The sequence below is a fragment of the Vanacampus margaritifer genome, chromosome 4 (genome assembly GCF_051991255.1).
Source record: "Vanacampus margaritifer isolate UIUO_Vmar chromosome 4, RoL_Vmar_1.0, whole genome shotgun sequence".
Lineage (NCBI taxonomy): Eukaryota > Metazoa > Chordata > Actinopteri > Syngnathiformes > Syngnathidae > Vanacampus > Vanacampus margaritifer.
The window spans coordinates 7,680,104-7,741,051 of NC_135435.1; the positions used below are offsets into that span (position 1 = coordinate 7,680,104).

Here is a 60,948-nt window from a genome sequence, read left to right on the forward strand (position 1 = left end):
CACACACACACACATGCCCATCTGGTGACATGCTATTAAGAGGCAATCCTTCATACACCATCTTGTCAAGTGTTTAAGTCATTCTCTGCTAAAATTGTAAAAATTGATTATGCCTTTCATATATCCAAATTTTGTTCATTTAGCGTTAATACATTGCTAAGAATCTATGCTTTTTTTTTTTTTAATCTAAATGTTATGTTTACATTGCTGCCAAATGCATGATGTTGACAATATAAAACAACATACTTCTATTTAAAAAAAAATGAGAAAGATTATTCCCTCTGACTTTCTTTACCAAAATGTTTTGTTTGTTTTTTAACAATGTACTGTTTGGATCCCATTAGGACAAACCAAATGGCTGAATGAAAAAGAAGATTAATAGCCAAGCTAACTGTAACCACATGTCTGTGAATACTTTAAAAATAAGATGTCACTTTTGGCTGCTTAAATTATTTTAAACAGCATCGCATTATATTAGCACGTTCTCAAATATATGTTTCGTTAGTCCCTGTTGTGAAGGATGCTGCAACATCTTTAAAGTGTTCAGATCCACTGCGTGCAGGTGAGTCAGCCCCCTTCAAAGTAAGGGTCAGCACTGCGTGAACAAAAGCGCACGAAACTCAGGTGCAGGCACAAAATCTCATCTCATCGCATCTCATTGTTGTGACAGAGCACGTGTGCTTGTGTAGCGATGGTCTGATAAAGGAGACTTTCTGATTTCCTAATTTGAGAGTAGCTCACCCCAGAGGCTCCTTGCTGACGAGCCTATGACGCACTTCGTGACGAAGTGGAGGAGGGTGAGAGAGTGGGGGGCACGTGGGGGCTGCTAAATATATCAGCTCTGGCGTTACTGCTGAAGGTTGGCATGTGCATCCAATCATGCTTCCTGACTCGTGCAGGAGGAGGATCACGTCTCACTCTCGGAGCCAATCACCGACGACCCACACCCTGTTTTCTTTGCATTAACCAACCAGCACATAGAAATGTAACTGAATTGCAATACTTGAGGTCGTAATACTGTGATGTCCTGTTTTTTTTCTTTTTTTTCATATTTATTCCTAGCGTTTACCCCTGTGAGCACCATGGACAGCGCACGTGCAAGGGGACTGTACAACACCGTAAAGATAGAAGATATTCATTTCCTCGTGGTCTATGTTCTTGAATCAATATCCTCTCTAAAGCCAGACTTTCTCATCATCCTGCAAATTGGTGCTGGAGGCACAGTGTGCAAATCAGGAGCTTATTTATGAGTCACATTGGCTCTCAGGGGCCTTCACACGACACGAGCACAGCCCCGCAAGTCATTAAAGACTGATTTTGGCATCTACTTTTCCTCACGCGCGCGCACGCACATCAACATACATCGAAAGTCCCCCGAGGCTATGGCAACACCTGCCTCCACCCACATTGAACAGCCATTTAAGATGCTGAGCATATGTGCACACCAGCATTCAATTTAGAAACCACGTCGCGGCGCACACGCCCACGCGCTTTTTTTGTGTGCGTTCCAAGCAAATGAAAACATTTAAATGTCAAGTGAACGTTTAAAGAATTGGTGACGTCTGTAAACTTGTCGGTGACGTCTTTCCACGCAGAGGCGTGCATCGACACGAGATGCAATGCTGCACATTCTTTTTCTTTTTCTTTTTTTAACCTCTATCAATCTCAGATGGTAGGGGTGGTCAATGGGGCAGAGTGGGAGTGGCATGTTTTATGTATTAAGTGGATTGATGGTCACACAAGGCTATGGGTCACCTCCCTCACTTGCACTGGGACAGGATGTCAGTTCTGCTTGGTTGACTCTGAGAAAATAACATTTGGTGGAGCTGGTGACACGTCTATGGAGCTTGTCAAATTAACAAAACCAGTGAACTGGAGACACACACACACACACACACACACACACACACACACACGCACACACACACACACACACGCACACACACACACACACACACGCACACACACACACACACACACACACACACACACACACACACACACACACACGGGCCATTTATTTATTTATTTATTTGTTTGTTTATTTATTTATTTATTTGTTTGTTTATTTATTTATTGTTGCCTTATTCAAAAGTTGACTATTACCCACCACAGATCTCTATATCAATCTACTGTATGTGTTAATGTTACTATCCATTTTCAACCACCAATGTTACAGTACACATAATTTTTTGCCTAAATTGTAATGTTGGTTAACACACACACAAGATGAGATTGCTTGCAATTGGTACGTTTTGCAATAGTGCTTATACATCTCATTTGTGGCTTTTACAACAGTAAAACACTACAACACTTTTTAAACAGGTGAGCCAGTACATGTACTCAACTCTTCAGTATTCACCGATACCGATACTAGTAGTAGTCGGCAACAGATACACTTGTACTTTTGATAGGCCTACATAAATCCCCCCCAACTCACCCCCATGAAGAAAAAAAAAATATAATTTTAAAGAAAGGAAAGGCCTATAGCATTTTTTACTTAAAACTACATGAAATTAATGGCATATTTTTATTCTTCTAATTTATAGTCTCAGATCATGGAATGGCCACAAGAGGGCGGTCATTACTAGTATTAGCTGTCGTCGTGAGTACTGATATCTTGAAATCGGCCTGATATCGATACCTGGTATCGGTACTCGCCCATTCCTACTTATAACTAAAACAGAGGGACATTTTCTCAGGCTCACGTGATTCTGGATGATGTCCTCTTAAGAATTTGCGTTAAATCAACTCACAGTTCTTTGTCTTGTTATTTGGGTAAATCTTTACTGAATTTGTGTACATTCAATCTGCTTATGAGTGTAAGACATTTTATAATTATCTGATAATTTCTATTACAGTGCAGCATTAAGTAAATTCTGGCACTGAAAATCGAACTAAATTCTAACATCTTTTTGATGACTACATTTATTTTCTGAATGTTCTAAATGAAAAATGTATATAACAGATTCCTGAACAGGTACACTAGTTGGTGGTCTCTTCTCTGAGTGTGAGGGCTTTGTTGGTAGAGGCCTCCTGAATCGAAATAACACTCCCAAATAGTTCAATAAGCACTCTTCCTCCCTCTCATCTCCATTAAGAGGTTCGAGCTGTCAATAGGTCCTGTCGACCACTAGTGAACGACACTATTGATCTCACCGCCAGCAGGCAAGAAGGGCGGCCATTAGCTGAGCACGTCCTGTGGTCTCAGAAGTGCGTCGGCTCAAACATGCTTTGTCCTTTGCTTTGATTTGAATACGTAGGTGCACCTCAACTTCAACCGAAACAAAAAAAAATAGCCAGGGCCATATATTTTGGAGAAAGTTTCTCTTTCATAGAGTTCAAATAAGGTTAAAAATTTGCACGGAATTGCACGAGAAAAGAGTACAACCAATAAACTTTTTTTTCTTTTTCTTTTTTTCTGTAAGGTGACGCCACAAACCACCAAACGACCGAACCACCATGATGCTCTGGGAAGAACATTAAAGCCCAACCATGGCATCAGTCAAAGTTTATTGTCACATCGGTACAGGTTCGAAACTACAGCACCTTCATATTTGTAAAGAGGATTTTTTTTTTATGTCCATGGAGGAACAGTGTTTAAAGTGGAAGTCAACCTTGAACATTACTTGACAATAATATGTTTTATGTGACTTTACTAGTCTAAGCATGACATTCTAATTAATGTTACATTTGTGGAATAAGAGTTATGAAGCAAAATCAAGCTATTTTTATCCATCTCAGGGGGCGGCCATTTTGCCATATTCTGTTGACTGAAAATAACATCAGTGTTGCTCAGGGCTCAAGCAACGACCTGTTAGCTGAAGCCGAGCTGTGATTGGTTGTTACCTGAGACCTAAGCAACATTCATGTCATCTTCAGTCGACAGCAAGTGGCAAAATGTCCGCCCTGAGATGGATATTAATGGCTGGATTTTGCTACTTAACTCATATTCCACTAACGCAACTTTAATCACAATACCATATTTAGACCAGAGGGATTGCATAGAACATAACAAAAATGGGTTGACTTCCCCTTTAATTGGAACCATATCATAAGGTCACATTGGAGTTTCTCCTATCAAGCCTTTATTGATGCTAGTGAATTGCAAAGTTGACAGAAAAAGTATATAACTATTAGGGGTGTAACTAAAAACGGTTTGAACTGGAAAATCAATGCCGAATTAAATAATTCCACTTGTCTATCTATCTATCTATCTATCTATCTATCTATCTATCTATCTATCTATCTATCTATCTATCTATCTATCTATCTATCTATCTATCTATCTATCTATCTATCTATCTATCTATCTATCTATCTATCTATCTATCTATCTATCTATCTATCTATCCATCCATCCATCCACTGTATATATAAATCTATACTAAACTATACTATGAGCCGCAACATATTAAATAAAATCATAATCAAGACAAATCGAATTGTTCCACTTTTACATCAAACCGTCCTTGTATCGTTTTGCACCCCATGTATCAAAAACTGTATCAAATTATCTTTTGTGGAGAGATGCACACCCCTAATAACAACATATCAGCTTGTACGGTTCTCAAAACAAAAATAGACCACAGAGATTGTTTTTGCTTTGTTGTTGTTTTTTAACAAAACAAAATGATGTAGAGTATTTCTTTTGACACCAACAAACCTCTCAGTTTACACAGCAACAAAAGGCAGAGAATTACACTTCAACTTCAGAGGCACAAAAACAGGAAACTTGAACTACTTTATGTTGCACAGTTGTCTTTTTGGAAAATACAGAATGAGTTATTGTCTATGAGCGCCACTGATTGTTTGGACATTGATGTCAGGAAACACACAAGAAATAAAATGTAGATGATACATCAGGGTTCAGAAGGGAAACAGGTGTCCAGCCACTTGATGAACAATGTTGATCAAACCAAAACGTGATTGTGAGAGAGCAGGGATGGAAAAGGGACACAAGAACAGAAGAACGTGACGTCAAAAAGCAGCCATCTTTTACGGATCCACTTCTCATTACAAACTCTTTGCTTTTGGATGTTATCAAAGATGTTTGCGGCACACTAAAATATTGTAGGATGTATTATACATATATTCATTTCTATCTGTGTACATTTTCTACATTGATTATCACACAAAAAAAACAAAATTTAGAGCAAACGCATACAAACTGTTGAGTAATAGTGATGTTCAGAATTGGACCAGAACTGTTACTATGGATTTATTGCTTTGTACAGTACAGAGATGTTTGGTGCCACTTGCACCCTGGTGGTCCAGACAGTAACCTTGTTGCTCACTTAGAAAAAGCAACTTTCTTGGAAAAGCCATTTTTGCTCGTACCCTTTGGTTAATTGTGCGAAGAAATGAAAACATCAGTAACAGTTTCTGAGACAAAAACATTCATTGGAAAGGGGGGAGGGGGCTGAGCAAAATAAAAGCTGCACCACAAAGTTCCATGCATAAATACTCATTCACACACATATTTATATTGTGAAATGCTGATGAATGACCATCACTGAGAGTGAAATTTGGCCGCTTGAGCGATTCTAAGGTGGAATGTGTCGGCCCATTCTTTGTTATCTGTTTCATGTGGATATTTGGACATGTAACAGGCCAGTAAACAACATGTATGATCTCTGCCAAAAGGCTGTTTTTAACTGGATACTTGAATCATTGAGCCATTTTCAGCAATAAAAAGTGAATATTGTATTGTTGTTTCCACTTGTTGTCGACTGCAGATGACATCACCTGTGCTGAGGAAGTAGGTAACGACCAGTGTTGGGCAGTAACTAAGTTACAATAACGCGTTACTGTAACTTACCTTTTTACAATAACATACTGTAATGCATTACTTTTTAAAATACATAAACTCCGTTACAGTTACTATATGGTGCGTTAGTCTGTTACTTGGTTATTTAATTTAATAATTTAATTGTGCGACACTCGTGAGGATAAGCAGTTCAGAATTACAGTAAATGAATGGATGGCTGCTGTGTACTGTACTACAACGAAGAAGACGCAATGTGGGCGGGTATCGGATTCGGCAGTCATGGAGAGTCAAGGCGAGTGCAACACGAGTTTTTTTTTTTGACTTGGAAAATTCATTATTTTAGTTGAGCATAAAGGAACAGTGTATGTTCAGTGTATGTTCTAATATAACAGTTACTTTTAATATTAACACATTACTTTTTCGTTTAAGTAATCATCAGAGTAATTGAGTTCCTTTTAAAATTGAGTAGCTAGTAACTGAAACTAGTTTAAAAAATGTTTTAGTAACGAGCACAACACTGGTAACGACCAATCGTGGCTCACCTGTTTTCCGGGTTTGGTCAGCAAACTGAGCCATGATTGGTCGTTACTTCCACAGCACAGCTGATATCATCTTCAGTCGACAGCAAATTGGATTTATTTTTTTAAAAGGTATTAATTGTACATAAAAAATAATAAGGTTATCAAATTAGTTCTGGACAAAATATAAACTTTTTACTGCTGAAAATGGCTCAATGAGCCAAGTATCCCTTTAAACATTATTCTACACATCAATAAATGTAAACATCCATATACTTTTGAGAATGCTCACTTCCTCTTCTATTATATATCTTGCTATAGTCGCTAAATTGTGCTAAAATTATGTGCATTTTCTAGTTTCGATATATATATTTTTATCTTGTTGTGCTGCTCTTATATTGTGATACTCTGAGCTTTGTCTCTTCATAGCAAAGACCCTTCAATAAATCTTCAAATGGAGTCTTCTGAAATGAAAAAAAATGCTGTAAACTCCTTTTTACTGATCCACATCAGTGATTATCCAACATGTCTCGTATTTCTAAGTGCTTATTTGAAAACCAACCTTTTCCATTAATGAAATGACATTTTACTTTTGCACTAAACTGCTGGGATCGTTAACTTCACACACTTTAGGGGTAGCATGTTATCAAACAGATCACACGGCGCAAACATCAGAAAAAGACATGGTTAGCTTAATGCAGTGTTACCAATCACAAGTTACTATGTCACATGTTCAATGTCAACACCAGAACAAGAAAAATGTGCTCTTAGGAGTGATACAATACAATCAATATTGACGGTGGTCATTTTCTGTTTACCACGCTGTGCAGTGACACGTTTCTAGACCTTGTGTCTGGCTTGTCGTGGTATTGGAACCAGAAGCAGGTCAGGTGATTAATGAGGCCTCTCCTACGGGCTTCCTGTATATTTTTAGGAAGCCTCTGCTGATGGGATGAGATTTTTTTTTTTACATTAAAGCACAAATTCACTCCAAATAAGTATATCTATTATCCATATGCATAATAATACAGTTACAGGTTGCCAATTTGATATGTGTTACACATCTTTTGAATCAAATACTATTTAGTATTTTTTCATTTATACATTAAGCTGATACTTCTTGTGCAAACAACAACAATGGATTGGGATTTCTTCTTCTTTTTTTTTTTTTAAATCTTTGTAATTTGATGATATTATTTTTGACTATATTGACACACACTCAAGAGGTCTACACATGTATTAATGTGCGCTGGCTGTGTGTTTGGTCTAAGAATATCCCTCCTCCTGCCCATATCCGTAGCCCCCTCCCTGAGACTCTTCTTGCACGTACTCCTCCGTTTTCTCCCAGCTGGCGGCCCAGCCTCCGTTCACCTGCGTAGTGGCGCCGTACGACTTGGCGGGCCCGCCGTAAGCAGCGTAACTCTGCGTGATGTCGCCCGTCTCCTCCGCCAGCTCGTCCTCGTCGATGAAGCCGCACTTCTCCTCGCTGGTGAGCTCGGGGTCGGCCCACGGCTGCTTTTCTCCTGATGCGAAGATCCCATAGAACACCACGCCGCCATAGTGCACCATGGAGGCGATGAGGAACACATATTGCCACTCTTCTCTGGTCTGAAGGGTGGAGAAGGAGAGAACAATGTTTATGTAGAACCCAATCAGTGAGAAACTATATACCCACTATAACAGAAGTAGTCAGTCTAATCCTACATCTACAACCTTTCCCCTATAAAGCCTGAACCATGAATGAAAGAACATTCTGATTCTTTGTAAATAGAGTATTTATTGGTCCTTATGAACAAACAAAAAAACTACTTCCACATATGACTTTTGATTTGTGTTATATTTGATACATCCGGTCACAATGCTTTAAATTTGTACATTTCTAACTGTCAAAAATATAATAATAATAAACAGACATATCAAGCGTATTAGTATTTCCAAAAATCAGAAAGAACATTGGTCAGATCGTAAACAGATGTGTGATTAGATGAAGTTCAATGTGTGTGTTTTTTTTAAAATATATTTTATGCATGGATCAAGATGTCTGCTTCGCACAAAACTCATTTACCTTGTTTTTTGTCATAGCACCAACAATAAGTGGACACACCATCCCAGACAGGGTACCCACTCCGTTGGAGATGCCCATTAGGATGCTGGCATAACGGGGTGCGATATCCAAGTGGTTGACATTAAAGCCTGAAAAAAGAACATGAAGAAATCAATGAAGTGACTTGTGTCATGAACATGTGTTTTGTTCATTTGTTTTTAATTGTCATGTTTTCCTTGTATCTCCTATTGTCATTGCCTCTCGTTAATTTTTTTTTGTGGCTGCCTGTGCTTCTCAACCGGTCCCTTGTGTCAACCAATCAGCTCCCTCAGCCACGTACGTGTGTCTTGTCCAGGTGTCTCTCGTTGTCTTGTCAGTTTTGTTTGCATTCAGTTCTCTGCTTTTTTCTTTTTGGACCTTGTTGATAATTTAGCATTTTTGAATGCCCAAGTAACGTACCTTGTTACAAATAGAGGGAGCTATGGCAACAATATAAGCAACAGTAACAGTGATGGATGAACGGAGCACAAACAGTGTCCATCTTGTCGAAGGAATAGGCCATAACACGCGCCATGTTTCCACCCGCTCCCCCACTCAGAGTGGCTGCTCCATTCTGTCTGCACGACAAATCTCTTGAGACCATTGCCTCTGAATTATTTAACACTTCAGGAGAAAGCTCGGGCAGCCACATTTTGAACAAAATCCTCACCGTGCTCTCTAGCTAATATAGACAGTTGCTAATATACTAATTTTGCCACAACAAACACTTAAATATATCAACGTAATGCAGCAATTAGTTAGACATAGATAAAGGGATGTCACCCCTATATAAGCTGTTATTGATGTAAAGTCAACATTTACATTGCTATCTCAACAAAGGGCTACAAACACACATTGGGACTTGAATAAATATCCAAAGTGTGATTCATTTAAAAGAAAAAGTTTAAGACCGTCAAAGATTCTCAAACTTAGATCCCTGTTGAAAAGCAGAGGACCCTATTTTCATAGACAGGCGCCAGCGTGTGCTCATCGTAAAAAGTCTAGTTCAGTGTGTTTGTGAATTTGTGCTTGTGCCTTACTGGACGATGCGGCTGCTGTGCTCCCGGCGCATCTTGCAATTTGGTGACAAGAAGTAGATTCAATTTTGAACTTGCAAAAAGCAGGTCTAAATGGTGGCACGGGTGCTGTGGCGATTTTGGTGGTTTTGGTTGAGGCACAGGCCGACTGTGCTATAAAAAATGGATTTAAGTTTCATCAACATTTCCAAGCCAGGCACAAATTAGAAATGTGGTATTTTTTTTACTCTCATGTGCGTAAGTGAAGGTGTCAAAATATTGAATATACTGTATTGTGCAAGTCTGGTCTTTGTACTTCTGATTTCCCACTTTTCATGGAAGACTTTCCATCAAAATTCCAGTGTATTCTTACTGGTAAATATTTAAAAAGTGAGATTGCTATCTACCAACCTGATATAGCAAATCCACTGAAGCCAACTGCCAGCACCAGGAAGGAGATGGCCACCCCTTTGCTGTGGGAGTATCCTACCACCAGCAGCAGCGTAGCCTCCATGCCAAAACCTAGCAGAGAGGGACAGCAGGCCTCACACACTGGCTGGCACGTCAAAGCCCCACAAAGCCCGCAGGCTGTTGCCCATCACAATGCCAATTGAATTAAGCCAGCGTGACAATTTCCTCTCAATTACATGAAATGAAATCAATGTGCAATCACATACTGTATGTGTACAAGTATTGAGCATCGCACCAGCTCTCTGATCACCAAAGCAAAACTGAACAGTGTGACAGTAACACCCTTTAGCTCTGCGGAAATAGGTGTGAAAATTGATACGTGGTCCTCAGTCGGGACTTCTCACCTCCGCAGTTCATGATTTTTCTGACTGTGGTTGTTGACATAATGTTGTTGCTGCGCAGGTAGTCCGCCAGCTGGCCGCCAAAGGGCACAATAATAGTCATCACCAAATGGGGCAGCGCAGATAGGATGCCAACCTACAAACACACAAAGTGCACGCAAACCAATCAGTTCGGTTTTGTTTTGCCCCCCCTTTACAATATATGTGTTAATAGTCTTGATAGGATTTGCACATTCATACCCAAATGTACAGTGTGGTACAGATACCACCAATGGTGTAAGCACTCCCTCTGGTGGTACACAAAATAATCACTACACAAGTACAATTCAGTTGTATTTAACTCTTTAGCACAAACACTTAAGTACATTCTTAGAAAAACAAAACGTAAAACAGCACTTTTATGTGGAATTGAGTCATTATTTAAGTACACTCTTAAAACTGGTCAAAAAGAACCCATTTTGGGTCAAAAATCGGCCCGACCTACTAACTTGAGTCAATGTGACCTGACTTCTAGGCTGCACTGTACAAAATAACGTATTTTTGTGTGCAAAAACAACCCAAAGTTTGGTCAAATTGACCCAAATTGGGTTCTTTTTGACCTGGCAGTTTTAAAGGGGAAGTCAACCAAAAAAAACATTTCTTGACATAATATGTTCTATGCAGCCCCACTAGTCTAAACATGACATTCTGATTAATATTGCGTTATAAAGGAACATGAGTTAAGCAGCAAAATCCAGCAGCTGTTATTAGAAGGCGGCCATTTTGCCACTTGCTGTTGACTGAAGATGTCATCACAGTTGCTCAGGACTCAGGCAACGACCAATCACAGCTAACCTGTTTTCTGAAGATGAGCTATGATTGGTTGCCTGAGCCCTGAGCAACTGTGATGTCATCTTCAGTCGACAGCAAGTGGCAAAATGGCCGCCCCCTGAGATGAATAAAAACGGCAGAATTTTGCTTTATAACTGCAATATTAATCGGAATGTCATCGTTAGACTGGTGAGGTCATATATAGCATGTCATTGTCAAGAAATGTTTAAGGTTGACTTTCCTTTTTAAGTGTGTTGTATTTTTATTTGCTATGTTTAAGCACAGTAGAAATATAAAACCTATAATAACTTTATAATGCTATCACGGCTTACAACAATATTGAATACACTTCTTTTTTTTATAAAACAGTCTTGTTTTAGATGAGCACTTGGGTCTACTGTGCTACTCTGTTAATATTGGTCATAGGTATTAATTATTATGTATTACATAAGTATTAGTCATACAAAGCAATTTTTCAGGTGTATTCAGTAGCTATACGAGGCCCTAAAAAAAAGGCTGCACTTGCTCAGTTTTCTGCCCCTTGCAACTTGATTGAAGTGTAACTAATTAGAATATCCTATTGATTAAGCCATCATTATAAATTTCCAGTCCTGCTGTTTGGATCACTGCCGTCATTTGTGAACGACTGCCGCCGTGTTATGTAACGCGCACAGCGCATAGACAACACTCTCATTGATTCAATTTATCCCGAGAGCAAAGTTTTCCGTGCTCCTAAACATTTGGCTAACACGTGTTTGTGCGTGTTGGTAACTTCACACATATTCAACATTTCAATCTATCAAGCATGCAAACGATTTACCTTGCTTATCTCAAAGCCAAACACTTCCTCAAAGTATGCAGGTTGGCTGATGAGTAGCAGGTAAAACGTCCAGCTCCTGCAGAAGTTGGCCACAATGATTGCATAGACGGGCATGGAGGTGAAGAACTTCCTCCAGGGTGTCTTGAATTTCTGTAAGAAGATTTGTTTTTCATTTCCTGCTGCATTTCACTTCACATGAAGTGTACTCAAAGTGAAGGATTGGCTTGTGCTGTAATTACTGTCGACTGGCAATGTTGGCTTTGTTGGGATCTATCTGCTCACCTCAGCAGGGCCCGTTAACATGGCACTCTCTCCAATGCTTTCCTCGATGTAGCAGCGCTCCTCGTCAGTAATGGTCGGATGTTCAGCTGGGCTCTCGTAAGACACAAGTACCCAGAACATGTACCAAAATATGCCAACGCACCCTACAACATCACAGACAAAAAAAATACATCAAAAATAATTCACATAAAGATACTTAAAATAATACCAAGAATAATAACAAAAATAAAAATTATAATCACATCAATGAATCAGAATTTAAGACTATTGCAGATGTGTTTTTGTACCCTTCCCCTGCTTAACTGTGTTTGACAGACTTTTCAAATTGCCTGAGGGAATAATGCTCAGGAAGGACAGCTATCTGTTTCCACCACAGAGAGAAAGATGTGGGGGTGGGGGAGGGGGGTCATTATGAGCACATGCAAAACATTGGGGGAAAAAATCGATACTTGGTCTGCCTGGGTAAAAATCCATTCGCCTTTCACTGGATGCATTGATGATCCACCTTTTGGAATATCTTGTTTTAGTTTGTTTGCTTTCGAATCTTATTTAAAATTATAACTAATCTGTATGGCCCAATGTGCCTTTGATCACTTAAAATTCCTATTGAAGTTGAATACCATAATTAACCATACCGTAGACATAAAACACCGAAGACCATCCTGTATATTGAACCAGTATCCCCGCCATAGGCATTGCAATCACCGCACCAGCATAGGAACCTGAAGTGAGAATTTTTTTTTTGAAAAATGTTATATAAGACCACCCTGAACAGAAAGTACAAGACCATTTCCTTAATAGTTACCACAGAAAGAGATGGTGGCTAGCCGACTCCTTTCAAGTGGAGGAGCCCATTTACTCCATATGCCGTGACAGGCTGGGTAGGTGACTCCCTAAATTGAAAGTTTGAGAAATACAAGTCAAGCGAAGGCTCTTCCTTGAGCAACAGCATCGTTTTTCTATTCTATGAACAAGTGGTTAACAATAACTGACAAAGATTAACATTTTCACCCTATAATTAGCCTGAACAAATGATACTTAATGAACTTGTTTATTGAGGAAAGCAGCCGTGCAGCTATTAAATGTTCATCAAATGCTAATTTGAGCAAGCTGCTGATATAATCTAGAATTGAGCAGGTTATGAAATGTATTAAAATCTCTCTCAAAGCATTGGACATCATTTTTGAAGAAGCATATACACTCTGCATATCTGGATTTCTGGTGTATTTTTTTCTGTATAGAAGTCAAAATTAAATGCAGAAAATAGTTATAATTGGACTGACAGGATTTCTTTCATGATTTTTCTGTCGTGAAAGTACAGTCAAGGAAATGTCTGGATCAATATAACCCATCTCCGATTTCCACGGGCTGAATCACAAGTGCACTTTACACGCCTTTGCTTTTCCATTGTGGAAAATTCAAACAGACCTATGTCTGTTTATCTTGCTATTCATAGCTAGAAGCAACACGTGTGGGTGGTTTTGGAATTATGTCTGCTTACCTCCACCAGGCCTTGCAATATCCTAACGAAAATGACACAACCGTAATGGACTCGAGCAGCCGATGGAATGAACATGTTGAGGATTGATGTTAACACGATGGCTGCGCCAAACACCCTAAAAAGATCAAATGCATTTCAAAACACGTGTCATCACAATTATTTCAACATAAATTGCACTCATTTCGCTCTTATGTCTACATTTTAAATAAGGGCGTGTGTTGATTAATTGGCAATTGCACGAGAGTGACATTAATTTTCCTCCAACGGCTGAACAGCATAGCAGACGTCATCGAGATAAATATTTAACACAGACACGTCCCAGCGCTTGTGTCGCCTAGCAACCGAAGTCGGAGCTCCAGCGTGCTTACAAAAAGAATAGCCTTTCCAAAATGTCTTCCAAGACACACATGCAGGATTATTGTTTGTGAGTGTGAATTTTCAAAACTAAGAACATTTAATAAGGTAACGACAGAGGCGTGAGGAAAGGAAATTATGTCGGACGCACACGTACGTACACCCAAACATAACTATTTCTCATTTCTGTCACACACTCCGCCTTCCTCATCTGCAGCACGCGGGAGGGGGCATCCCTAATCCGATCGACTCGTGTGTCAGGCACGGGACCAACATGGCGGCAATTACATCCGCGTGCAGTAAAGCACGCAGAAGACAATATTCTACAAAATCGAAAAAGATTAGAATGTTGAATTAAAATAAATGTTGACACTTTCGATTCCATTTCCTATCAATAAAAATAAATCACTTTCTTATTATTTTTATCTTGGATTATCATTAGCCTAAATCCAAAATAAATTTTAGTCTTTGAAATCTTGTAATCAAATGTCATTGAATTGGGATGTGAATAAAGGCTTTTTAGCGCCAACACATTCGAGGTCTGCTCTCCACGCCCCTGCAGATTAGAGCCCGCAGCCCTCTGGGAGCTCATTAACAGGTGGCACAAAGCCTGGCGCCGGGGGCCACTGCCCACAGCCTGCTGGGTGGGCCCCCCCGCTGCACACAGCCCTGCCTCATCTGCCTCATGCGTTATGACAAACCATGCGTTAAAATAAGCATATATGTGTTTGCAATAAAGAGCAGTTAAGCAATATGAACAGAATTTTTTTTAATTCGCTTGTATTTTATTTATTTATTTATTTATCTGAACGTTTGATATGTGACGTGGACAGCGGGTGTTGTGACGCTTGATCCTGCCGCCTACCTGTTTGCAGCCAGCCTGGAGGAGATGTATCCTCCTGGGATTTGAGTCACTATGTAACCCCAGAAGAAAGATCCGTGAATCATTCCCACCGTCTCTGGGTCCCAGTTGAATTTGGCTTTCTGGGAAATCGTTCGTAGAATAAAATACATTAATGACATTTTGATGATTTAAAATAAAATAAAAATTCTCAGACTAAATATTTTTGGCATTGAAAAAATAAACTACTTTAGTTAGGGAATAGCGATTTAAAAACAAAAAACAAAAAAAACAAAAAAACACTTGATAGGATAATTTACAGGCCGCTTGCAAGCGCTTGATTTTGACTTAACGTGCACCTTTTTATTATAAAAGCACTATATGAGTGAGATTTATATTTAGTGTGCATTAATAGGCCTACTAATAACGTCGAAAAGGATGCCTTTAATTATGTCTTGCCGGATGCAAGCAGGGAAATGCACCAAAAAAGACAAAATTGGGCCTTTAAAAAAGCCTGTTACCGTCTGACGTGATGTGAAATATTTCAACTGAATGTTATCATTTGTGCATGTTAATCCACTACGAATCGAGTGTTTTTTTTTTTAATAAGCCGTTTTTTGTATGTAAGCCTATATTGTTTTCTGAAATTGAAAATCGTTTTATGCGCATTTTGAGACAGGGGCCCTCTTGGATGTCATGATTTCACTTTGGGGTTTTTTGTTTTTGTTTTTTTTCTTAATCTGGTCTATATTGTTGGAGTGTGGAAAGAGGTATGGTGATGACGTGTTCGGTGTTGGGCACACCTCTTTAATGATGATCTTGCCGTTCTGGTGGATGGTGCTGTTGTTGACCATGCCCACGATGGCCACGCCCAAATTACACCGGATGCCGAAGGAGATGCAGAATCCCAGGCCGCTCAAGATGGCGATGATGTAGCGGCGTGGCAGGCCGAAGCATTTGCAGTCGCACAAGGGGGGTTTCCTCTCCCCGGCCGCGCGCGGCCGCCCGTCCTCCGTCAACTCGATCACCTCCCCGCCCTTTTGTCGCTTCTCCATCGCCCTGCACAGACCCAGCCAGGACACCACTTGGGACCATGCAGACCGCGCCAACGTGCGTGGAGATCATGCGAAAATACAGCCTCCGTTTTCACCCGCAACACGAGGCCATGTTTGGCTTTTATTGTGGAGTAAATGTGTGCTTTTACATTTCTTTGTAAAATATGTACCGCCTAAGAATGTGGGAGATAAAGGCCTTATTGGTCTCAGGAGACACCAACATAGAGTTCTAATTTATAATAAAATAATAAGATGATTAAATGTCCCCAAGTTCAACATTCTAGAGTAGAAAGAGAGAGGAAAATGGAAATATGCCCTTGTACCGCATTGCAGTATCGCTTTTATGCTCATTGGCATTCAGTGGACTGAAGAGCTCCCCACGCACATCTGGGCATCCCTCAGAGTGTTCCCTCTTTTTTTTCTCGCCCCCTCACACACATATTTGTACAGCATTTTCTTTTCGAGGCAATTTTAGGATTTATTCAAATGGATTTGAATTGTTAAAACGCGACTGATCAAGAAAAAGACATTGGAACATATTTAATTTAATGTGTGGTTTATTCCACAAACCAAAAAAAAGACGTCGATTGCTGTGTTTCGCTGCATAATAATAAATCCAGCAGAATGTGATGGAAATTATTCCCACCCACCAAGCCAAGAAAATGAAAAGAGGGGGTTGTCTAAATAGGCTATAGTTTGATCTTTTTTTCTTTTCTTTTCTTTTTTATAGATAAATGTAAAGCTGTGCAAACCGGTCCATATTATTTCATTGAACATGAGTAACAGTGACATGACACATTCACACATGTGGCCCTGTATCAATGGGCTGACCCCTGGCAATGCCATCAAGTGCGCGCGCGCGTGTGCGCACATACACAAGAACTCGATTGCATAATTCTCCTCACTTCTAGAGGCGTGCCTACAGATCTCTGTTAGTTGTAAACGACTTGTCGGTGGCCTGCAGGTGTGTGTAAATCCCAAATAAAAATGTGACATCAAGACATTCCCACGCTTTCCCTTCGAATCCGATCCATCAGGCTCGTGAAGCCATCGCGTCCTTACCTGTGCATGTGGCCCAGGGTCTTCCCCGCCAACTCCTTCATCCCCGCCGTGGCCCTGGTCTTCATGGACTCCATATCCAGTCTCTAAGTGCAGGCCCGTGCTCTCGTTGCTGTTGTAGTCTGGTTTTTACTGCTAGTACGTCATGTTCCTTCGCGGCAGAGCCGACTCGGGCGGCTGCACGGTAAATAACGAGCCAAGTTCTGATGAGGCAGACCAATTCAGTTCAGACAGGCGAGGATCCAGATGATGGCTCTTCTTTCACGACGAAGCCCATAAAAGGAAAACACCTTCTTCTAGTGGAATGGATCAGACGACGTGAGCGCCTTCATTCATCATCCAGCACCAACTCCGCTTGGATGGCGAGATGCTGAGCGGGAGGTGCGACTGGCCAGCAGCGAGCAGCAAAAGGCACAAAATGAGTGCAGGGTGTTAGAGTGAACGGCGAGACTCAGCCAGAGAGAGGAAAGAAAAGAGAAAAAGCGACTTATTGTAGATGAAAGCGCTTTTGGAGTTGCGTGTATAAAATGAAAGAGGGAGTGAGCCTCTGGTGTCTCCTGTGCTGAGCGCAGGTTGATCTGACGGCGTGTTCAGCACCGAGGTCAGCGACAGCCTCAACATCTGGACACGTGCAGCAAGAACAGGGCCAATATCACCATTCAACACACAAATATATTTGCGCTAGTTTTCTACTCATGTTTTAACGACTAAGAGTAACGATATGTTACAATTTATCTACACTGCTTCCAGTTAACTGGATGGTGTAATTTTATTCTGATGATTTCAACAGAATGTGGTGGGGGGAGGGGGGGGGGGGGCACATCATAACGCAAAACGAAAATACAAAGGTAGAAATCCCCTATTTGATAGCTGAAGCCCCTAAAGGCGGTGCTATGGAAACCAAATGAGCAGTGGATTTCCCCCCCAACAACCTCCTCTGCTCCGCGTAGGAATCCATTAATAATGTATGCGTCTCACCACATGTTCATCTCCCAGACAGCCAGAGCTTCCCACGGATACATGCACGCATTTTGGGATTAAAAACCCCCAAAACAAAACAAACAAAAGACAACAAATAAACAAAACAGAACAACTGGACACTACTACTACTACTAATTATTATTATTGATAATAATAATAATAATAATAATAATAATAATAATAATAATAATAATAATAATAATACATAAAAATAATAACAACAGTAATAATATTAACAATTTAGGCGACATACACAGTTGTGAAGCCAACATGACTTGTGGGAAAATAGCAGGCTTTCATTTATGGGTAAAGACTGCCACCTGGTGGCCGTCAAAATAATGACACCCAACACCATCGAGGTCATGTCTGTGTGTTGCCACAGAGAAGATGGGCACTGTACTTTAGTAGTATCTCTTCGAATTCAGAGTTGTTCTGATCTATTGGATGATTTATAATAACATATACACCTTCAAAAATATGTCCATAACATAAAAATGAACTCCAAGCTTGAACCCATGCAATAGGAACGTCATCGTGCTCTTCGAAGGGTGTTTCTTTCGTCACTTTATTGGGTGAAACCTGTTGCAAATTTGAGGTGGGCGAGGGGGTTGCTGACTACATAAATGTTTGAAGCTTTGAGATAGTCAACGCCACTGAAAATTAGGCTCTTTAAAAGGTAACCATTTCTAGCAGGAAAGCCTGATACCCCAACTAGTTTCAACCTAACTTTTAGATGCAAAATAAATAAAAAAGACAAGAAAGAATACAGTGACAAAAAATAAGTATTTTTATTATTTGTGCAGATAGCACAATGAATGAACTTCCATCACACATTTGCACTGTAAGAAAAAACGCTTTTCATCTTTATTTATTCTGGAGTTCCAGATAATATTACAATTGGTCCCAAAGCAACATACAAACACAGTTACAGGATTCCACCATATACACAATTGTGTAAATTGTTATTGTGGCCTTCATCACGAGTGGGACAAATGATTGATGATTGTTACAGTACCTCTCGCTATATATACAGTGTACTGTATATTCAATTGAATAAAATTAGTTATTGAGAGAAAAAAAAGCATTATCTATCTTCTTATGTCAGCAACAGTGCCTTGAAACCATTGGGCATTTTCACCTTTTGACACCTTACTTCTCGGCTTCTTTTTTTTAAATTGAGACTTAAATGACCATATCATGTATACAGTATGTTAAAATGTTGTGATATATCTTATAATCTAATCAACTTCTTCACCTGTTTGGTGAGTTTCGTGGTTTTCATGATGCTGTTGTTTACAAACTGTCTGATGAGGCCTTCACAGAACATGTGTATTCATACTGTCAGTAAATTACACACAAGTGGCCTCAAATTTTAAAAACTATATCATTTTCATTCCATTTCACACTAATGTGCTATGTTGTGTTGGCCCGTCATATAAAATCACAACAAAATAATCAGGTTTGTGATTGTAAGGTCACAAAATGTGAAAAAGTATACATTTTCAAGGCAGTGGAATATATTGTCACATATTTTTTTGGATCAGTGTGATTTTTTTGCTGTTGTTGCCATATTTCAATGGATGTCGTCAGACAGACAGAAATGAAACATGTAACATTTTTACAATGACAAGACTTCTTTTCACCACTACAAACAATACAACATACAGCTATTCGGATAAATTCAGTCACACTTATCTTGTACCCTCTTTAACAAGTATCACATGCCGGGACAAATATATTAAAATTATTTAAAAGGTTATTACAGCACTTGATCAGCACATCCATAATTGCTTTTTCTGAGGTGTGAGCTATGCAAAGGAAGAAGGCATTACATGGAGAATTGCACAATTGTTTTTCTCATTGCTGTAAATGTCCACATCAACCCTTCATATTTTCTATGGCACAGATACACTACATGCACTTGAGAAGCAGATGCAAAATATTGATTTTTCACTATGTCTGCTCAGATCCTAATATAGGAATCCATTACAGCAGCTGATTATGCCCATGAACTAAGAAACAAGGCCAGCATTGTTTTTGCGCAAACACAGAAGCCCTTGCAAATGGATGTCATCAGCAGGTAAGCAAACAAGCTCAAAAATCTCTTTTTGGCTTGTGAAATGGCAGCTAGAGGCACTCAGACAGCACTTCGTGCTTGTCCGGCACAGACGGCACCTCTGAGAGGGGCTCGGTGATGAAGCTGGCACTCAGCTGGACTTTGAGTCTCTCCACCTCATAGTTATGCAGGTATTCTTGAATCAGGTAGCGTTCCCGCTTAAAGCGCGCCTTCACACCTGACGGCACATCCGGAATCATCCACGCCACGAAGAATTTCACCACGAAGACCACATGCTGGGGAGGGTGATTACAAGGCAAATGAAGCTCAATCACAACATTAAACGGAAGACAAAGTCAATGTCTTACTTCCATGATGATGATGAAGGCCATTTTGGCTGCCAGGATATGCCAGAACTGCATGGTGTGAGTGTACTCCCTGTAGTGACCTGGAGGGTAGCGGTAATCTCGGTATCTGTAAAAGACATCAACATGCTTGAATGACAATTTTCTCTAAAGACAAATAAAAAATCAAGTTTCTATCGCATGTGTGGCTTGACTTTTGTGTGACTTTGTAATGTAATATCTTTGGCATCAATTCATCCAGCAGTTAATTTCCAGAACCTTTCGACTGAGAGCCAGATGGGCTAAGCGCTACTTTACAGTGCTGGCTAGCTGTGCTGATGTTTGTTCATCCATGGATTTGCTTCACCATCCTGATTATGCTAGAGCCTATCCCAGCTGACTTTGGGTGAGAGGACTAAACTAGTTGCTAGTCAATCACAGGGCACATAGACAAACAAGCAGTCACAATCACATTCACACTGATAGCCAATTTAGAATACAGGTAATACTTTAATTCGCGCATACGAACAAATACGAACAATGTCCATAAATGCCGTACTTCGCTCGCAAGTTATTATTTTGAAGTGCGCGCCACATCATACATTATGTCACAATTCTGTACGGTAGTGCCCCTCTCTGCCACAACCCCGCCGAGCAGCACCGCACCATTTGCGCATTTTAACTACCTCTCTGTCGTGCCATGCACGGCACAGGAGCCACGACGCACGCACTCTTCATACTTCAAATATTGGCGGCACACTGAGTACATTTCGGAGGCTCTCCTGGAGGATATTCATTAGAATTATCGGCATAGAAGCAAAATGTACAACAAAATCTCTTCAGCTTTGACATTACTTGAATCGTCATACGCGGCAATCACATTCATGTGCACTTCAGTGACCGGTCGGAAAACATACCCAGCAAATTGGTCAGAATTAAATTTCCAGTGTTCGATCAAATATACATTAAGCAGTGTTATTTGAACACTGTTAGGATACAAAGTTACACTTTCAGAGTAAATTTACTTGAGTGTTGGGGTGGATGGTGGGTGTAACTTGAAAAACACTACCTTAGGTGTTAAATTGACCACACCCTCATTTCCAATTTTCCAGTGCGCTGTCGACATTTCAATAGTGATACATCCAGTTGTCTTGCAACCCCTGAGAGCGTGGGTTCAAACCCAGGCCAGTATGATTATGTCAAAGTATAGTATCCTTGAGCAAGATACAGACCCTCCAATTGTTACTGATGCCATGTCATCAGTAGTCAAAATTTAAAGCGCTTTTAACACCTTGTAAGGACGCAAAGTGCTACATAAATGAAGTACTATTTACCAGAGTTAAGTGTAGTTTGGCAGAATTGAATGTTTAAGATTGACACTAGTGTAGAGTACTTTCAACACTACTCAGTGTTTACCAGTGTCGATTTTTAACACCATGCAGTGCTGGGGTAACACTGGTTAAGTGTGGAAAAAAAGTAACACTTTGAAAAGTGTCAGATTTACACTCATTAGTGTGGACACATATAAACACTTTATTAGTGATACATTTACCATACATTTAACACTCTCAGTGTTAATCTAACACTAGAGATTTTGCTGTGTACCATCTTGAGAACGTTACACCCAACAATATCTTCCACCTCAGCAGCTTCAAATGAACTCTTAACTCAATAACTCTTGCACCATCTATGTAGAGTGAGCATACTTATTTAGTTTTTTAATGTTGTATAATTTTTTTTTAGTTTACTGTAATTAAAATAATAATAAAATATAACTAATAACATATTTTATTTTATTAATGTACTGTATAGACAGTATATACTGTATATAATTTAATTTGGTTAATTTATAAAAAAACATATTTACATTATTTTATTAAAAAATATAAATTTTATAAAATTTAAGTCCATCCATCCATCCATCCATTTTCGTGACTGCTTATTCCTCACAAGGATAACAGAAAAATTTAAGTTTGAAACAAAATTTAATTTGATGATTTGAAACAAAAGTGATTTGACTTACAAACAACCTCTTGGAACCCATTGTGTTTGTAAGTTGAGGACTACCTGTAATCATTTAACACTAGGAGCATACATGATTTGTTTCGGGGTTGGGCCATGGCTACCCTTCGTCTGGTCGTAGCCTTTATGGACAGAATTTATTGGCAAAGAGCGGCTCATTATTATGTCTGGTATTTGCAGATGTGCTTCTGTTGGCTTCATCAAGCTCTGATCTTCAACTCTCGCTGGAGTGGAGTGGGCTGAAAATCAGCATGCGGCCACGGTCCTCAGGCAGAAATGTGTGGAATGGAGATCTCCGCGATGAGAACCTGCCACACGGAGTTCAAGTACCCTGGGGTCTTGTTCAAAATTGAGCAAAGAATGGAGGTGGAGATCAACAAGCAGATTGGTACAGCGACTGCAGCAATCGGCCTGTCGTGGTGAAGAAAGAGCTGAGCTGAAATTCTCACCCTCACCTACGGGTTCAAGTGGTGAAAATAAGCTTCCTCTGGGCACTCCCTTAGAGATAGGGTTAGAAGCTCAGGGTAGAGTATCTGCTACTCCGCACTGAGAAGAGTCTGAAGAGGTGGCTTGGGCATCTGGTTAAGATGCTTCAAGTCCAATTTTGAGGAGGCCCTGGAGAACATGCTGGAAAGACTACGTCTCTGGGTGGCCTGTGAATGTCTCAGTGTGCCGCTAGAAGAGCTTGGTGAAGTGGCTGGGGAGAGGGAAGTTTGGCTTTCTATGCTTAGGCCAGGGATGGGCAACAGTTGGCCGTTTTTTTTGTGTGGAACATGTATATTGGAACATTTTGAGTGAGTTAATTTGTGAGAAAAAAAAAAGAAACACAAAATGAGATCTTGCACTTATGTTGGTTGGCTGTTAAGCAGTTTTGTACCATCCTTGAATAGTAATTTTTATGCGTGAGAGCCCTTTACACTGGGAACAAATATGTGGTTACTTATTGATAGTTCAAACCCTTTGTTGCTGAATGCTGGAACTTATATACATATATTGAGAAATATATTATAAAAAATGACCATGTCCATATTTAACATGTCATTTTTGTCATATCTGGTTGGGAAGTCCATGGTCCTATGTGCCCCCCATCCACCCCAGTAGCATTGATGAAAAATTGTGGCCTTCCCTAGTGCAAGAAGATGCATGGATGGGTGGATGAATGAACATAACATACCCAGAAAAGAAAATCCACACAAACTCCACACAGGAGGGCCCAACCCGAGTTTCGAACCTTCCCAACTGTGAGGCTGACGTGCCAACTATACCAGGGCCCTTGACTTGATCAAATATGCTTAATACCTGCAGGTAGATGTTGAATTATCAAGCCAGTTGTCCTGTTCTTCTGGCATGTTGCGTAAGGGGATCTGTGAGATGTCGTATACTGACAAGCTGTTGTTCACGTAACCCTTCATGGAGGCTCCTTTACCGTACGCATACAAGTAGACCATACGGGGAATCATGTCTGAGGTGAACGCCATGATGAACGCCTGAAATCACACAAGAGGCTGTCAAGAAAAGTTTGAAAAATACACTAAATTCATTGTATGGAGGACCAATACAACCAGAATTTTAATAAATAAATAAATTACCCAAAAAATAAAAATAAATCAATAAAAGTGAAAATTAAAACAGATATAAAAAATCTAATTCCAAAATTAAATGCAAAAAAATAAATATAAATGGAATAATATGGAATAAATAAAAAACGAGATTAAAAAAATCAAATAAATATATAAATGTTGAAATAAAATCAAAAATAAATACTTTTTTATATGTATTTTTTGAAACTTTTTTTTTGTATATTTATTTTTAATTTTATTCATTTATTTAGGGATATATATTGGTGTTTTTATTTCCATTTATATAAAATTTGTTTGTATTTAATTCTTTAATTATATTTTGTATATCTGTTTTTATTTTCACTTTTATTCTTTCATTTATTTATTTAGTCATTTATTCATTTTGGCAGTTTTGGTACTTCTCATGAAGCAAAATAAAGTAACACATTAAGTGCAAGACACAAACTCACATTAGTAACAACAGACAAAATGGCAACTGCGTTAAGAATCTCCTGCCAAGCTCCAATGTTTCTGGCCTTGGATGCCACAGGTCGTCTGAACTGAGTGGTGAACTTCCAAGCGTCCACCCGAATTTCCAGAATGTTATTGAAAAGAGCCAGAAGCGGGGCCAAAGGAAAAGATGCAACAAACAGAGTGATGAACCCAAACTGGACCACTGAGAGAGGACGAAAAAAAAAAACACAACAAAGAAAACGTCATTGAAAGTTATCTCTCAAGCAAAGATCTGTTTTTTCAGATTTATTTAAAGAGAAATAATAATCTTACCCATCTCCAGGTATTCATAGAACAATCCCAGCTGGCTGAAGTTCTGTAGGACGTGGTCCTGCTCCCAGCGACTATAATGGTTCTCAGGATGGTGCCTCCCCTTTCTACTACTCCACCAATTACGCATCAACCTGACAAGAAGCCCATGAAAATGTGAGAAATAGGTATTAAATTAACAACATTTAGTATGCCAATATTAAGTTTTACTAACAGATGGCTCTAATATTTGTAATACAAAAAATATAGCTCATTGTCGAGTATGTACAGCATGATGCATATTATTTGTTTAAACAAGACATTAGACCTTGTGCACAGTTAACAAAATATTAAAGATGACATACAGACTGTTGTCTCCCGAATGCACTCGTGCCAAACTCATTTTATGTGGCCCCCAAGAGAATTGAATTGAATTGAATTACAAAATTTCATACTTTATCAAACCCTCATTTCATACCTTAACTTCTCAATGTTATTTTATTTGTTTGTTTTTATTATATATTTTTAAACACATAAACAGTTCGATGTTCACAAATCTTTTGTGTCCATGTATTGAACATAAAACTGTAACAAAACACACACACTGAATTATGTGCAATTCCATTCTATTCTCTTCATATATGGGATTGTTAAGATATGCATCTCCCCCATTATTCAGAGCTCGGCACAATCGTCATTACATCGGCCCGTTATTGACGGATACCCATCTTTCGGCAAGTGCTTCCGCAGTTTCGGCGACTGCTTTATGATTTGACACCTCGTAACATTACACGGACTGAGAAGGACCATCTTTACTGATCCAGATCGACGGACGTGAATCTGTTTCGCTCGGTGCTCAGTCCTTGCATTCCCCCCCAATGGCTTCACGTAGTTAGCACTCACCGAAAATGCACCTGTCGAAAGTAATTACTTGGCACCAATCATCAATGACGAGTCGATGTAACTTTTTTGCCAAGCTCTGTCATTCTTAACAAACTGCAAAACCATTTAGATAAAAAAAAAAAAAAAGTGTGTAAAGCACACATAAAACCACATGAAACCCGTCCATCTTGTTGAAAGTTCAGTGCTCGAGACAGTGAAACTTGGTGATAGGCTACTTGGAGGCTGAGGGAGGGTAATGGTGGTAGCGGACTGGACAGAAAACCTGTCAATCAGATAATGGAGGCGGGATGTTTTCCAACACGTTTGCTCTCACACAAAACTGTGCTTGCTATGCTGGGTGGCATAAAACATGATCTGGATTGATTAAATAGTTTTGGAAACAACTATTGTTCTAATTTAGAAAGCAGTATTATATAACAGTCATAATATTATGGAAACATTCATTTCAATACTTTCCAGACTTTTGTAACCCTGCCTGATGCAACACCCCTGCCCTAACGTTTACCAGTGTGACCTTTGACCACATTCAAATACCTGGCAACACTTATTATCCAATGACAGTAAAGCCCTTTGCTCAAAATAACGAGATACAATACAAGAGCCTTAAGAAACACTGTCTTCACATTAAGTAATAATAATGCTTAGTCTTGATTCACACTATCTAAGTCTGGATTTACACTGTAGTTCAATTGACACAATTTGGGATTTTTGTTCTCAAGTGGCACATTTCAGCTCTGCATCATGGCACAGGTGCATTCATTAAATCCAGCCATAACGTATAATAACATATAAAGTATAAATACATATAAAAAAATAATAATCTTACATCAGGTAGCCCCAAGGACCAAATGAGTATCCCGTGGGGCTGTTCTAAAAATAGCTCACGAGTAATGGGTCACTGATTTTCTAGGAAAACTGTAATATGATCCTTTGACCATGTAGAAATTGATCAAAAGTATTGCGAAAAATCATTAACATGAACAATAGTTTTACATTAATGAATACCATTATTTTTTAATAAGAACATTATTAAAGGTACTTTCAGCAAAATTGTTATTTCAGAAGCGTGAAACGTGTAGCCTTCTCATTAATCAGTACCAAAAAGAAGCTCTGCTATATATTAGCATTTATTTAAAAGTCCACCCACCCATCATAATGAACGCTGTTTCCAATATTTTGCTAACCTTATATGGCTGCATGAAAAGAGATCTCATTGGATGTCATTAGATAGTGCAGGCGTGTGATGCATATGTACAGTATCTCCTTTGCACCTTTATACCAAAATGTGGCAATATGAAAATAAATGAGTTAATTAACTCATTCCCAGCCATTTTCATTGAAGCAACCCCTTTCGCTCCCGGCTATTTTACTGGATTTGCATTGATTTTGCAAGGCCCACAGAATATTGTTTGCTATTGCTATAAAAACATGGAACTTACCAAAAGAAAGATGATTACACTCTCTAAAAGTAGATTTCTATCCATACCATTTTGCAGCAATTAGCATTAGAATATAGCTAAGTTTCCTCATTATTCACAAATCTGTTTACAACTATGGGAAAATCAGCTTGTTTGCAACATGGCCCTGGTTGATCTCTTATATTTTGCAGCCACCTGCTGGCCGTTTTCTGTAATAACTACCATTGCTTTGAGCGACCTCTTCAGGTCAGAAGCTGCATCAAAGCCTTCTGTATGCTCTAGCATTAGAAACATAAAAAACGTATAATTACGTTTTTGGGGATCATGGCAATATTTAAAATGGAACGTTTTTGTATACATTTTTGGGAGCAAAAAAGTTAAGATGAATGGACTCACGGAAGCAGGGCTTCCTGGATGTTCCCCCACAGTTGTTTTCCAGCCATGACGATCACCAACTGTGTCGTCAGCTCTATAAGACAGCCTCCAGGGTCACACTAGAAGAGCAAGAAATTTGCAAATTATAAAGCGAGGCATTTGAAATAAATAGATCAAAATAGTTTCATTAAAGAAAAAACACTCTTCTCAAAGCCACAGATGCACACCTCTTCGTTCCTCAATTTGCTCCACTTCCCAAACATGTATGAGTATTTACCAGGAAACCCCACAAATTTGCCTTTAAAGAACGCCACATAGAAGCAAGACGAGTAATAGTTGACAAACTGGAAAAGAAACATCTTCATGGTAAGTCTGTTCTCGTATTCCAGATGGGTCTTCGGGATCTCTGGTGGAAGCACATGATTGGAGAAAGGATGATACATTTAAAAAAATCAAACAAATATGTAACGTTTAGACAATATGATGTTGAAAATGTACCCATATCAGTAATCCAGACAGCCACCCTCTCATAGAAGAAATTGAGTATCATGATGATGACAAAATTAATGCAAGAGGCAGTAGCAGATGTGGCCAGTTGTGGCGTGATGAACCTCCCCACCACCTGGATCTTCCGCATGGGGTCTTTAATGATACTTGCAAAGGCAGCGTACACAGCCAGCCTGTACGCTATGACCCCAATAATACAGGCCAGGATGAGAGAAATCTGTGGAGGACACACAAAGGCACGCTGTTAGCTCTCAGGGGTGTGTGATGAGGCGTGGCCTATTGTGCAACTGTTGACGTCAAACATCCAAATACCCAGAAGATGACAGTAGCCCCAGACAGGCAGAAGCGAGCACACTTGCTGCTGACGGGAAGATATGGTTCCATTTCCTGGTTGATGATTTTTATTTTATTAAAACAGTACAATGTATGTTGCTATAAATGGCTTTTTGTGTAAGTGTTGCCATGGGTTAAAAAAAGAAGGTAGTGGCACACCTGAGTGATCTTGTTGAGTCTCCGGTTCGTACATCGAATTTCAAACTCGGGCCGAATTTGAAGCTGTTGCTGTTCCTCTTCAAAGTCCACCAAGTCCCACTCATACTCCAATCGGGCTTGACGTCGCTTCCAGAACTCCAAAAAGAGAGTTACTGTAGAGTACATTTGAAGAAAAGAAACAAAGTTGATTAAATTCCGTCACCTTAAGGCAAAATATTTTTGTTACGAAAGCAAAAATGCCGCTTTTTGTTTTATACCCAGGACTGAAGCTCTTACTTTATGAAAGTGCATGGCCTAGTACATGGTAATAATTTAAACAAGTCAGACACACATCTTAATCCTATAAAGCCAAACGTATCATATTAACTCTTTTACCGCCAAAAACGTTTAATGACGTTTACTGTGTTTTTTTCCCTCAATAGGCCGTGGGAGTTGTTGCGCAGCGCTGCCTACTCAATGGACTTGTGAAATCACAAACAGCCACTAACTATGGCCAGCAGATGGCAGCAATGTATCTCTTTTCAATGGGCTCCCATTAGTATGGAATTACACTGAAACATGAACAATCTTAGGAAATAGAATGTTTACAAGGATCAGGAGAAAGATCAAAGCCTTTGTCACATTAAATCTAATTAGCATAACGTCACTAAACAGAAATTTTAGTGTCAAAGTCACTGTAATGCAGAAAATGTATCTTTTCACAAAAAGCTTGTTTTCAATTTTTGCTCAATATAACTCAAATGACCTATTTTCAAATGGTGATTACTAAAGAACGAAATAAGGTAGCAACATACTTTTAGTTCTAATGAAAGAATGGAACGCAATCTTTCATTTGGTATCCACCTTGTTTATGTAGTCAAAGTACACAATATTCTGTTTGCCTCGAAAGATGAGTTAAAATGCTCGAAATCGTCTGGCACTGTCAGGGTTGTTTTTTGGATAAGGTGTGGCAGTGAAAGAGTTAAATACAATACATTTTGAGCCCTCTATCATGAGTATAATATTTGTTTTCCCATTAAAACCCTGACGTATATGATCTGACACATGCATTGCACGGATAACCCATTAGAAGGCAGTATCACCCAGCTGGTGGCTTTTCCAGCGACCGCGCAAGGTCGCTCCAATTGAGAAAAGAGAGACACCTATACTTATTAATAGTGGGAAAGGTTTTTTCAGATTTTTGGAAATACTAATATGTTTCATATATCTGTTTATTATTATATTTTTGACCAGTTATAAATGTGCAAATTTAAAGCATTGTGACCGGATGTATCAAATGTGACACAAAAGTCATATGTATTTTTGTTTGTTTGTTCAAAAGGACTAATTTATACTCTGTTTACAAATAATCAGAATTTTCTCTCATATTTTTAATGGTTCAGGCTTTAAAGGGTAAAGTTTTTCTCTAGAAGTTAGAATGTATGCATTTTAGTTATTTTGCATGAGCATAATTTTAGAAATAGCTCTTGTTCTGGATCTAAACTACCCTACACAAACCCCTCTGTTATCATCCTAGTTTGAAACCTCGCTACAGCTCGGTACTGTTAATCAGGTGTTGTCTTGGTCTCATGATTTCAAAATGTGAAAAGCATGATGAAGAGGACTGTTTGAATGCAAATTGCACTTGAACCAGGACATTAATTAATTGGCCCATTCATGGATCAAACACGTCGTGAATTTTGCCAGTTTATCCTCAAATTTCACCCCAAAACACGAAAATCACCAATTTTAGTAATGTAAGTAAGTAAACTACAAATTAGTTGTGTATGTAGTGTGTATGGGAAAATTTGTATAGTATGTACAAAGTTTATATGTAAGGTGTATAATTAAGTTCATTTAGGTATATACTACATGTATGTTTTATGGTATGCCATTTTTGATTACCTAATTTTATTAGTAATGTGATGCTAGGGGTAGTAGGATTTAATAAGTTTGACTTCTTCCTACTCCTTTTTGGACTAGCAGTTGACGTTTTCACTTAGAATATTATATGGATTTTTGTTTTGATTATGTTATTGATGTATATGTTTTATTCTGTTTGTTTGTATTGACTGTATGATCGAAATAAACTTCAAATTTAGAAGAATAGAAAATTGCCATTAATTTAATGCAATTTGAAGGAAAAATGCTATTGTGATATGTTGTGGCTTCTTGCAATATTATATCATTAGAAAATTGGTAAGGACCCTCTAAGACTGTCCAAAGCCTGCAGTATGCTCCATTAGACTGGAAACCCGATAGTGTAACATAATCATTCTGGCAAGTTGATCTAGCCAGAAGAAGCACATGGTTCGTCTGATGCTGAAGTATGAAAGACTTCACAGAGCAAATCTGTCCTCCAGGAGGGGGAGATGGGGTCAGACTGAGGTTATACACAATTAGAGCAGCGTTGTGTGTTAACTCACCCCAAATCCCCATGAAAATGGCAAAGAACACTGTTCCCTCATTGTCAAACAGATGGGATTGCTGCAAGAGAAAACAACAAATGGGACCGGTTCATTGGAGCAATACAGGAATTGACACAATGAGCAAGTGACATGGCGGCATGTTGCTGACTCAGCAGATTATATGGGAATTCCTCAGACTGTAAATTATCATGAAATAGGAAGTGTCAAAAGAGGATTTAGTTACCCAGGAGGAGAGACACGTAGAGTTGAGATTCCAGAAAGAGCACTTTTTGTCACACAATGGACACATCACAATTCTGCCCCCAATATTAGAATCACAAATTTCTTTGCTAATGGAAGAGAAAAAGAATGTCAAAGAAATTCAACAACCAAGTGTCAGTATTTACTGTGTAATTGTGAATTAGCTGCAAATTGTGAACTGTTGTGGGGAAGAACAAATGATAGCAAGTTTAGAATGTCTTCAATTTCTTTTTGATGTAAATCCAATTTGCATACACATTCACACACGCAAAGAGATTCAATTAAGATTGACAATTTGGGGCCAATAGGAGTGAAACTTCAATGTCCTTTATTTTCTCTTACCAACCTGGATATATTGTCATCGTAGCTAAGCACTCCGTAGGTGAAACATATAAAGCCCATGACAGCGGCAAAGAATAACATCTCCGTGTAGAATCCCAGCCACGCAAAGTAAATCCCAATCTTTTCGCCGTAGTATTTCCTGGGAGCACAGTTTCATTTCAACAACTTGTCTGATTTCAAGGGGAAATTTCACATTCAAAAGTATGAATAACAACAAAATGAAAAGTTCTGATTATTATTCTCATACCTGATGAGGTTAAGTGGCTGCTCTTTGTAAAAGCAGAGAAACCTGGCCCAGTGCGTGTACAAATTGAAGCGCTCACTTTCACATTCAGCATTTCTTGCTCTCTTCCAGTAACGGCACTGAAAGCAACACAGATAGAGGAGTTGGGAAAAATGTGGACAGTTACTGTAAAGTTCTCTTTCAGGAGCAGTCAATCCAACGATATTCTTTCCAATAATATGTCCTATGTAGTCCCACTCTAAGCACGGTATTCTGATGGTGGATTGTGGAATATAAATAAAGCAGCAAAATCCATTCATCTTTACCCATCTCAGGCGGCAGCCATTTTGCCACTTGCTATCAACTGAAAATGACATTGCGGTTGCTCAGGGCTCTGGCAACGAGCAATCATGGCTCACCTGTTTTCTGAAGCTGGGCCATGATTGGATGTTACCTGAGTAACTGACTGTGATGCCATTTTCACTCGACAGCAAGTGACAAAATGGCCGACTCTGAGATGGATAAAAATGGGTGGCTTTTGCTTTCATATCTCATATTCCACAAACACAATATTAATCAGAATACCGTGTTTAGTTAGTTAGTTTACTATTGAGGACACATATAAACGATTTCTGGGTTGACTTCTCCGTTAATGTAAAACTGCTTAATGTTTAAATTTTTTAACAAAAACGTTGTAGTTATGATGTATACATGTTTCATTCTTGCTTACATCATGAAGTGGGAATGCTGCTGTGTATGTCCCATTGCTGAGTAATCGCTTAATTCCTGTCTTGTCTTTGTCTTGTCGTCCGTTTTTGTAATAAGGACATCGGGCTAAGATGTAGTACACCTGTGAAAACAATTCCAAAAATGAATATTCAGTATGTGTAAAATTAGACAACTCCTTTATGCAAATAAATAACACTTCAAAGAGATAAACACTCACAATTCTGTTTCTTGTGGATGGTGGGAAGAAAGTATCCTTGTCATTAATGAGGAAGAAGTCAGTCTTGCTTTTGTCAAAGGGGTAAGTAAAATAATCCGGTTGAGGGTGCATAATGTGTTCTGGCAAGCGGAAGGGGTGTGACAGCCATTCCAGAGGAACATCCCGGCCATGGGGGATATCACTGGCTTTGAATGGAACCTTAATCTTCAAGACGTCAGCGTAGGTGGTCAGAACCTCCCATGGAGCATGGATCTTCAAGAAGTATGTCTTCTGGTCTTTAGAGTCCTGGTATGAGCAAATGACCACATAATCAAATCAGTAGCTAATCCATTAAATTGGTGGTGTCATGGTTACAGCGAGCCTCCCCTTTAAGACTTTTTCCACTAATATCTCGTGTCATTTCATTTTGTCCTCTAGATGGTGCAAGTGTTCTGTGTTACGTTTTCTTACAGATTTGTCTTCTGTCTCCAGTTCGAGTCCGGCTTTCTCAAGGTTGGCCTCAAACTCCCTCCTCCTCTCCTAAGGACAAATACACAAATCATACACATGACAAGAATGAAAGCAGAACAAGCTCTTAACTACAATATCTTTCTTTCCTCCTTTGTCATTCATCTTTGCCGCTTAAATTTGATCTGCAATCCGATTTCATAAAGAAAGTAAGGAACATGTGGTAGTGGTGGATCACAAAAAGCTTTATTTAAAAAAAACTAAACTAAACAATAGGGCTACTTTTGCCTGGAGATCTAGTGAGTGATAATCTTGAAGTGGATTTCGTACAAAAGCTCACTTAAGACCGAGTTTCAGTTTAACAACCAAAAATATGTGTGATGAAAAAAAAGAAAAAGGTGTGATAGTCGCTGATCAAATCAGTTAAAAAGGACTTGAAGTGATTATGAACGCAAGCAGCAGAAAGTAGCAAACCCATCATGCTGTTAAATGAAGACAAAAATAAATTTCTCTAGTTTTGAAAACGTAACTGGCCGTTTTAAACATTTTAATAATTACCACTAAATAATACTTACTCCACTAGGGGGCAGCACAACCAAGTTGAGCGGTAACGTGGCTGAAACTGATGACCAAGCAAGGTTACAATTTGCTTAGTTTCACATCCAGCAGTTATAGCGCAAGCAACATTATAATTCATTTGGGGTTGGTGGTGCTTCTGCCCACCCGGTGAATGTTAACACCAAATGGATCTTCACCAAGGTTATAGTTTAAGGAGGGAAATCACCTGGCCGTTATACTCCATGTGAACTTATTTTAATGTATTATTTATATCTCTGGTTTGAAATAATCGGTTGAGTGTTGACGTGCCAGAGAACACTTTTGTAATCTACACACTGCAGCACTCTGAGCGGGTTGGGGGTGGTGCAAGTGCAAACAACACATTTGTTGGGCACAGGCCCTCAAGCAGCAACCGGTGAAGTTGAAAAGTTGTTGCTAATAGCGACACTGGGTATTAAACAGCCCCCCAGTTGCTGGAAGCACAGTCTAAATTTGACCATGCCAATAAGAATGTCTCCTGGTTCTTTGTATAACAGCTTTGCAACATTTCTTGAAAACATTTCTCCAACTTCGTGTATTGATAAAAAGAGAATGTAACAAGAAGTAATAAAATTGTGTAAAGTTTCCATTGTGACTTATGTTTGAAACAATTACTTATTGACAATCTACTGTATACACATACAATTGAGAGTGCAAAGAATTTTGATAATATTTATAAGTTTTGTGCTAATGAAAAAAACATTACCAGCCATCATCACTTTCTTCTTGTGTTGTCAAGTATTAATTTTCTGAATTGTGGAACAAAGTACCACACTTTGTCACAGTGAAACGATGAGTACGTAGTCAACTGATGGCAGCTTGTCACTTTTCTAGCCTCTTCATTGGCCTAAGTCCGCATTTTTACATTTTTTTCCGGGTTTGTTGTCTTTTGTCAAGGGTACGAATGTGGAATGGGATGAGGTCGAATTTGCCGGCTTCTGGCGCAGAGGCGTAACAGGGAGATCACCGCCAGTGTGAAGTTAACACCCGAAACTCACTGTCACTGTTATTTTGTCACACTGATGAGGTCACACATCTCATTATGCTAATTGGGAAAGCTGTATCAAATGTGTGAATGCACATTTCCTCTTTGTGAATCAATCCGCTGTTAAATCCTCTGATGTGCCAGTTTACGAGGAGTGCAGTGTGGACGTGGCCTCTGTTACCTGTTTCTTCTCTCCATCTTTGTCATCCACATAAGACAAGACAAAGTCAATCCTTCGCACTCCATCCCTGAAGAATACTGTGTCTTTGTTTGGTTGCAGTTTCTCCATCTATGAGATCACCATCAGGAAAAGGAAATATTGGTTATAATTTCTGCTGGAAACGAACTAAAGAAGAGACAGTACATTGTTAACAAAATTACATATTAAACGTTGTTTACGTTGTAGTTGAGCACTGATGGGGGAAAAACACAAAATTAATTACATTAACAATATGTTACTTTAATTAAATTACAGTAAGTACAACTTCATCATTCAGATAGCAATGATGAGTCAGTTAGCTAGCACAGTGGATAACCTACTTTAGTGCTCTATAATACTGTATTGGTGAACCAGCCAGAGGTGGTTTGTGACAGAAGTACAGTACTAGTGACCCTTAAGTTGCTGAAATACTACAATATGCAATGGAGCACTTACTGTTTTCTTTGTCTTTTTGTAATACTGTTTTTATTAGCACAAGTGAAAATGTTTCTGAACGCCACATGTTGTAAAACAACCACATGAAAGAGTCCTAAATACACTGCAGTGCAGTGCTCAACATATTATTATACCAAACATTTGATTGGAGGGGAAAGAAAAAGCATGAGTAAAAGTCCATATATGGAGCAAGTGTTAAGGTCATTTTAACCCCCCAAAGGCTTGTTTATCAGAGCACCACATCCACTTACACGCCTTCTTGTAGGAGTGATATTAAGCTGCAAGTGGAAGTTAATATGATATATTGCTTAAGCATTAAAACCGCCGACCGAGTAGATGGCTGAAGTCAAATAAGCAGGTTTTTCAGTGAAGATGAATCATCTCAGCTGGCTCTCGCCAGAGCATCAATAGCTTGTGTGTCCTCTTGTTCGAGGATAACAAGAACTCTTTGAATAACTGAGGTCTTGTGATCCAGCAATGAGAGTGGCGAGTCTGTAAAAGGCCATCAAACGTATGCTGCGCAAGCACATTGACAGTCAGCTGAAACAAGGAAAAGCCCTCCATTCCAGTATAATTGCGCAAGTTAAATCACAACAAAATGACATGACAAATTATGTCTTCATGTCAAAATTACTACTTGGATGACTATCATGTATAGGGAAACTAAACTGAAAGTTAAAGCTGATGGAGAGAAGTATTTCAACAATGTATTGTTGACAGCCATACTGAACTAAAACACTTATCAAGTTTGTTCACACGTCATATTAAGAAGTAAAAAGTTCCAATTCCATTTTCCTCAGTTTTCTTGTTTGAAAGCACATTAGATTGGAATTTAGAGATGCCAACCCTTTATCACCTCTCGGGAGCATCCAGAATATTCTCATTCGAAAACAAACATACACAGTCCACAAAGTCTCCAAACAACACTGATATTTTTTGTTTGAAGTATTCAATTATTTAAAATTATATGTATAATGACCTAAATTCCAGTCCCCTTTATATCATGTCATCCTTGTACAACACTCTACAGGCATGATTAATCAATCTAAGCTAATGCTATAGCTAAACTAAAGCTTAAAATGCAACAAGATGTTTCCCTAAATCTGTTTAGCCCTTCAAGCACACTATACACATGTTATATAAACAATACTTCAAATACAAAAAGCCACCAATCTTAGCGACCAATCTTACTGTCAGAAATAAACACAAGTAGAAACAGCACAAAGTAACACAAAAGGAAAAATACTGCCAGTGCCACAACAAAATATGCACAGCAAAAATGTGGCCCCAAATCTGAGTATAATCCAAATCTGAGTATAATCACATTTATTCAGTTGTGATCCACTTGTGAAAAAAATGCACTTTAATTGTGTTGTGAGCTGCATAGCATCAGAGGGAAAGCTTTCACCAAAAAGTCATTTTTAAATGTATCATGACACCAAAAGTAAATTGTCATCCCTGCAAGCATGTATAATTTAATTTAGTCGGCACACTAAGATTCTTCAATGGCAGGCAAAAGGGAAAAAATACGCTGAAAATTCCTTCTTCCTTTTTTTTTTATTCTCAGGTAATGACCACGTTTATAGCCAAACTGGGATGTTGCTTTAGCAGAAAAATGAATGGACAAAAAATTGTACTGCTTAAAAACATCAACATAATACTTGCAAGTTCGTGTCAGTATGCACGTTTGTATCTGGGTTCAGATGCTCACCATGCTGGTGCAATCTCCAGATACCCCGAAAATATGGCCGGCAGGCATGCAAGCAGTACAGAGGATGGCATAAGAGCACTGCACTCTGATTCGATTCTTGCTAAGCATTAAGGTGTTCAAGGGTTGCAATGATATCACAACAACATGCTTTCACCATCGCTGCTTAAGTCTGTATCTTCTTTTAGAAACAGTCACATTTGTGAACAATTTTCCCTATTAGGATGATGACTTATCGATTGGATGACTCAATTAAATTCAACAAAACATATTTGAAAACACCTTCTCACTGCATTCACAAGAAAACTAAAATACTTTTTTGTGTGAGACCGTTCAGATGCTAATGATGATGTAACAGTACTGCATCTTACCTCAGTGTGTCCCGGCAGGGTTGCTCTCTCAGTTAGTGAATTAAGATCATTTCCGCCATTTTCATCTGCAAGATAAATATCTAGTTTGAGTCTTTGTGTAACACAAGTCACAATTGTGTCCTCACGATTTTCCTCAGGTCCGCTCAATAAAAACTAGATTCTCAATGACAGCATAAAGTAAATGGATGCCTTAAAAAAAAAAATCCATTATAGTTTCGTGCATTCACTAGACACAAATCAAACCACCAAGAAGAATGTTAACTGACAAGGTGTTCACAAAAATGAAGAGATATACAACTGACTGTGAAGCAGATGTACTAACCACGTTACACCGTGCTGCCAACACAGTGGTCATATAGCATATGCATATGCCGTCATTAAAACGGCACTCATTCAAACTCAAATTCATTTAAATAGCACTTTAAGAACAACGACAGCTGAAATTATGGGTTGTACATAAAAACAAATTGAATTTAGACAACGGAACATAACATCATTCAGAAACTATAAAACAACAACAAAGACTGAAACAATAAAAATAAATAAGACACTAAAACAAGGGAAGACTCTCAAACTTTGTTAAACACCAAGGAATAATAATAAAAAAGATAGCGAGGGCACTTGCCTCAAAACAACAAATGTTATGTCTTAAAATGTGTAGAACAAAAGCACACAGTTACTTCAATATCACTCTAAGGGCTATTTTAAAATAAACACACTACAAGTGTAAGTCTACCATTTGAGGTAATTAATGTATTGGCACAAACAAACTGACATTTAATGCATTTGAGGGTGTTTCAGACTGTACAATAAAAAATTTGAATTAAAACAAACGTCACAATTAAAAAGACCACTGGTAGCCATCAAGTCTAAATGCATCAATTAGTAGAACATAACGAGATCATTTTGCATGTTTGCCAGTCAAAAGCTATTCAGGTGTCTCCAAACGTTTTCCATACAGAAAATTTGAAGTCTATTATCCGACTTTATTAAACATCGGAGTGGAGTGCATCATTTTCAGCGCAGGGGACCCAAAAGGGTAGCGAAGGACCAGTGTCATATGAAAATGTCAGAATTTAGGCCACCCTCAGACTTCAATAAGTCACACCTCTTATGCTGTTATGCGCCTATCAGCCTCTTGCGCATGGTAAGTTTGTCCGGACGAGAGAATCATCATACCTTGACAGTGCACATGAGAGGCATGTAAAAAAGAAAAGAAAAAAAGACTTCAGTGCAAATGGGAGAATATGGCCCTTACTGAGTCATTGTTTCAGGAACAGAATGTTTCACCTACTTTAACCATCTCCATCTGCAAAACACATTCTATCAATAGGACTTGCACAGTTTGTCAACATGCAACTAATGACTATCACAATGCCATGTCTAGCAATGCTGTAGGGCAGAAAAATTGTGGCAATTTGAATTATATTAGTAGTAATTCTTGTTTCAGTCCAGTGGACTCAGCTACCCATCCATCCACGCCTTTGGACCATACCATAATGTAGATGTAGACCAGGCATATTGCTATAGTTATATAGTATAAAATTGTGACTGTATGAATTAGAAGACAAGATGATCATTTTTAACCATAAACATGTCTTTCCATTTTCAAATGAAAATAAAACTCACTAATCAAATTATAACGATCCAAAGTCCAAAGCTTTTCAATGAGCGAAGAGCATCCTTTCACAGAGAAAAAATGCTGCATTCAAGGAAAGTGGGAAGTACGATTTATCCCACTCGGATTGTGTCAGTTCCGACCTCAAAGCATTCGAGGCAAATGTAAATACAAGACATATGTTCACGTGACATAATGTGATTTGGAATGACTGCATAACAAGAACAACAAGCAATTTATCGGAATCCAAGTTCACACCTTCCTCCAATGCAGCATAAGACCGTCATTTTGACTTATGGCGTAAGCTTCGTTGAAGTAAGTTAAAGTTGGTTTGTTGGTTAACTCTTTGACTGCCAGACGTTTTTAAAAAAGGGATGCCGTGGGTGCCAGCCGATTTAAGCATTTTGACTGATCTTTCAAGGTCCACAGAAAATTTTGTGTTTGGACTATGGAAACACACATACTACCAAATGAAAGTTTGGACTCTCATCTTTCATCAGAAAAAAAAGTTTGTTTCTACCTTATTCCGTTTTTCAGTAATCAACAATAGAAAATGGTTAGTTTCACCCAAATGCTCTGTTTTGAAACAAAATACGGAGAAATCAAGCTTTTTGTGAAACGATATTATTTCATGCACTCTAGTGAATTTGACACCTTTTTTTCCCCATGAATGATGCCATAAACACCTAAACAGTGCTTTACTTCTGTAAAACACTACCACCAACAATGAAAAAGTGTTTTTTGATAGCAAAATACGTTTATTTACATTCAACAGTGTAACAATTTGACAAAACAATTTGGCAAACTATTTACAAATGTGTGCAACCGTGGTACTATTTACAATTGTGTGGATGTTTCAAATACAGTTTTTCTTTTTGTAACACTCCCGTGCGTGCAAGGGGACGCAGCAGGATTTGCACAACAGATTAGTTTCACTGCGATGGCTCCTTCGCGTGCAGACGATACACTTTCTTGCCGGCCTTTTTTTCCGGGGAATAGCAAGTATATACTGCAGTGTGTGTTTGGCCATGTTGCCATCAAGTCTACTATCAGGATCATGATACGGTGACGTTACGGTGGTGTTACGTCTGGCTTCCTCATGTCCTTCTGTTCCTATACCGGGTGGTAAGAGATGTTCTGATCCATCGTATCCACTCCATTCATGGTGGCATCGTAGTCCAGAACCAGTGTCTTCTCCGTGATCAGACTGTACCCACTCCTCCGATGAATATGCATTGGACTCGGGGTACTCTTCGTCTTCCGATTGAACGTCCGCCTGAGCAGAAGTGCTCGGTTGATGTCCGTGTTTTCCGGCGTTAGCATCGCTAGCCGGTGAGGCTTTATGACGTGATCATAGCCGCCGCGTCAACGCTTCCAACTTCGGCGTCAACCTCGGAGTCACCATCATCATCATCGTAGTCATCAATGTGCTCTTTAGCATTGGTCGATGCTTTTCGTCTTTGAAAGAAATGCTCAAGTGTGACCTGCTTGCAACCGGTCACCATTATGGCTTCCTCAGCCATTGTCCCCTTAATACTCTAGCGCCGCCTCACGTCTTCTACTGACGCCTACCCAATCTTGTCCAAAGAGAATCATCGCTGCCATCTAGGGGCCAAAAATAGGCATTATACTAACTAGATCTGCTTGATACTTTCAGCATAGCTGGCCAAGGCTTTCCTCCACCCGTTTCCCCCCAAAAAACTTGGTGAACGTCTTTTAACGTCTTTGGCGCTCCTCAGTAGGATTTTACTAAACGTTATTTAACGTTTTTGGCAGTCAAAGAGTTAATAAGTACCCTGACATTCATGTTAATTTATGTTTGCCTATTTCTGATTATATATTTGCATTAAGCTATATAGACCTTTTGTTACAAAAGGAATTTATGGTTTAGTTAAGGTGGTGTTTCAATAGGCAATTTTTTATTGTCTTTTGTTTTATTTGGTAGTTTTACAATAAACTTCAACTGGGATTGAAAAATGAACAGCTTGGGAAAAGAATATTTTCCCTCTTATTTGGAGAACAGTGCAAGCAAGAGTGAGATAATTAAAGAGTACTTAAAAAGTAGCATACGTTTATTGCGATTTTCAGCTTGTCCCATCTGAGGTCGCCAAAGCGAGTCTCTCACATTACATGATTTGTCTGTCAAAGTTTTTACACTGGATGCTCATTTACTGACGCAACTCACACATTCTTTCTGGTGGTGCAGGCTGAGGGGGTTCAGTGCCTGGGTATACATAGTACAGTATTCACATGACTTCACCGACCCCCACCTATCGACCCAGCAGGCCTTTTGTGGGGCAAACCACCAGCAAGACAACACAACCAAATGCTGAGGAGCACTCGTGTTGCTTACTACAAGTTACTTTTATTCATTCATTCAGATTTTCACGAACCGCTTCACAATGGTGCACACGTGTGCCGTTCTCGGGTGCAAAATTGGGCGAACAAAGATGTGAAATGAAACTTCTAGATAGTATTCACATGTCATCATTTGCCCCACATTGTGTGCCGGTACATGGAATGTCGAATGGGAACGGAAAATAAGTGTCCGGAATTACAAAGATACATCGAAGGGATTCAAAGTCTACCAAAGTGTGTTCTGACCGTTTTGATAAAGGTAAGTGTCATTGTAAGATAGTAAAAAAAAAAAGAAGCTTTTACCATAATGCGATTGTGATTAATGTGAGCCGCTAGTTGTGGCTTATTCTGGCTAGCTCTGGCTAAAAATAGATTTGTGGTCAAGATGTTCGATTTTGAGATCTCTCCAAACACCCTCCTTAAGGTCGCTTATTTTCCTTTACCAGGAGTCCAAAAGTTGAAATTGTTGTTAAAGTATACGAAAATGAGTGAGGAATCAACTATGTTGTTGTTTTCGTTGTAACATGCTAGCGCTAGTAGCTAGCGCGTTCAAGGGAACTAGCTACTTGGTTTAAAAATAACCCAATATTCTTCAACTCAAATTCACAATTGATAAATGCACATAGCAACCAATAAAATCCGACAGTACAGAAGACGCAAGAACGTCCGTGTTTTGAAAGCCATCCTACCTTAGAGCATACGTTTTCAAGTATATATATATACTTAGACTTGGTGGAGGTATGTGATCTCTGACTGCCTTTCAACTCTATTTAAAGCAACTGCTGCTCTCAACTGAGGTGAAATCTACTTTAAGAGTTACCACCTGGTCAATATGCCTCTCATCTAACCTAATAAGGTCACAATAAATCTGTGTCTTTATTCTGTAATATTCTGTTATACAGTGACGCTCAGTCATTAACACAAGTTGCGATGAGATGAAATCAGTGCCACACACATGCTTCTGTCTGTCTGTCTGTACGACAATGACACACTGCATTCCAGCAGGGCAGCGTGGCAGACGCTGCTCACTGCCTGCCTCTCTTTTATTCTTGAATGGTGGGAACGCAGCACTTCCTGTGGGGGAGGTTGGAACATGCACGAAGACAGCGAGGGGGAGGGGCTGAGCGTATTCGTCTCTGCAGTGCCAGAATTCCCACGTGAACTCAGCCCACAAAGGACAATCCTCAGCCTTCTTCAGGCGGCAGTGGCTGATTGGACACCAAGATGTCAGACAGCATTGGGAGCCAATAGAAAAGGGTCTTCGTAGATTAATTACCATGGAGGAATAGAAATGTGTCATCAATAAGAGGAGAAGAATCCCTGAGGACAAACAACACCATCACTGGGATCATGGGAATAAGTGTCAGCTCTGCAGCTTACTTGTGTATTTGACTGCGGTATTTTTTTTCTTTCCTTTTTGGAGCTCACGTAACATGTACACAGACAGTTATCTGAGTTGAGCAAATAGAAGCAAAGGGCCAGCATTTTGTCATAGCTACTTCGACAGAGCTGGCAATCATACGGAAGACTAAAGCCAGTTCACAAAATATATATTCAGGTTTATTTATGAACAATACAAAGAAATAAAAATCCAACTTCAATAAGATAAAGTCATGTAATTTTTATCTTAAACAATACTGTATGATTCATGTGAATCTCACATTATTTCAAAAATAATTAGCTAACAATATTGTTGTTAATGTGAATGCTGGTACAAGCAAGACTTCATCTTATAAAGGACAAATTATACAAATGTATTTTTTAAATGACTTGTATAGAAATATTTATGTCTCTGGAGTGCCTGCCCACACATCAAGTGTGAAATTAATCAACTAATCTTCTGTTATCTGCCTTTTTTTGAACATGCGTCTGCAAGCAAACCGTTCAGAATTTAGTGACGGGAAGAATTTACCGTACATAATACTGGCGCCACACAAGCTTCCCTGCAGGACTACAAAAAAGTAGTAAAGTTATGTCAAAGTGTTCCGGGTACAGACGCTCCCCAACTTACGAACAACGAGTTACGTTCCGAGCGATCGTTCGTAAGGTGAATTTGTTCGTAAGTTGCTTCAGTGCTATATTTTGTATTATAATTTATGTTTAAAGAGAATACGTACAGTACTGTACTACGTATGTTAGAGAGAGAGAGCGAGAGACACACACAGTATGTACATGTACGTAATAAGATAAATAAAATGAAGTTTAACTTACTTTTGGAAGATGTACTCGATGCTTAAGGATTTGATGGAGGAGGAGGAGGAAGAGGAGGATTTTATATCATGAGAGGTTCTTCGTCGTCGCTGGAATGGGCTTCAAAAGTTACTTCCTCCTCCGTAACTTCAATGTAGGAAGAAGTTGAGGGTCGAGGAGAAGAAGATGAGGGTTGATGAGTATCTTCCTTGGAGGATTTACTAGAAACTGGCCGAAAGAAGCGATCTAATGACGATTGCACAGTTTTCTTCTTTTTTCATCATAAATGATGCGGTAGCACTGTATGGCATCCTTCAATTGATTTGCAACCTTTGTGCAACGTTCAATATTTGGGTCTTGCTGCTTGAAGAGTGCGATGGCTTTATCTATGAGCGACAGGCGTTTCTTCTTCTTCCTCCTCCTCGACACGTTGCTGAGCCTCCAATGCTGGGTGAGCTCTCACAGCGCCAAGCGTCGGTATTAGCGGCGGAAAGAAGCACTACAGTACTCGGAAAAAGGTGCGCAATACAAAATCTAACTTACAGCATCTCTTTCCGAACATTTTTTGACATGCGCGCAGACATGTTCGTATGTACCGTTGTTCGTAACTCGAATGTTCGTAAGTAGGGGAGCGTCTGTATTTGGAATTGGTATATGATATTTTTCCAGTGGGTATTGTAACGCGTGGTTGGGTTGGGCAGAGTACAGACATGGATGGGCGCTACTGGATAGCCAAGCACGGAGCAAATATAGGCTGAATGTCCACATGTAGTTGCTTTATTAAAAGACAAAAAAAAGTTCTCGGCGCTATCACGCGTCATGATTAAGTATAGAGTTCGGTACACGACCGCTCAGGTCCATGGCAAAAAAAAAAACTCTGAAAGGCAAAGAGAAAAAGCGATCCACGACAAAACTAAGAGGCGCCACCATGTGGCGCAGTGCCATACTGCGGATTGTTACAGTACGCAGTGCTGGCACAGATTAGCATTTGTTATCAGCCTTAGCTTGTGATAACCGGCACATAAAGTACTCTAGTTGTCATCTAAGTTGTCTATGTAAACACTGCACAGTGCACAGTGTAGTTGCTTCAAGGTGGATACTGGAGAATGTTGTGAACTTCAAATAGGTAATTATTAAAGATTAACACAATGATAATTTATTGTATATTTCGTAAATTAATGATAGAACTCTTCTGTGTTAATGACTGGGAGGTTATACAGTAGTTTTGGAGAGGTAGGTACGGAGTTTGTGGTTCAGGTCACCCAACTGATATGAGTACTAATAAAATTTGATAGGAGAATGTTTCCTGTCACAGGTGGTTAATTATGGTGCAATACACAATGAATTGAAGCAATACACACCGATGTTGAATAGTTTGAGAAACGGAAGAAGTCTAAGACTGACTCATTGTCGGATGGCTGCAGACTGCACAGCTATTTTGACCCTTTGATTGCAAACATAAAAAATGTGCACAAAAGACAAGTCTTGTCTTTGTGATGCTTTTGTTTAAGAATTTTGCCACTGCATAAACTGTTTTTTAACAAGTGATTTGAACAGCTCTTTTTTCAGGGTGGAATATTTATTCAGTATCTTCATCTTCAATAGCTTGTTAACATGAGAATTGGGCGCACAAGTTTGAATTCATTTTGGATTTTGTGTAAAAAACACACACACAAAAATCATACACGCAGGCACAAATACCCCCACTAAGATTTGGTTAAAAGTCACTTTGCACGCTTCATCCTGACCAAATGCTTTTTGTAGCTATCACAAATCCCCTCACATAATCATGGCTGGATATTTGACCACTCTTGGCAGAATTGGTAGAGCTCATTTAACTTGCTTGGCACCTGCATTTTAAGCATGGTCCTCACGTGGGACATTTGGGAAGGCCATTTCATCCATTCCAAATGCAGTTTTATTGTGTTTTGCAGATTATTGTCATGCTGATTTGGGGGGATACGAAGAATTTGGGCTTTTTCATGATTCAATTTGTGCATTGCCATGCAAAACGGCCCCAGAACGTGATGCTATCACAACCAAGCTTGACATTTGCGATAGTCTTCTTGGATTTGAAAGCCTCACCTTGTTTCCTCCAAATATATCTTTGTCTCATCTGGTCCAAAGAGAAGGCAAATAGAGAAATGCAATGGTTTATTTCATTGACTCTTGCTTGAAAGAGCAACTCAACACTATTACATACTTTCTCATTTGTTGGTTTTGATGCGAATACTTTTCCATGTGCTCTCTGTTGATTTTGATGTTTCTGTAAAGCATACCTTGAACCCATTCTATTTTTTAGGTTTCAGGAATTTCTGTATTGTCAAAGAAAATGAGAGATTCAAAAATATGTCTGGCCTATGTACGACTATGAGTAGGGGTGGAAACCTCTGGATATCTCACGATATGATGCAATACAAGGCTCCTGATAACGATTATCTCACGGTATGATGATACCGTGATTTTCGATATATTTGTCAGGTAATAAATCCACGATAATCTAGGATAAAACTACTCAAGACATAAATGGGTGTTTTTGCAATGAGAAAATAGTTTCTTTTTGTAAAATTAACTGAAACAGTGAGTACTTAAGTGTATTTTTTTTAAACAAATACAAATGTCTTCTTAACAGAGACCACTTTCTGTGAACAAATTTGTCTTTCTTAAACACTATTGTCATGCAACACGTGAGTCAGTTTCATAGTGAATTGTTTCATTTTTCAAACTGACAATTTTTGCAAAAGTAAATAAATAAAATTACTTAAATTAGAAATAATGCAATTAAATCAATATTAATATTCCTCAGAAATTGTGTGCTTCAAAACGTTGAACCATAAATTATGTTTTAAAATGTTACGTATGCAAAACTGAGTCAATTGCTGGACAGATAATAAATGTCTTACACAAGCAAAAGTAAGCTCATGAGTCTTCTTCGCCTGAAGACATTTCCCCGCCACTCTTATGAGGCACTCCCCCTAGCGGCATGCCAAGTAATTGCTCAATAAGTAATGAACAATGGAGCCGTTATACTGTAGTACAGTAGCTGTATATTAACTACAAATATCGCAATACTTGACTAGGCGTATCGATAATCTACCGGGAGCTAAAGCTAGAATTTCATTTCCCCCCCCAATTGTATAAGTCTCCTGTCTGCAAAAGCCACATATGTCATATGGCTAATGTTTTTACAGGCTGGGTACTCACTCTCATTAATTATTAAATCAAAACAGAATGATGTGGAGAATCAATGGAATTCCCTCAAGGTGAAGCGTGGTTTATAAAGGCTGTCAGCTCAAGGAATCTGAGGCAAATTTACACAGGAGCTACACACCATAACTATTACTTTCCATTAGGTAGAAAGTCCAAAATGTACACAAACGAAGGTATTTGCAAAAAAATAAGCTTAATTTGTAACACACTCACTTACAAATCACATCTCTACGTTTTTCATTTGGTACAAATAATAGCAACTCAGTCTGAAAGCCCTGGAATTGGGAGATTCCCGAGTCATTAGACCAAAAATCACAATATTGATTGGTTGTTGGGGACATGCTACTCATCTTCTTTAATACTGCCTGGGAAGACCTCCAGCATCAACTATAACCCCCAACCACTCAGCTTGCCACGATCATTACTACAGCGTCTTATTGCTGCTAAATAAAACCTTGTGAGGACAAGCGGTTAAGAAAATGGATGGATGGATGAATGGATGGATCTCTTTCTTTCTTTTCTTTTTTTTTTTTTTTTACAGTTTTTTTAGACTGCCAGCCTGTAACCATGCACCGTTGGCATAATATAAAAAAATACATATTTATATATAAATCAACAATAATAGTGATAATAGTAACATACTTCCTGTGATCATTCTTTCACTTTTAAGCTGACTGCAGACTTTGATAGGCAGTAGTTGCAGTATAAATTGCTTTATACAAAAAACAAAACAAAAAAAAAGAAGTGGAATTGCCAAACTACCATTCCAGCTTTGCTTAACCAAATAAAAGAGGATGTAGTGAGGGAGATGAAAGACATCTCATTTTATTCTGCCACTACAGGTAGTATGTAAATGTATGTGTTATGGTAATACTTGTTGAAGTGCAATTTATTTTTAACAGAGCCTGATACATTTGTATTTGTTTATTTGTTCTTTGGTTTAACTTAAGATGTTTTATTGTTATTTCAATGCAGATGTTCAATATTCTTGAGAACTGAAAGACAACACTGGCCAACAATTTAATTTCTTCTTCTTCTTTTTTTGTGCCAAAGATATTTAAATGGTTTCTGGGTAATTTTGGCCTGCTGAGTCCGAAAATGGCACATGTTTCTTTGAATTGGTTTTTGAGATAATGTAGTGTTATTTTTGACTTATAATTGATTGATAATTTAAGTGCTAAAATGCTAAAGGATAATCTATGGTAAATATTAATAGTGCGATTATTCTGCATTATTTCTTGATTAATGCGATCATTTTTTGTGATTAATTAATCAGTTAACGCTTTAACTTTGACAGAACTATATATATATATACATCCTGTGTGTACATATAAGGAAAAGAAGGCAGCAGGTCCAGGTGGAATCAACTCTAGGCTCCTCAACTCCTCAGTTCATGTACCGGTACACCTCCGAGCCGACCACTGTAACCTACAGAAGTTCTCTCCTGACTGCCATCGTCAGCCTCATCAAAGGGTGATATTTGACAGTGTGTAAGGAGTAGTAACTATGTAGTGACTCTTTGTGGGCTGCTGTCAATGGAACCACCTCCCTCCACAGGGGCAGCAAAACTCTCTCGATGTGGGTGAACATCCAGGGAAAGGACTCTTCAACAATAAACTAGACTGGACCACAAACACTCAGGAACTGTTCAAGTGCAGATAACAGGCCAAAACAGACTGAGAGGGCCCTCCTACATTCTATGACTCAATAGTGCTATCAGTCAATTTTCCGGCTGCTGACAGGAGGAAACTGGAAAGCCGGTTCTGTCCTGGGTTGTTTCATGGACAAATCGCAGCTCGTGAGGACATCAACTTCCGCTCAATGCAGGACACCATAACATCAATCATCAGTTTATTCAGTGACAGACTCCTTCCCTCAAAATGTGTAACGGACAAGTACTGCAGCCGCCTGTTTCCTGCTGCTGCCCAACTGCTCTAAATAGCCCATACTCAACTTTTCATATATTATTTATTCTTTTACTCATATCCAGGTATGTATAGTTATATAGTCACATAAAATTTGGTGTCTTGATTTTAGTTTAAACATTTCCAAGACTTATAGTTGTATAAAGAATATTTGTCTTATTCCTTCAGTTGGTCATAAACACACACCCATGAACCTACTGTAATAAGCTGCTTGCTAAAATTCTCGCTACTCAAATGAAGTTGCACAAAGGCTGGTAATGCCTTTTATGTTGAATATTTTTTATACAAGCTAAGTTGCTAATTTTTCTAGACAAGAAAATAGTTTGCACGAATGCGTAAAAAATATTAAGACAAATACAATGGTCTCTTTGCACAAATCCACTACTTTCTGAACTCAAAACCACTCCTTCATTTTTTGTCTTTCATGATTGGACAAACTGATTAATCCAGGTGTGTCTGGCCATTGTCGTGGTGGTTATTGAGGTCATGCACACCTGGATTAATCAATTTGTCCAATCGTGAAAGACAGGAAATGAAGCAGTGGTACTGAGTTCAGGAAGTAGTCGATTTGTTCAAAGAGCCCATTCTTTGAAAAACACTACAATTGTGTTAAGTTTCTTTTGGATGAAGCAAAATTTATTACAATTGTTATTTTAAAATGTAAAAAATGTGCAAAACGCAAATGTATACATTTAAACAAGTCTAACAACCCAAAATTAGTATTAATAATCTTTCTTTTTTTTTTTGACGATTATGCTGATTTTGTAATTGTGGAGTGTAATAATTGAAATTGTAATTGAATTTCGATTAATTGTACAGCCCTATTAGGTACGCCTCTAGGAATCAGCAGGGATGAAATGGAACCCAATTATTTATTTGGAAACAATAATAGTAAGTTTCTCGTAATTTTGCTAAGATATACTGCATATACCCCGAAACGCTGCTAATCAGAACGATCAATATCTGACCAAGGGGCCTCAGACAGGATGTCTCAGGTGATGCGTCGAGAGAAGACACACAGGCCAATACCTTACAGGCCCATAGGCATTTTAACTAATCATGGGGGCTGGTGAAGAAGAGATTGTGCATTTTCTCTTTCAAGCACTTTACCTAAATAATGGGGGGGGGGGGGACCCTGATTAAAGTTTAATTCGTATGCTGGTTGCCGCTGGCCAGGAAATGCAATACCTGCCCTAGATTCTGCACCATTGGGAAGTCAATACCCCACTGCTTTGCAGTATTCTTTTTGTGCAAAGCACAGAATCTAAAATTAATGACAGTTTCAAAATGGGAGACTAATGGTTTTCTGCATGGGAAATTAACACCTGGTCCTTTCACAATTAGTAGTAATGTTAACTTGTTAACAGTTTTGTGCAGTGTTTGTATTTTTGCTGCAAGATTTAAATGATAAACATTGCTTACTTTTAGACTCTTTGGTATAGAATGATATTGTAAGAGCATTATAATAAAGCCCCCTCAATCCCTGGATTGTATTCAGGTCACATTGCATTCACTTCTTTCAGTGTGGAATAAATAAGTTTCCCATGGTCAGCTTGTCAACAAAGGCCGTGAATGGAGGAATGAACATTCAACACCATAATTTGTTAGCGTAAACACTAACAAATTATTTGATGGCTTACAGACTAGTATGGCCTCATTATTCACGTTAGCATGCCTGACTACAACACGTGTACATGCATTAGTGCAGATGAGAAACTTTAGCCATGAACACAGCACACTGTACAACCTGCCCTTGAGGGCCAACATGGTGGCTGAAACAGCAAAACAGGCAAAGACACTGCTGGGTGTGATTAGCACCCAGTGCAGTACTAACAGCCAAACAGAAGCAGAGTTCGAGCACAGCTTGGCGTCATGGGAGCGAGTATATGAAATGAGACAAGAGGAAGAACGTAATGAAAGGACGGACAGACAGGCATCACATTATAAGCCTCGGATCTGCCCGTACCTGTGTAGAGGTTGATCCTGAATGCAGTCAGCACGGCAGGACCATCTTAAGGGAGCAGATATAAGCATTAGAAAGTGCTCTCATGCTGTCAATAGCAAGTAAACAAGGCCGATTTTAAAATGCTGGTGGACATCAGTACCAGCCGTCTCACTTGTAATAGTGCCTCAAGTAAGCTTGGATAAATTCAAAGTTAAAAAAAAAAACAGTCAGAATGTTCAGCAAAAGGTTTTATCCCCTATTGAATCACATAACGACTCCGATAGAGAACCTAAAAACTTCATGTTGAAAATGAGATGGCCCAAGACTAAACTTAATACTCACTTGTAATAGTGTCTCAAGTAAGCTTCGATAAATTCAAAGAAGAAATACAGCCAGAATATTCAGCAAAAGGTTTTATCCCCTATTGAATCACATTACGACTGATAGAGAACCTAAAAACTTCATGTTGAAAATGAGATGGCCCAAGACTAAACTTAATACAGTACAGTAAATCTCTGGCTGGGGCACTTCCATTAAATTAATTAAATGTACAAGCGATGGTTTAAATGACATTTTAATATTCCTAACTGTTTTCACCTATCATGTCAAAAAATGATGGTTCCCAGCTTTTGTGTGACTTGTTCATTTGGTTACACTTGAGAGGTTCGACTGTAGTTTGCCATGTTTTAGGCAGGCTGCGTGGGAGAGTGTGTCATTACAAGCGTAAGCACCAACAACAGCTCGTATGTAGCTCCTTTACAACTGCTGCAGTTTTGTGTACTCAGAAAGGAATCATTTCATTTTTAAATTTAGACAGGAGTTTCACACTTGAATAACTACAGCTTGGTATTGTGTAATAACAAAACAGGGGAAGTAATACTGATTCGGAGCAGATTTAACTTCCTCTAAGTCAGAGGTAATGATGACAAATGTGCAAGACATTCAAGTGTTACATTATAGCACATGTGTGATGTTAGTAAGGTTAGTATGGACATTTAAATGGATCTGTCTTAACCGAGTAAAAACGGGCAATGAATGATCCAAACGTTCAAGTGTAAAATCTAAATATTTTATATTAAAAACTCTTTTGAGAAATAGCAATTAAAAGATTTGTTTTCATTGTAACATTTCAATGAAGCATTTAAAGAAACTTAAAACACGCAATTTCAACGTATAACTAAATAACAAAAGTCTAACTTACAAAGCATTTTCATTAGAAATAAAGTTGTTTTTTTAAGAGTCAGAGGTTTCGTTGACAAGTGCGTAAATTCCAAATCCAAAAAGTCATGTTCAAAAATGAGAAGACAGTCTTATCTTTGTGAGACACAACTTACAAGAATTGAAACATCGATAGTGGTTGAAGATGTGATCTGTGTGAGCTCTACAGCTGTTTCCAAGGAACTCTGGCAAATGCTGATTAGTTGCCATTATAATCACTTTAGGAAGTCTTCACCCAACAATGCTCCTATTTGTCGTAGGTAACCGAGTTAGCCTTTAAATATTATTTGGTGGTTTAGTATTTGTTTGTTTTCTCAGTTTAATGCACTGATGCTTGTTATTTCTAAAATGAATATTTTGATCATAACACAAAACAATACTTCGGTGCAGCATTTGGGACTGAGAAGAAAGCGACGGCTTTTTATATGTTATTTAGTATCGTGCCTCCATCACAGGGGTAATATAATTACAGGGTCAGTTTCCATGGCAACTCTTTGGCTCTGTTTCAACTCCAACTGGGGGATGACTTCATCTGGATGCAGATAGGAGAGTGAGATCAGCTTTGAAGGAAGCGCACACGCTAATAAAAAAAGAAAACAATAATAGCTATGAAGATCCATTGAAGAGCTAAGGTATGTCATAAGAGCAGATAATGTATCAGGATCAAAGTTGATATGCTGAGTGTTTCATTGAAGAGGTTGTTTGGGCCTACAGTGCAGACTCACCCATCAGAGCAATATAAGCAAATGACACAAACATTTACATTTTTCACGCATGCATACGAGACATATATTTACTTTGCTTTTCCATTTGTATACTATAACATATTTTATACTTTATTCTACATTTTAAAGCTTCACTTGGGAAATTTTCGACCTTCAAAAAATATTTTCATAAATCATCTGATGAAACATCGACCTACAGAATGATACCTTTTGTCATGGCCTGAGGGGGTCTGTATCGCTTTTAATGGCACTAGGGAACTTTGAGGGTGACAGGAACCCTGCCACTAGGGATGCACAGTTAACCGATACTAATTTGGTATCGGGGTACTGCGTCATTTAAAACTATACTATACTGCGTTTTGTATGGTACCGGTACTTGCAGCGCCGCCACTCGAATAGTGACCTTACCGAGACTCGTAACTAGTCGGAGGAGTTAGCATATAGCAAACAAGTAACAGCGTATCGTTCCAGCGTGGGTCGCTTCTTCGCCCGGGAGAGTGTGTGCGTGCGTACGTGTTTGAGTGAGGGGGGGGGGGGGGGGACGAAACAAGTAGCAGCGTGGTCTGATCCACGCGTGCGCAGCAAGAAAAGAAGGAGCCCATGAAGCAGGAATTAGCATATTGCAAATAAAAGTGTATTTGACTCACACGTGCGGAGGCAGACAAAAAGAAGCAGACCACGAAACGAATGATGGCTGAAGAAAATGCGCAAAGCGAAGCATAACGCAGATGCACCGGTCTGTAGACGATGTTATAAAACCTGCCAGACGAAAGGCGGAAACACCTCCAACCTCACAAAACATTTAAAAGACAAGCACCCTGACCTGCATAAGGAGCTCAAAAATCGACAGGTAGGCCTTCAGTACGTTCTGGTTGATAACCTGCTACTTTTCGCTCTTACGCACTGTAGTTAATAGTTATGATTGACGTAATTTACAACTGGCTGCATGGGAAGCCTAACGGCAATGCTTAAAGGAGCGGCTACTACGAGTTGTCCTTTCATAAAATCTCACGGGACACACCACCCAAAAACACTACGAAACTTTGTTTGGTGATTAGCTCACTAGTAGAGCAACGTAAGTGACCTGATTAATACATTTAAGTTAGTCTTCAATGCAGGTGGAGCCCATTTAAGCACATTTAAGGTTTTACTGTACTACTGTACATTAGTCTGTCAGTCACGTATACTGTAAAAATACATGTTTGGACAGCTGTGAACAAGGTACCATAGTCAATAGAAGAGCCAGAGGAAAGTGAGGACAGACTTCTTCCTCTCCTTTCACATGTGGCTGAATGGCTGCCCTGATAAGCGTCTCAACAAAGCCCCTGCACAAGTGCAGTCTATCAACCCACCGCAGACATCGCTTTATTAAACACTCGTCAATAAATGCAATTCAATGTTGTTGGAACAAGTTCAGTTATTGTTGAGGGTCTTCTGCCCAGATTTAGTTATAACTGTTTTGATTTAGTTATAACTGTTTTAGTTTAGTCATAACTGTTTAGATTTAGTCATAACTGTTTTAATTTCCTCAGTAGAGCTTGGTGAGTGTTTGAATGAGGTCTGGGGGGCTCATCTATTTCCACAACAATGGCACATTTGTCTGTGGTTGAAGTCAATGTGTATTGAATGATGTCTGTCTTAGCTGAGGGCTGGGGGCTGTTTCCTGAGGATTTGGGGGTTTTATGGGATACTGCCTTTCAAGATAGTATAAGAATGCTGTGAGTCCGCTGTAACTACACACTTGCGAGGGGACTGCAGCCATTTGTCTGTAAACTTGCTTGTGTCCGGAATATTCTGTAGAAATAAAAGCTTCAAAGTGACTGTTCACCGATCTCCAGCCTGCATTCGGATAACCAACATTCTCACTACCCGAAAGAAAACGAACACGCGGAGGAAAAGATTATTTTCTCTAACAATATTTATTGCAGTTCAATCAGCAACTTTTGCATGTGCCTGACTGCTATTTGTTCCCACTGCTAGTCCAGATAGTACAGTAGTTAACAACATGAAGCAAATCCAATCATGAGGTCAAACCATAAGCACTAAAAATAACGCTTCAGTCTTGAATGAAATCACAAGATTAAAGCATGGGATTGATTTGGAAGGCTGAAAAATAGTTCCAACCTCTCTGATTTGTGACAAACTATGTATAAAACTTAACATAACATGGTTTATTTTTAGTGCTGTTAAAGTTAAAGCGTTAACAAATTAATTAATCACAAAAAATTATTGCATCAATCATGAATTAAAGCAGATGAATCGCATTAGTGGATAAAAAAAATGTTGAAGACGTCCTCATAACATTAAATGTTGAAAGATGCTCTTTAAATTTGGCGGGCAAAAAATATGATAAAAAGCCTTTTTAATTAAGCGATTAATCAAAATTTTAAGATGTGATTAATCTGTTTAAAAAATGTAATGACGGCTCTATTTATTACATAACAAGCAAGATTCATTTAACAATATTGTGGCTGCTATTTATTTTGTAACACAATCTACCATGCATCAGTCAATGATAAAAGATGAAGTTGTCTTAATGGGGATTTGAGGACAGTTACATAATTGAGACATGGATCATTTTAAAAGAGGAGCCGATCAGCAAATAATTGCCACCCCAGAGCTACAAGTTACTCAAGTTTATTAATAGGTTTCTTCTTTAGCCACAAAATATTTTTAATTGTCCACATTCATTATACCAGTGTTTCTCAACCACTGTGCCGCGGCACACTAGTGTGTCATGAGATACTGTCTGGTGTGCCGTGGGAAATTGTCCAATTCCACCTTTTTGGTAACAACCAGTGTTGGGAATAACAGCGGTTTAACTAACTGTTCTTTTTTCATAAACTGACTTATCTAACTAATTATTCTACCCATATTTGAAACGCCGTTATCGTTATTGTATGTGAAATGCGTTGCATTACAATTCATTAATTAGTTTCAAGGTTTGAAGTAAGCTTACAAGGCGTGCGATGACTGGCTCTGAAAATGTCATTTGCGCACAGTTAGGGGCACTGTTATTGTTGGACCTCGTCACAATAAAAGTGTTTTGACATCTGAACTGTGTAGTGACTTTTATTTTGGAAGTGCTGCGGAAAGTGTGACATGACATGACGGATGAGTCTTCCTTCCTTAGCATTTTAGCAAAGAGTCCTCTTCCCTCCCTTCATTTGCAGGTTTGACAACTTTGACAAGAGTTACATTAATCAAAATAAAAGTAGATATTTGCCAAAAAAATGTCTGCCATGAGGAGCGATTTGTTGACAATTCTGTTCCACCAAGAACCATTAACATCGCGACTCCACAAGCACCATAACAGCGATAATGAAAACATACTGACCGGCAAGTCTTAGCGACAAACTCGCCTATAACGCCTAGTGTAATTCTCGCATAGCATATACGCTTATTGGTACTTAGGGGTTGTAAAAAATGTTTGTCTAATAATTGTACACATTTATATACAGTTGACACCCACTTTCCATGGGGGCTGAGTGTGACGGGGCCGGCCTACAAATAGCGATATCCCCGTATAATTGACACCCACTGAAATACATTGGGACTTTTTTTTTCAAACCCACCTAATTCTTCCCCCCCCCAAAAAAAGAGGTGATTAACAGTCAATATATGTTGTACATGAACAATTAGGGAAACGGGATTTTTGTTTTTTTAAACACTGAAAAAAATGAAGAAGAAAAAAACTGCAAATATGTGAGTCAACGGGTGCCAAACCTCGTGTATTCCGGGGTCAATTCTACGATATTATAATGTGGTGGTTTTGAAATAATTTGGTATGTAACGATATCCACACGTCACAATATGATAAATTTCACAATATCGTCGGGACGGGAGGTTTCACAAAAGCTGAATAAAAACTTCCAATATCGTAAAAATAAATAAATTCATAAATAAATAAAATCTCAAATTGGGGGAAAAAACTATTATTGTCTTATTGTACATAAACAAAGAAATATGTCATGTATGTGCGGCCCTTTTTCGTTTAGGCCGTCAATGTATTTGATGCCGTGGACAATCTGTATGATTATTGTGACGCCTGGTAGCGCCGAGAAGCCCACTTTCATACGTGTTTTTGGCATGCCGAATTTCAAGGGTTACTTCCTTGTTCATCCTTCAACCCTCACATAGTTTGAAGAAGAAGAACAAAAACATGATGGATTCAAGGCCAGTGGCTGCTGCGGTCATTCATGGAGGGGAATGTCATTTTTCTCTGGGCATATCATTAATGTGTGTATTTACTCCAATTTTTGTCTTCGTAAGGAAGACTAACAAATGGCTTCACCAAAATTCGGTCAACAAAATTCAAATTAGCTGCCATGATATGCTGCTTGTTAGCAGGTGGAGCTTCTTAGGAGTGTACACTACTGTGTGACCGAGGCGGCTAGCTCATTGCGGAAAGAAGCCACAGAGTGACACGAGAGTCGCTAAAGACAACGTTAGTCGTTTTGAACTAAGTCTGTGGGTATCGCTTAAGTCTCTGGTCAGTTCAGAACAACGGAATGAAAAACTTAGAAATGACGCGATGGAGTTTTACGTGCCTACTTGGAGGCCATGTTGGGGAGGCCAACTTTCCTATCAAACGCAATGCAGTGACACTGAAATTAACTCAGAAGTTGCTTAATTTTCATGGGGTTTACTGTTTTGTCAATGACAAATCATGTGCTATCAATTCAAACATTTGAAAAAAGGCTGGTATGAAATGTGCTGACCACTTTGACCCTCCTGGCTTGATGGTGTATGCAGATCAAAAGGGTAATGTCGTATCTACCTCTTCATATGGGTGGGCTCGAGTATTGACAGCCTTTTCTTTGCACAAAAAAGTACACGCCTGAACGAGAAATCACAATGCATTAAATTACTTATGTAGATAATATCTCCCTTTTTAGGTGTACCCCAAAAAATTGGGGGAAAATCAGCTTTTGAAGGGACGCCGTATAATACAGTATTTAAGTAGGGGTGGGGGAAATCTCCCATTCTTAGATGCATCGCGATTCAGACATGGACGAGTCTAAATCGAAACACAAACGTCTACATTCTGATTATTAAAATATGTTAGTAAAAGTATACAGAAGGTTCAAAATATTGCGTGACTCAAAATCGCTGTACCGTCATCTCCTGGACATTTTGGGAAGCACACACGTCACACGCAGCGTTTAGACGAAAACAAACATGGATGATGCCAACCTCACCATGAGATCCAAAAAGCTGCTTTTAATTTAAAAGCACGTTCATGTGACGGCAACAAGATCAGTCCACATTCAGTGTGATGGCAGAGAAAAAACCTTATCAATCATGTAAGTAGCATGTATAGGAGCATTTTGTGTGACTTGCACTAGTCTGTGACTTGTCAAGAAAGCTACAAACATTAAATAAAGAGAAAGAAGAAAGGCTAACTTCAAAATAAAGCTCAAGAAAGAATACGTTGATGCCATGCAATAGCCTTAGACGTTTTTATTTTGAAGTTGGCCTGCATGGTGGCGTGACTGGCTGACGGCAAGTTTGACTTGCCTTCTACACATTTCGGCTTGCCTTATTGTAGTTTTTACATTCTAGCATCAACACGTCGCCATCCCAAAAACATATCAATTGATAATTTAGGGCGCTGAGAAACCTCTAGTTTATTACGCCGTCATTGTGTGATTGGTCTCCGGTGTAAGCGGCTTGTCGCTAGCTGCTAGCAGTGAGTGCACAGCGGTCTGCTTTTTAAGTACCAGTAGTCCGACAACTGTGGCTTTGTTATCTTTCTTTGCCTCTTTTTCAATGATGTGAACATTGTCATTAATTCTCCATGTAGAAGGAGTATGTGCCCTAAATTGCAATTTGAGGTATTTTTATTTCTCTAAAAAAAAGGAAAGAAAGAAAGAAAAGATAATTAGAATCATTTTCATCCTCATTTTCTTTATAAAACATTTTTTTTTCCTTTAAATATATATATTTTTTTTAACATTCTTAAAATGTCAAATATGGCTTGTGTTCTTAGATTCTAAATGGACATATTTGACAATTTGAGTTGAATCTAATGGGAACAAGTGTTTTATAAAATAAAAAGACAAAATTCTATTTATCTTTTTTTTGCTTATCCCAAAAGTGATCTGATCCGTGATTCAAATCCGTGATCTGACCGAACCGTGAGGCTTTTTTTTTTTAATCCATTGCACCAAGTGATCAATACTTAGTGAGATGAATAGAAATGAGTAGTGTGAAAAAACTGCATTAATATGCATGAATTCAAAATGGATCAATAATCGTTTCATAATCGAATCGTAGCCCTTGAATCGTAATCGTAATCGAATCGTGAGGTGTTCAAAGATTCCTACCCCTATTTTCAAGTGTGTGTTATTCTTGAGAAATTATGATGTTAAGAGATCATGGGTGTACGATTCTCGAATTATGCAGCTTTTTCCTGCACGTGCCTCTCTCTCCCACATCCTTGTCTGTCCAGGGCTGGACTGGCCATCTGGCATACAGGACAGATGCCTGGTGGGCCGGCCTCTTTTGGGCCAGATGCAGTGCTTTTTAACTGACATTTTCCTACATTTGACCCCAAAGACTGGCCCACAATTTAGATGGACCAGTCCGTTAATCTGTTTTTGAATGTAGATAGCAAACTGAAACATCATCAATAAACATCAGTGGCAGAACTACATGTCAGGCAAGAGTCGGGCCGGGCCGGCGGGCCTAAGTCAAAATGCCAGGGCCAATTTAAAAAAAAATAAATTGTGCCAGTCCTGCCCTGCTTCTTATAAAAAAAACTTGAATTTTTTAAAGTTATATACAATAATTCTCCAATACTGCTTGCCCTGCGATTGGCAGGCAACCAGTTCAGGGTGTACCCCGCCTACTGCCCGAAGCCAGCTGGGATAGGCTCCAGTGCCCCCCGCGACCTTTGTGAGGACAAGCGGTTAAGAAAACGGATGGATGGATGGACAATACCGCTCTTCAGTGGTTATATCAGTCCATTGAAAATAGAGAGTAGGGCAAATGAGTTATTATTTGTGAATGCTTGGGAGGTAATCCTATTTTAGCAGTAGGAAGAGACATAATAAAGATAGTGAAACTTTTAGGGCAAACATAATGGTAAAACAATTCATTTTCATCAAGCCAACATCTGAAAGCATGTACTGCTGGGAAAAATGCCCCAAATGGACTCTGGTGAATATTGTTTCACACCACTGAGAGTGTTGTTTTGTTTTAATGAAGACATATTGATGAGTGGCCGTCACTGAAGAAGAAATCCCATTAAATATGGATGGCAAAAATAACTTTTTTTCCTCTAGTTTGAAGTACATTCATTCTCTTATCCAATGATCAATCTAAATATATCTAAAACACGGTTTTTGTCATGGAAACACCTTCCAGGATAACCCCAGTTTGTTTGGAAATGACACACATTGAGCCAGCAATAAAAAATAGAAACAGAGAACCAGTATAAGTTCTATAGTCCAATACATTTCCCGACTACAGTATTTGCATAATGTCATCAATAGCAGTGTCTGCTCAAAGAAAGCGCAAAGTACACGTGGACACGTTTACACTGAAATGACTACAAAGTAATTGGAAGTTGTTGTTTATTAGACTACTGTTTTCTGAAAATGCTCACGTTCTAAAGTTGGCTTATGTATCTGCCTACGGTTGACTTGTTTAGTGAATAACGACATTTCTTGACATAAATCAATGAGGGTCAAAAAGAAAAGAAGCGATATGGATGCACAAACAAATGGGCCTACCTCCAGTATGGACGTTTGCGGTGCCCTGCAGCTCGATCAAAGTTTCATCCCTCGCCTTGCCCGTTATTCTCCTCATTGCGACCAACCGTGTGTGCAGTCAGAGCGGCTGTGACAGATCCGGCACGGACCGGCGATGCCACTGTGGCACTGGCGACTCGACCAAGCCTCCACCATGTACGCACACCGTCAATAAAAGAACGGGGGACGCATCTCTAGCACGTTTTATAAGAAGCCCGATGTAAGTGATCCCTGCTTGCTTCCAGACGCTGCCCGAGTAATGAAGGTACTCATAAAAGGGGAGTGGCCAAGGGGCTTTTCATCGGCTCAATGTACCTCTGCATGAACGTGTGTGATAAATACACAGTGAATGTGAGTGTAAAACAACGAGCAGGCAAGAAATGGGGACTCTAAATCTAAAGCGGCAGTGGCACCGCATAAATAAAGCAAAATCTCCGAAGAAAATGGGGCCACGAGGTGCTGACTGAAGAACGTTAATTTGTATACAACAACGATACCTTGTGGCGCACACTGGTAGTGCATCATATTTTCTGGTTTTAACTCCACTCACCATCCACACTTTTATGTACCCTTAATTAGTTGTGCAAAACAAATCTTGCAAAGTGTTATCTTTAACTAGTTGAAGCACTATGCTATAGTGGCCAGCACATTTCACATATGAAGTAGTTTCGACTCGAAGCTTCTTCTATAATCACAACACAAGTTGGGAGTCTCCCTATTTGTGCCTCAGTGGGTGTCAA

At 39.0% G+C, this 60,948-nt stretch overlaps 2 protein-coding genes across 4 annotated transcripts; both read right to left on the minus strand.

The window, feature by feature from the left end:
- Positions 1-3,494: 3,494 nt before the first annotated feature.
- Positions 3,495-17,512, minus strand: slc17a6b (solute carrier family 17 member 6b). Its single transcript, XM_077564336.1, has 12 exons — positions 16,925-17,512; positions 15,611-15,866; positions 14,832-14,950; positions 13,613-13,727; positions 12,917-13,004; positions 12,747-12,833; positions 12,112-12,254; positions 11,830-11,979; positions 10,203-10,335; positions 9,799-9,909; positions 8,354-8,481; positions 3,495-7,896 (listed from the first exon to the last, which is right to left on the minus strand). Exons 1-12 carry the CDS (start codon positions 16,996-16,998, stop codon positions 7,555-7,557), a joined length of 1,746 nt encoding a protein of 581 aa, XP_077420462.1. The 5' UTR covers positions 16,999-17,512; the 3' UTR covers positions 3,495-7,554.
- Positions 17,513-18,666: 1,154 nt separating this feature from the next.
- ano5b (anoctamin 5b) lies at positions 18,667-60,473 on the minus strand. Of its 3 annotated transcripts, XM_077563711.1 has the most exons (21): positions 60,191-60,473; positions 50,530-50,574; positions 37,263-37,327; positions 34,710-34,817; positions 32,950-33,018; positions 32,500-32,784; positions 32,284-32,403; positions 31,578-31,693; positions 31,335-31,469; positions 30,972-31,077; positions 30,746-30,806; positions 28,341-28,492; positions 28,161-28,235; positions 27,840-28,065; positions 27,569-27,747; positions 27,363-27,460; positions 24,670-24,800; positions 24,354-24,559; positions 23,624-23,811; positions 20,327-20,432; positions 18,667-20,254 (listed from the first exon to the last, which is right to left on the minus strand). In XM_077563711.1, the coding sequence occupies exons 1-21, from the start codon at positions 60,264-60,266 to the stop codon at positions 20,030-20,032; spliced, it is 2,772 nt and encodes a 923-aa protein (XP_077419837.1). In that variant the 5' UTR covers positions 60,267-60,473; the 3' UTR covers positions 18,667-20,029. The 3 variants fall into 3 exon arrangements, with proteins under 3 accessions (XP_077419837.1, XP_077419838.1, XP_077419839.1); XM_077563712.1 differs by lacking the exon at positions 50,530-50,574; XM_077563713.1 differs by lacking the exons at positions 50,530-50,574; positions 60,191-60,473 and adding an exon at positions 38,442-38,970.
- Positions 60,474-60,948: the final 475 nt, after the last annotated feature.

Coding starts and splice junctions, on each gene's coding strand:
- ano5b (XM_077563711.1), bottom strand. CDS start 60,266: ATGAGGAGAATAACGGGCAAGGCGAGGGATGAAACTTTGATCGAGCTG. Junction 28,066..28,160: donor GGGCTACTGTCATCTTCTGG/GTATTTGGATGT, acceptor TGTCCTCCACAG/ATTTCTCTCATCCTGGCCTG. Junction 20,255..20,326: donor CCTTCATCATCATCATGGAA/GTAAGACATTGA, acceptor CACCCTCCCCAG/CATGTGGTCTTCGTGGTGAA.
- slc17a6b (XM_077564336.1), bottom strand. CDS start 16,998: ATGGAGTCCATGAAGACCAGGGCCACGGCGGGGATGAAGGAGTTGGCG. Junction 9,910..10,202: donor AAAAATCATGAACTGCGGAG/GTGAGAAGTCCC, acceptor CCTCTCTGCTAG/GTTTTGGCATGGAGGCTACG. Junction 7,897..8,353: donor GTGCTATGACAAAAAACAAG/GTAAATGAGTTT, acceptor TCCACCCTTCAG/ACCAGAGAAGAGTGGCAATA.